This window comes from Ascaphus truei, chromosome 4 (genome assembly GCF_040206685.1).
Source record: "Ascaphus truei isolate aAscTru1 chromosome 4, aAscTru1.hap1, whole genome shotgun sequence".
Taxonomy (NCBI): domain Eukaryota; kingdom Metazoa; phylum Chordata; class Amphibia; order Anura; family Ascaphidae; genus Ascaphus; species Ascaphus truei.
The window spans coordinates 327,847,506-327,908,453 of record NC_134486.1 but is presented as its reverse complement, the minus strand read 5'-3'; the positions used below and the strand labels follow the sequence as shown (position 1 = coordinate 327,908,453).

General features: G+C 46.2%; 1 protein-coding gene across 2 annotated transcripts; it reads right to left on the bottom strand.

Moving 5' to 3' along the window:
• Nucleotides 1-4,387: 4,387 nt before the first annotated feature.
• On the bottom strand, nucleotides 4,388-55,258 carry ASRGL1 (asparaginase and isoaspartyl peptidase 1). Of its 2 annotated transcripts, XM_075598061.1 has the most exons (8): nucleotides 55,136-55,258; nucleotides 48,066-48,269; nucleotides 28,996-29,138; nucleotides 26,896-27,050; nucleotides 25,079-25,197; nucleotides 20,138-20,311; nucleotides 18,354-18,460; nucleotides 4,602-4,739 (listed from the first exon to the last, which is right to left on the bottom strand). In XM_075598061.1, exons 2-7 carry the CDS (start codon nucleotides 48,250-48,252, stop codon nucleotides 18,396-18,398), a joined length of 843 nt encoding a protein of 280 aa, XP_075454176.1. In that variant the 5' UTR covers nucleotides 48,253-48,269; nucleotides 55,136-55,258; the 3' UTR covers nucleotides 4,602-4,739; nucleotides 18,354-18,395. The 2 variants fall into 2 exon arrangements, with proteins under 2 accessions (XP_075454175.1, XP_075454176.1); XM_075598060.1 differs by lacking the exon at nucleotides 20,138-20,311 and having other exon boundaries at nucleotides 4,388-4,739; nucleotides 18,354-18,464.
• Nucleotides 55,259-60,948: the final 5,690 nt, after the last annotated feature.

Below are 60,948 nucleotides of genomic sequence, written 5' to 3'. Positions count from 1 at the left end.
GACAGCGCTGCCCCACTAATGTATAAAGTTGATGCACTTGGAGTACCTGCCCAGGTGCTCCTGCATCTGGGTATGGCCAGAAGAAGAAACGGATCCAGTGATCCCAGCGATGGTAGCGTAGCCTCCTCCTCCACGTTGGGTGGTATCCAGCGTGGATGGCTACACCATGAAGATTGTCTCTTATACTGTAGGTAGCTGCTGGTCTGGTCCCAAAACAACGTAGGCCAGGATGCAGCAGCGTCCTGGCTGTGTCCGTATGCTGGTTCTAAAGGGGCAGTATCCCTAACTGATGGGCCTGTCCCTGCAGCAACCAGAAGCTGTAATGAGTCGGGGCCTAACTGGGGCCTGAGGGGGGTCTCTGGCCTAGTTCTGGGGTCACTGTCACCCTACACACCTACACCTTACCCTTCTGGTGTCCCAGCTCCGACTGGTGTGGCTTCTAGCGCGCACAATGTATCAATCCTAGGAGCAGGGAAATCCGGTTGCGCGATTGGCCCCTCTAGTGCACCTGATTACTTGCCCCTGTACATCATGGAGCTTATAGTCTCCACTGAGCCCTGTTACCCCAATGGCGCCTCGCGCGCCTATCACTGCGCTGGCGCGATCTCATTGCGAATGCGTGCGCACAAGTAACATGGCGATCCACTCGCCATCCTGAATACCGACACTGCTTGAATCCCCTCCACGCACTCACCGGAGGCGCGCACCCGCGCTGGACACTCACACGCCTCTGCAACAGTCGCGGAGGAATTGGGAACCAACGGAAGCTCAGAGGGGGATCTGGGCTATAAATGATTTTTGTGAGTTATCACATAACTTCTGTTCCGAAATAGGGACACTATTTGCGTAACCCAATACATACACACTAACCCAACCGCAACTGAAGCCCAATCGTATCGCTACATTAACTTTGTATATGATAAATCTCAATAGGGACTGCTAAGCATTCGTGCTATGCAAATTGTGTAGACCCTATGCCCAAACAGACGTTACTAAAGAATTTACGTAAATTACATACAGTAACCGTCAAAATTCTCATTTTAAAAAAATGCTTTGGATGCGGTGGGGCAGTTCTTAAGTTCTAGATTGCACTACTACTATTTTGTTGCTCCTGTATGTTAGTAGCACTTACAGTAATCATGTATTGATAATTTTTTTCTTCTCTAATCTTTGTTATATTTCATTTTGTGTAGCACTATGTATATATTAACACCACATAGAAAATACTTATTATATTGAGCATTCGTTTAAAGTCTCATGTAGAGAATCATGTTTAATTTATTTTATCACTGTGCATTTTCTTCCACCAGTGTTAAAGGAGCAATCCAAGCAATATCCTACAAGTGTTTTTGTTTTATTTTTTAGATAGGATTAGATAATATTGACTGCATTTGTATTGGGTTCTAATAGACTGAGCATCCTTTCCTTTCTATAGCAGGTTTTAGTCCACCTCTCAAGCAGTGAAAAATCTTTGTAACACTTTCCTAATCCCTATGCTCACACATCTTTAACTCCTCCCTGTACTCTGGTACCTTTCCCTCCTCCTTCAAAACATACAACAGGTATACCATTACTCAAAACCAGCAAGCTTGACCCTATCTGTCTCTCTCTAACTATCATCCTGTCTCCCTCCTCTCATTTGTCTCTAAGCTCCTTGAATGCCTTGTATTCTTTTGCTTGCTCCATTTTCTCACCACCTATTCTCTCCTAGACCCTCTACAACAAGCATGTCAAATTCAAAGGCTAACACGGGCCAAATAAACAAGGTTTAAGTTTATGTGGGCCGCAAAAAAAACAAAAACTTCAGGTACCTCATTCCCGCAATGCTATATTTTGACAGGGGGTGACAGGGGCAGGGGGCTCACTCTCACACAGACACAGACTCTCACACAGACTCAGACGCTCAGACTCTCGCACAGATTTTTTTTAAGGAAAAAAAAGTTTAATAAACATTTTTTTATTTTATTTGTGCAATCATTGACACACACACACACACACACACACACACACACACACACACACACACACACACACACACACACGCGTGCCAGTAGTGGCGCAAAATCATCTTTTCCCCGTCTTTGCCGCTGTCTATCGGCTTCCCGCTCCATGCCATGCGCGCACTGCGCCATTATAGAAAGGCTGACTAACGTCAGCCAACTAAAATTCTGCGTTTGCGCACGGCGTAGCGTGCACACAGCGTAGCACACGCTCGGCACTATAGAACGTGCCTAGGGTTGCCAGGTTGCTTGTCCAAAAATACTGGACACAATACTAGACCCCCACGCCCCCCGAATACATATAAAAAATACCCCGCGCCCCCAAATACATTATAAATTTTCCCCCACCTCCCCAATACAAAATATAGCCCCACCTCCCCCCATTATCACCACAGCTCATCCTGGCCCCCCCATCATCATCTCCTCAGCTCATCCTGGTCCCCATCATCTCAGCTCATCCTTGCCCCCATCACTGCCCCATCTTATCTCCCCCCCCCCATCATTTTCATCTCCCCAGGCTGGCAGACTGGCCCCCATGCTCCTTCGTATCCCCCCCATAATTTTTATCTCCCCAGGCTGGCCCCCATCTTATCCCGCCCCCATCATTTTTACCTCACTGCTGCCCCCATGCCCCGTCTTATTCCCTCCACCCTCATCATTTTTATCTCCCCAGGCTGGCCCCCATGCCCCATCTTATTCCCCCCCCCATCATTTTTATCTCCACAGGCTGGCCCCCATGCCCCGTCTTATTCCCCCCCCATCATTTTTATTTCCCCAGGCTGGCCCCCATGCCCCATCTTATTCCCCCCCCCCCATCATTTTTATTTCCCCAGGCTGGCCCCCATGCCCTTACCTCTGACTCTGCCCCCGCTGTTCACTCCTGCAGGATGACTGTCATCCGTGCTCGTTAGTACCTGCTGGCTCAGACCAGCATGCATCCGCCGTGCTCTCCCCCTCCACACGCGCTCACCCCCGGCCCACAAGGGCTCACCCCCCTGCCCACACGGGCTCACCCTTCTGCACACACGGGCTCGTCCCCCGCCCACACGTGATCGCCTGTACATCACACTATAGAATGGGCCACATCCACCGCTTGGCTTGCCGACGGCCGCCTGCAAATTTTCAACCGGACAGGCATCAGGATTATTGGCCTGTCCAGTTCAAATCGCGGCACCCCTCTAGCCAAGCCACGGCGCACCATTTGGGAACCACTGGGCTAGGCCGTGGGCTGCAAAGATATTCGTTGTGGGCCGCGAGTTTAACATGCTTGCTCTACAATCTGGCTTCCGCACTGCTCCCTCTACTGAAACAGCCCTCACTAAAATAACCAACAACCTCCATGCTGCCAAAGACCATGCTACTCTTCACATTCTCCATACTCTTGGTATCCGTAACAGAGCTCTATACTGGATTTCCTGTCACCTCTCCCATCATACTTTTAGTGTCTCTTTTGCTTACACCTCCTCCTCTATCAATCTCTATGTAGGGGTAGTACCCCAGGGCTCTGTCCTGGGAACTCTTCTCTATTCACACACTCTCTAGGTGACTTTACCACATCCCTTCGGTTCAAATATCACCTCTATGCTGATGACACACACTTACTTTTAAACCCCTGACCTTACACCAGCTGTACAGATCAAACTTTCTGAATCTCTCCGCTATATATCATCCTGGTTGGCCCTCCGTCGACTCAAACTTAACATGTCAAAAATAGAGCTCCTCATATCTCCTCCCAAACCTGGTCCTATTACCTCCTTCTAGATTGCTGTCGAAAGCACTATCATACACCCCATATCACAAGCACACTGTCTAGGAGTCACATTTGACTCCTCCTTCACATTAAAAATGTAGCTAGAACCTGTCGTTTTTTTCCTCCAAAATATTGCAAAGATATGCTCTTTCCTCTGTTGCTCTACTGCTAAAACTGACGCAGGCCCTCATTCTCTCCCATCTCAACTACTGTAACCTCCTGCTGTCCGGCTTTCCTGCCTCTCACCTGTCCTCCTTCAATCTATCCAAATCACTGCTGCCAGAAACACTTTACTCATTCTTAAATCTGTCACAGTATCTCCCCTGCTGAAATCCCTCTCCTGACTTCCTATCAATCCAGTATTGCACTCCTCCTCACTTTTAAGGCTTTACACTCTTCTGCCCCTCATTACATCTGAGCCCTAATTCATGCTATACACCACCCTGACTTGCGTTCTGCTTAAGTATGTCTTCCCTCTACCCCTTGTGTCAAAAGAAGTCAGAGAGTCTCTCAAAAGGGTCCTGAGTACCAAATAATGTGGTCCAATATGGATATAAAATACAAAAAAAGGCAACTCGAGCAGCAATACCCAATAGAAGTTATTGCATGTGAATAATCAAAATCAATTAATCATTCCTTACTATTTCTTCAGCATTTTATTCCAAGTACAGCATTGTGAGGTACAAAAAAAGGATATATTCATGTCTTTCATCAACAGAAAAGGACTGCGACAAACCCTAAAAATGCAACATATGTCTGTCCCTTCTGTTAGTTTTTTAGTGCTTCCTCAACAGATATGGTCTGAGTTTCTCCATGGTAAATACCAAATTGTAGCTTGTCCTCTTTCACAGCAGCCCAAGTCATCTGTTTAGTAGAGAATCTAGCTGTCCAGTCACCTGAATTGTTAATAACTATAACGCCTGCAAGACCCTCCACTTTGGTCTTCATGTAGTTTAGTCCAGCATCTGCAGCTTCTTCTGGAGTCTTGCCTGAAACAAAAAAAAGGTAGGTTAGTTCCACGTTCATATTCCTAAGGAACTCAGGGAACAGTCATATGCCTCAGAAATTCATAGAACTTACAGTCCTTCGAAAGCATCTCTTATAAGTGGCTGACGAACCCCTTTCATTTTAGACAGGCATTTTACAAATGCACATTGCATTTCTCTTAAATGCCAAGGGGGGTTTAATAGAGTGCACTACTTGATCTTATAAATACGCTTTGCAGTCGTACTTGTTATTCAAAAGCCAAAAATTGCAAACCACGTAAGGATATGGTAAACAATGCGGGAACGATATAAAAAGGTTGTGGAAAAATATGACAACGGAAGCTACAAAGATAAAGTAACAAAATGGAGACACAAAAGAAAGTAAAAGAAACACAAAAGATCAAAGCTAGAACAGCAACTAGTTTTACATATGTATATCAAAATTTAAAAAGGCGTCTACAATAGTATATCATTACAGATTAGCCAGACTATCTTTACCCAGAGCTGCGAGTAAAAAAAACATTTTCCTGTGGCTCCGGGCAACAAGAGATCCGAGAGCAGCCGCAGAAGCTCAATATTAGCTGTCCGCTGCTTTCCCCCTTGGGCATAAGGTCCGATTTAAAGATAAAGTTAATTGTTTTTGATACATATTACACACGTAAAACTATGATGGCCTGATGGGATAATAAAGAGCCCCCTTTCAATGTAACCTTTTCTATTACTAGGACCACAGCTCCTGCTAGTGGGAAGTTTTGCACATTAATAAAACCCTGTAAAACAATGTTGTGGACATTTGTAGAACGGTACTATAAGCAAGTGAAAAATTGCTGTTAGCAACTAGTTTAATGTTGAGTGAATTTGAAATATATGCACACGTCAAGTAACCCACTTATTATTGTCTTAGAAGTTCGCAATCAAAATATTAAAAACTTTGTAAAAAGGTTTTATGGGCAGTTTCACACAGCAGCCAATATTTTTAAGCAACTGTTACTATTATGAGCGTCCTTAGAAAGGTGCAAACCTGTGTGTTCACTGTGAAAAATTAATAGTTTTCCATTTTCGACGAGCCTGTGTAATTCTAATCTTATCAGATAACAATTGAACTGTGCTCTACTAAACTGATAAGTAGGAAATGTATGACAATATACCTGGCATGCTCAGTCCATATGAACTAAGGTATGCGAGTCAATGTCCAGTAACCCCCTTGCGGGGGGGTGGGGGGGGAACCTTGGAAATTGGAAAGGAAAACAGACAAGCACAGCCTATATAAGTAATGTGTATTGACACCAGATAAAAACAAGTGCTGCTCACTTACATGTGAGAAAACATCGATGGATGCAGCTTAGCACGGGAACCTCGAAGTTGAACTGGTTCACCGTTGCTCTAGGGGAGTCTGCACGTCAGTTCCCCCAGCGCTGGCCTCTTGCACCAGACCCCGAAAGTCTCGCGAGTCTTTGCCTCAGTCACTTTGGCGCCACTCTCAATCAGCTTCACCGCTTTCCAGCTCCACACCTCACTTCCGTGTTCGGTATCCGCCATCAGAGGAGGTGGCTGATTCACTGAAGGCACCGCAATCCGTAATGTGTTGCCACAACCATTAACCCTGCGTGTTTCGTTCTCCGTGGCTTAGTTGTCCTCCGACAAAGCCCCTGCGAGCGAAATGCATAGGGTTAATGGTTGTGGCAACACATTACGGAGCGCTGTGCCTTCAGTGAATCAGCCACCTCCTCTGATGGCGGATGCCGAACATGGAAGTAAGGTGTGAAGCTGATTGATAGTGGCGCCAAAGTGACGGAGACAAAGACTCGTGAGACTGTCTAAGTTCCGGGATCTAGTGCAGGAGGCCAGTGCTGGAGGAACTGACGTGCAGACTCCCCTAGAGCAATGGTGAACCAGTTCAACATCGAGGTTCCTGTGCTCAGCTGCGTCCTTCGATGTTCTCGCATGCAAGTGAGCAGCACTTGTTTTTATTTGGTGTCAATACACATTACTTATACAGGCTGTGCTTGTCTGTTTTCTAATCTTATCAGATGCTTGTTGTCCGGTGAGTTACTTTCATCTGTTTGGCCAACGACGGCATCATAACTAATTAACAAAAGGGACAAAGGAAAGGAAGTGGTGAAAGTTAGTAAGACTGATTATGGGACTCTGGTAAATTGTTCCTCCCATCAGCAAAGGGATGAAGTAAAGATTGTTTAAAAAAAAAAAAAACATCTTCCAAGCATTTGGTTACTGTGGAACCATTAAACATTTATTTTTAATCCATAAAACAGGTCAATACCATAACTTCCCTTTGGTCATAGGTGGAACAGTTCCCTTTGTGGTGGAAAAGGGAAAATGTTGGAAGTGAGAATTTAAAATCACATTAACAAAATACAGAAACAAATGTTAATTTAGCTTTTTTTTTCTGGATTTAATTTCCACAAAGATTTTTTTATTTTTTATTTTTCTGTCTACATCTGTCAGCTAAAATTGTTATCAAAATTATAATTGGCTACTTGCTTGTTTTTTTTTTTTTTTTTTTTTTTTTTTTTAAGCCTCACTAAGCTGGAGCTAGATTTTATTCACAATGGATAAATATAAACTAAAAACAATACAGTATGTGTATAAGTGCATTGATACGTGTGTCTATATGTATATACACACAAGTGTGCGTGTCCTGTATGTGGTTTTGAACGCCAAGCATTAAATCCGTATTTCAGCCCTTAAAATTATGCTGCTGCACTGTACAAATTTACTAGTACCGGCATACCCCGCATTAACGTACGCAATGGGACCGGAGCATGTACAGAGGCGGCACATTTTATTTGAGTGCGGCTAGCTCCGCAAGCCTGGGGATGCCCCGGCATGCTAGCCGCACTCCCTCGGCGTGCCGCGCGTCATCGACGTGCGGTCACGCGTCATCGACGTGCGGTCACGCGTCATCGGGTGCCTGCGCCCCCTGCACGCGCGTCCAGGGCTCCCCGAGGGAGTCCCGCGATGTGGGGGACGGCGGCAGGGGGTTCCGGGGGACCTGGCGGACCCGGCAGCGGGAGGGAGAAAGCCCCGATCAGAGGGCGCTCCTCCGTGTCTTCGGCGTGCGCCTGGCACCCTCTGGCGCGCGCCAGGTTACTGCTGCGGCCGAGAACGGGCAAATGCTCGAATAAACTCGGCCGCAGCAGTATGTAAAGCAAAAATGTACTTAAAGTGAAGCACTACCTTTTTTCCACTTAGTGATGCATGTACTGCACTGCACTGCACTCGTCCTATACGTGCATAACTGATGTAAATAACACATTTGTAACAGGCTCTATAGTCTTCCCGTTTGCGCACAGCTTCTGAACAGGTGGGGAGCCAGTATTGCTGTTCAGGACGTCCCGACAGGCGCATGTGTGAGCTCCCATTTGCCTAGTGGGCGATATGTCCTTACTTGTTACTACATTATACAGTATATAGGTTACATAAATGGTAATCTATATAGTTTGGCAGATAGAGGAACAGCACTCACCATGACAAAGACCCTGTTGCAGAAGAAATGTTGGATTCCATGGCTAATTAAAAACGTTTGCATTGAAGGCCATTGTGCCTGTACTGTTCCTCTATCTGCAATACTTTATATTTTGGACTCTACAGAACTTGTCTTTTCAGCATGGAGCACCAGCATATTTTTTATTCTTTTGACTTTTTTCTGATGTGTGCCTGCATAACTCTACTTTCTGCAAACTTATATAGTTTGGCACATGAAAAAATATAATATGTACAGTTGCACAGAATAATATCACTCGGTAATAAAAAAAAAAAGTGAGCATAGTGCAATATCTCATTCAATATGAGACGTGAATGCATATCAATAAGCCGAACAAAACTTCAGATAAATCTAGTCTAAAGAGTTAGTGCGGGGGTATAATACCAATACTGTACCATGAGCCCAGGATGCTCAGATTGTTTCCTCTATAAACCATGGCACCTGCCTGACCCAGTCTGCAGTAGGTGGGAGGGAATAAATATAATGCCAGTTCCGATTAATGCTTAGTCTTGGTGGCTCTCAGAAGTCATGTGGGCGAGTACTTGTGACATCACCCAACATGCGTTTCGCTGGTAGCTTCATCAGTGTGTAAGTCAAGCAGCACATCTGTTGCTGAATTTAGATCTTTATCCAAGAATCTCTCCCTTAAGGAGCGTTCTGCTCTTAAACAACTGAGGGAACTGGATGATGTTCGGTTTAAACCCTCTGATAAGAGGAGGTAATGTGGTACTCTGGCTCAAAAATATGTACCTTGAAGAGTCAAAACGTCAACTCACTAACCCATTGAATTCTAGGAGATTGAATGCCGACCCTACTCAGTCCTTCAAACGGGAACTGGATGGATATATTAATGGTCATTTCAACTAGGTACTTAATTTTTTTTTTTTTTTAAAGCAGTAATTTTTGTTGGTGGGCTGTCTGAAGATACCACCCTACATTTATTGCCTAAAGTACATAAGGAGCTCCAGTCCCCTCCGGAACATCCCATTGTCTCTGGGATTGGGGCCTGTGTGAACAGGCACGTAATATTATTGACCTATATATCTCAGACCCCATGTTCAGAATTTGCCCTCTTATGTTCAGGACACGATGTTTTGGAATGACAGGATATTGTTGTTCAAATAGGTACTTTACTTGTAACATGTGATGTGGAGTCACTGTACTCTAACAATTTATATGCACCTGTGAGATATTTTTTATTTATTTATTTTTTTACAGATGCAGGATTTGGCCTCTTATAATAGATGTGATTTAGTGATTGAGTTTTTATTTTTTATCCTTTCACACAATTATTTTGTTTGACAACAATTTTTTCTTGCAGATTATTGGCATAGCGATGGGGTCAATTTATGCCCCATCATATAAAAATCACTTTCTGGGATGTGGGAACGGGAATTTGTGTTCTCTGAAGATTTGACAGAATGGACTAAACATATACCATTATGGATAAGATTTTATGGGAAGGCGGCTTACTGAATGAGAATAAATCATATCAAATTAACCTCTGAAATTTTCACACATTCCATCATTTTCCTTGATCTTCTGATTCAGGTTACATAAGAGAGGAAGATTGAGACCGATATTTAAAATAAATAAATAATTAGAATAATAATAGATCTGGACGACTGCTACTTATAGCCTCTTACATTTGGAGAGTTACCATCCTACTCCCCTTAAGAGAAGTATCCCTGTGGGACAATTATATTGCTTAAAAAGACAATTGGTCAACTGAGAGTGCCTTTTCTTTGAGAGAAAGGAACAAGAACAAATGTTCATGGAGAGAGGGCATAGCACCTTTTCCCCCACCCGAAGTGAGATCATATAGCTACGGATGTATTCTGGTGCGGTGCATACCTGAAAGAGGTTGAACAGAAGGCCCAGAGACTCCGCAATGGCATGGGGAGACATCAAGACAGGCTCTCAGTGAAGATTCGTATAGCGCAGCGCCTCCAGCCGGTGAGAATCCTGGTGCAGCCAAGATGTTCCACACTGGCAACTCATATAGTAGTTCATTGATACAGGCCACCATATATGTATACATCAGGATCTTTATTGCATCATCTTGCAGTTATATCATAGTTGTTCCCTGGAGCACACCCACTGGGCTTGAGGCCCTGCAGGCCCCTCCTCTGGTCCCTTTACCCCCTGATCGGATAAGGGATAAAAACATCCACTCCACTGGGGGAGAGTAGGAACCTCCTGACTTCTGGGAGAGTGTCAGCTTATGTACCGCAGGGGAGGGGCTTGTAACCCTGCCCCATAACAGGGCAGGTTCGATACAGACAGGCATCACGGGCATGTGACCCAGTCAGTATCCTCCCCAGGGATGACACTCTCTGTTTATAGTTAGGCCTGCCCCTGGATACAGCAATCGTGTATCCAGGCTGCAACAACAAGCTAGGCCTCCATGAGAAAGCTTATCCCCCACAGTGCCTGTGTCTAACAGGACTTATACTGTTAGGGCCTAAGGAAAGATAATATCCAGAGGACTAGGCTACAAGGGTATAGTAAACAATGTTTTAAAAAGCCTATGCACCAGTCCCCAAGCGTAATCGGGATACTTTACTGGTCTTTAAGAATAAGGATAGATGCAAACCTCCCATACCAACTAAAATGAGCTTTATCTCCACATACAGCAAGTAGTCGGTGGAATGAGATTTGTCTGATACTACGTAAACATTGGGGGTTCTGCTCAGCGACAATGATTTGTCTAAATTAGTGGGACCACAATGTCAAAAAGATCTAACTGACGCAATCAACTTGTTCAGTAACTTTTTCAGAACCCCTCAGAGAAAAACTAAAACTAGGGGTTCATTCTCCTGTGGATCCTTTAAATGTTGGCCAAAGACAGTTTCTGTGACAGTACTTAAAATAATGAGTTCACCATTAAAGACTATATTGCCCCCTTTCCCTATGCCTAAGGGAACTACGCGGGCAACTACGTGTGATGCTGTACCTGTCTGCTCATAAGAGGCCTAAGCCACCACCTCTGGGAGCCTGGGGTGAGCTCTTTCTCCTTGCATGCAGCGCCTCCACCTATGAGGGATCCCAGCATTGGCGGGATAACCTGTCACAGTAGTAACACACCACACAATGTATATAACTAACCTTTACTGTACACACACACAGATAACAAAATAAACGATCTTTTAATGTGTCCAGATCAGACTGATTTTATTATAAATTGTATAAGATTCATTTTAACCCACAATTATTTTAACTTTGAAGGGAAATTTTACCAACAATGCTGTGGGACAGCAATGGGTACCAAATTCGCTCCCAGTTTTGCTAACCTGTTCATGGGATACTGGGAGGAACAGAATATATGGAATAATAACTCATTTTTAGAAAATATACTATTTTACAGAAGATTTATAGATGACCTAATTTTTATCTAGAAAGGGGTGAGAAACTCAATGGATTTTATTGTATTTCTTAACTCAAACTAAATGAATTTGAAACATGACGCTCACTCTATAGACTATCTAGGTCTAATTCCTTTTAATGAGGAAGCCAAGATTTGTACAAGAACACTCTTTAAGACTGTAGATGCAAACAGCTACCTACATTCTAAAAGTAACCATCTGAAAAAATGGAATCCAACATTCCATACGGACAGTTTTTACGAATAAGAAGAAATTGTACGAAAGACATAGATTTTGAACAACAAGCACTTTTATTAAAGAAATAGTTCGAAGAGAAGGGATATAGAAAAGAAGAAGTAGAACAATTAGAACAAGAAACCTAAATAGGAATACACAATAAAAAATAAAAAAAGTACCAAATGAAGACAAAATAGAAAAAAAGTCCCTATTCATCACAAAATATAATAAGTCGGCCAAAACCATTGAGAATATTATAAACAAACATTGGGGTATACTATTAAATGACCAAATTTTGAAGGAGGAACTGGAGGAGAGACCCACCGTCATTTTCAAAAGAGCAAAATCTCTTAAAAACATAATTGCACCAAGCGTACTGCGGAAGGAAACAAGCCAGAAACAACACCTAGGAAGAAAATATGGTTACTGGTCTGTCCATCTGGTTGTTACAAGTGTGGAGGCAATAGATGCCTCACTTGTTGTAATATCAGTAACAAAGAAAATAAATTTAGATCTAGGGCCATGCAAGAAATGTTCAAAATGAAACAGTTCATAAATTGTAATACCACTCATGTGATTTATCTTCTCACCTGCCCCTGCGGGCTACAGTATGTAGGGCGAACCAAAAGGAAGCTTTTGGAAAGGTTCCTAGAACACAAGCGTAACATTTCTAAAGGGTTCACGGGACACGGAGTATCCAGGCATTTTGCCCTTAAACATGATCAGGATCCACAAGTTTGAATGTACTGGGAATTGAGAGCATCAGCATGGGGAGTGCCAGAGGAGATAGATTTCAGAAACTCAGGCAGAGAGAATCCTATTGGATATTCAAGCTACAAACCATGCTACTAGAAGGTCTGAGGAACTGGACCTGTTAGCATTTCAGTAATGAACCAACATTAGCTAGAACTCAGAGTATTAGATCATGCAGTTAGCTGATCCCTACATTAGCAACGGTACATTCAATGGAATTACCACGTGAGAGTACTGTATCTCATTAGTATAGGATATAACCATTCCAGTGTGTTCGCCAAGACATTGGATGGTTAAGACTTAAAAATGTATTAACAATTAGTTTAGGTTAATACAATTAGACATTGGACGGGCCCCTTGAATCTCTGGATCCTCTGATGACACCTACACTGGCGACACACTTTATTCGAGCTCGGCTAGTCCCACGAATTCGGGTATACCCGGGTGTATTGAGGTTTGTGACTGTTTTCTGCCCGAGTGCATTGAGGTATTTTCCAAGCAGGGATTGAAGCATTTTATTCCCCCTGGCTGCAATACTGCACAGTATATATATATATACTGCATTACAATTCATGAATTTATGCCATCTGGTAGACACGCGAAGCATTGCAGCCTATTAAATCCTAATCATTATCATTTAACAGATCAGCCACCCGTCAGCCAGGCATGAACCCAGGCTGGGAAGGCAAACGCAACGGGGCTTGTCAGAGGTGAGGAGCGGCGCATTCCAGGTATCTGCCAGGTACATACTGGGTATTTGCTCGAATAAAGTGTGTCGGTGCAGTAGGTAGCATACACCCCTACATCCACAGTGGAAACAGGCACTAGTGGGCAGTCATGCACATACTGCTCACAGGGAGACCACAGATACATTTTATTAAAAGGTTAGGAGATGGCACATAGTTATGGCCATTTTTTAGCATGTTACAAATTAGTGCACCCTACAGTATTAGGAGTATATCAGTCATACTTCAAATAGATACTGATATTTTATTGGATATATTTGATCAATTGGTCACAATTTTAACATGTTTAATAAAATTGAATTGAGTTTTTATTGATTTTTATATATGTATTTATCATGATATATGTGGCTAGTATTATACCTGTTGAAATGACATGAACCATAGATTATCATGAAAAACTGCTCAATCAAGGTTTAACACACCCAAGTGGTGTGAAATCAATCTAGAAATCGACAAGTGATTGTATGGACATGTGGCCAGCAATCAGTAATTAATGCACTAACCAATAAGAGAACAGACTCATAACTTTACCACATACATAAGAAGAGGATTGAGCATTGCTTCATTATATCCCTGAGGAAGGCGCAGCAGTGCCGAAACGCGTAGGATTCTTTATTTCTATCAAACTGACATTTTCTAGTCTGCAGTAGTGGACAACGAGTCAGTAAACATTTGTTTTGCAAAAAACGGCAGCCTGAGAGGAATCTGCTTCTTACTGTGTTGGCCATACAAGTGCTCAGCTACGGGCAGCCCCCGCTGTAAGGGGAATACCCAACCATGGACACCAGAATCACTGAGAGACCATGTCACATCCGGTGACGTAGGAGGGATAGCCGGAGAGATCTAGGACGCCAGCCGCAGCACGGAGAAACTCCAGACGGAGGCGCAACACCCCCTGAGTGCAAGCAACCCAGAGGACAAGCGCCAAATCAGGAGGAGGCAGTGCAGCTGTATCACATCGGCTCCAGAGGCAGCACCAGCTATAGGTACCCTGAGGGAAGCAGCAGCACGTTCTCCAGCGAGTGGCCAACACCACCCGAACTCCTCCCTCCTAACCGGGTTAGGAAGCGTGAACCTCACACAGGAAAAGTTTTTGTTTAATTTTCTATTTGAATATTAATTTAACACCAAGGTTGTTGCAATACATTTTCTTAATACACAACCACAATTGTTACATAAGCGCCCCTGCTTTTTTGTGTTTTGTCTTGTACCCACAGTATAAGCAGTGACCCAACACATGGTGGTTCCCCCAAAGTACTGAGGGTGCTGTGGCACATATAACCCCTGGGGTCCTATCCCAGCAATCCCACCCAAATGTGAGGTAGCGTTACCCCCTGCGGATGTAGGTGCACGTTGGGTACCTGACTGGGAACTCCATTACCCAAGTGCTCCTTGGCGTGGTGAGTTGGAGCAGATGCCACGTAGCAGGGCCTCCAACACAAATCCCCTCCTCAAGGATCTTGATCCTCCTCAGTGTGAGCTCCAACCGGAGGGTCTCACACAATGTCTCAGGGTCCTGTTGCCTGGTCACAGGGCGCCGCGTGGCCATCCGGTCACCAGAGCAGTACTAATAACACTAATGGAAGAGTCCCTATCTGGGGCCTTCCCTGCAACACTCCACTGATTTGGCTCAGGGCCTAACTGGGGCCTAGGGGCAAGATCTAGGCCTAGCCCAGGAAGCTACTGCTCCCTGGACACTACCTGTCTTCTCAGTGCCTCTGTCAGAACTGAGCACGCTGGCGCTCCTTGTCCCAGAGGATATCCTGTTTCTCCAACAGCTCTAATCCCATTGGCTGGGACAGTCCCATGTATGCAGTCCCTCCCCCGGAGGATTCTGGGACATGTAGTCCCGCTGCTGTGTGTGTGGATCCAAAACTAAAAATGGTCACCGCACTCCTGACTGTGGATGCACAGCCCTCCGCGCTGCGCATGTGAAACTAGCAATATGGCCGTCTCCACACTCCCAATCACACGGAGATTCGGACAGACCAGCACAGGCGACCTTCACTGAAGCTAAGGAGGGGGACTCGGCTACAACTATATTAACTGCCACACTACTGGGGTTATATATGCCTTCTCGTGCCCACGTAAATTATTATATATGTGGGCATGACATCAAGGAAACTGCGAAAGTGAATACCTGAGCATGCCGTTAGTATTAATAATGTAATTAAAGATGTAGCAAGAATAAACAGTTAGCAAGTGTTCCTACATATTTTCTAACTTGCCATAAAGGTTCACCCCAGGGGCTTCGGGTATTGAAAAGGTTTCTTTAGGAAGCCGGGATGGCAATTTAGAACAACTACTTTTGAAACAGGAGTGGAAATGGATTTTTTATTTGAATACAGTTACCCCAGGGCGTGAATAAAGAACTATGTTTTTCTGCATTTGTATGAGGTGTGTATTTGATATGCAGTCTAGTCCGTGTTTTTGTATTGAATCTTTCTCCTTTCCGTCTTAAATTTTGAGATGACGTCACCATGATCTGGGTATTTAGAGGTGACAGATGGTGCTGTTTGAATTACGCCCCTGACGAAGCCACTAGTTAAACGCACATTGGGTAACGTCACAAGTAATCACCCACTTCCCCTCCGAGAGCCTCAGCACCAAGACGCAGCGTTGATCGGAACTGGCATTATATTTACTCTCTCCTCCCTACTACAGACTGGGTCAGGGAGGTGCCTGCTTTATTTGTGGCTAGGGTATTTACACCCCTCTCTTTTGGAGGGGCGTTGCCACCTTGAAAAAGCGTCATCAAGACGCAAAAACGTCCGTCGGTGTGCTACGCCATTACGCCGCGCAATACCATGTGACCGCGGAAGTCACCTTTCACTTACATGTGTATTCAGTCTGCGCTGATCACGCAGTGTTCCGTGTGTTCCCCCCGCATCCCAGCGAGTGGGGAAAGACTTCTAAAAAGGACTGACCGGCTATGTATGAATGTAACTGAGCTGATATGCTTCCGACACGGAGACACAGTACAAACATATCATGTGGATTCGGCATATAAACTATTACCAGAATACCATTAGGTTCTATGTGGTTATATGCAGACTTGCATGAAAAACATGAGGTATAAAGTAGCAATAGTAATGTATAGCTATACCAGTTACATTATTAATATAAGAATTACCTCCTAATAGCAGGTTGATACCTACAGAGGCATAGGTGCTCTCCACAAGTCCCTACTTGCCCTGGTTTGAACTTTAGCAAACAACTACACATCATAAGGCTGTGGGTAGGACTTATATACTTACCGGACCAAAAAGAGTAAAAGCAATGGTCTAATAACAGCTTACCATGTGATTGCAAATCAAACCAGGGATACCAACAGATGTGAGCCCATAGCAACCTACCAAATGTTTGCATTAATAAATGCTACCACTAGAACTACTAATACCACTAAAACCCTCTGTTTACATGATATATAGATGAAGTCATCATCCATTTGACACTTGAGGTTACTAGAGCATAACCAAACATAGTTTGCTCCACTAGGGGTCACTATTTAGTTACTCTACAGGCTTTTGTGATCTGCTACCAAAGTCACACAAACCTGAATCTAGGCCTTTTTATCACTTTTATCACACTCAGATGCTCTCTATTTAGTGGCGAACACTAACTGTACCACATAAGGATAGCAGTATCAGATAACACCAGCACCTAGGTGATTACTGCCTACCCACTTAGTAGTGTTGTTCGCTTTTTGTAAGATAAAGGTATTTCACCTTTACCTGGTTGCACCAGGATTGAAGGTGAACTTACACCTATTCCCACAGGAATATATACCACGGATTTGAATATCACATACATATGAATCCGAGAGAGATGTTTTGAGCAAGTGGTTTATCTGAGACCTTTTTATGTTTGTATAGTCCACCATTATTTTAAAAATATATACCAATAAAGGTTACATTTTAATCATTTAACCATTACACCGCTTGGAGTGCTACACTAGGGGCCTTCTTTTCCAACCTATGTCTCTTCATAGGAATTTCTTTCCTGGTTTAGTTTCTCCTTGGATCATGGAAGAACCGATCTATATACCGAGTGATATTGTTATTCTGAGTTATATATTTTTTTTAATGTGCCGAAATATATAGGTTACCATTTATGTACACGGATACAAAGTGTTAGATCTCCTGATGGGGTCCTTTGTATACACCACTCAGGATTTATGGTTCTCTGGCATTTTTCACATGTTCTACATTCACTAGTAACAGTCACATTTTACTTGTGTACTGTGTTCTTTAATTGTTTTTAAATTTTGTGTGGGTCTGTTCTCTTTTTTGCACGAATAAATTCTGTTTGATATTTTTTGCATACATCGCTTTCTTGGAGATTTCTGGACCCTTTTGTCAGGGTCTATTTTCATTGGTTCATATGCTCTTTTTCTCCTGAGTTGTACCGCCTACATTAATTGGCCATGGAGTTTGCATCTAATAATTTGTTTATTAGGTTGTAGTGTATTTCCCTTTCTTCCTTTTCCATAAATATCAACATCCCAGCTTGAAGAATAATTCCTATTTCTTATTCCTAATACAAATTAGCATCATTACATGTTTCTAGTTGATCCCTAAAAAAAGAGTTTTGGAACTCAAGTTTCCGGAGTTGCTCCATAAAAAGAACAGTCGATTTCCCTTGTGTTGCTACTGTACTTTAATCATTGATGAACTTAAAGCTGCAAAACATGTTTCTTTGGAGCTCAAATGTGTTTATTTCAGTTCTGGGGACCCCATGCTTCCAGAGATACTTACTTCTGTAGGGGGTGCTGGTATCTCTGCAGAGTTTAACAGTCAAGGTCACGCAGGCGAATAGAAAACCGCACCAGATGACAGCTTCCTGTTGGTCCACGTGACCTGGACCTTTAAACTCTGCAAAGATATAAGCGTCCCCTACAGAGCCAAATATCTCTGTAAGCAAGGGGTCCCCAGACCTGAAATGAACACAGTTAAGCTCTGGAGACCCCCTGCTTTAAACCTGTATTGCTGCTTTAATATGTTGTAGTTACCTTGTTCCATATGATAGAGAATCAGCCTGGCTAGAATCACCTTCATGATGCTTTCCCCGTGTCCTGTGGTAGATGTTGCACCAACAATGTTATCAGCATAACCGCCACTGCCTGAAGAAAGACAATAAGGAGACAAAGTGTCTGTTTTCTCACTTTCTGTTAATTAAAAGGCAGTTGGTCAATGATTATCTCCATAAATCCTCGGCACGGTGGGTGTCGTGGAAGAACTCTGTTCACACGTATTATTATTTAGACAAAAGTAATCTGTTAAGAAACTTTATTGCAGCGGCCGCTTGCAAGAGTGCATCCAATACAAATCAAACTATGCTGTCTGGCCAACACAAAATGCACGTTCCAAAACAGCCTATTTTATACCCCAAAAAAGGGGGCGGACATGCATAATTTCACATGTAATTATTGGTGATACTTTGGCTATATAATTTAGCCGACTAAACAAAGAAAAGATTTTGCTGCCTGACTAGGTCATCTTCCCCCTTCAAGTCTAACAGCTGTATCTCTCTTGACTAACTCTACAAAGAGACAATCAACAGATAAGAACTTGAGGGGCCATCAGGAAAATAAACACAGGGTCAGCTATTATAAAAGGTGACAAAGTTCAGAGAAGGAAAAAACTTATTTATTTATAAAATATTTTACCAGGAAGTAATACATTGAGAGTTACCTCTCGTTTTCAAGTATGTCCTGGGCACAGTCTACTACTACTACTACTGTCTAGTCTACTACTTCACTGTCACCCATAATATACTGCAACACAAAACATGGCTTTTTCTCATAGCTATACATGTATGTTAGTATAATATTAAAATATTGTACTTCCACATGGGACAAGTTATCCATTGCAGCCATGAAATTAGAAATATCTTTGTAATTCATTCAATTTAAAGGAAAGTGATAATCTAGGACTATTTATACAAACATCAGGTTGATAAATATGGCCAGTTTCTGTACATTCATTTCCACACCAAAAAGAGGCAGAAAACTCACGATGTGGTGACCATTAAACCAGCTAGCCTTTGGTTTGACCATTTGTAAATGTATAGTGTACTTATACAGTATTGTCTACATGTACTGGCCACTAGTAACATGTGTCATGGTGAAAAGACTTGTAACTTCCAAAAATAGGATATCGATTACCATCAACCACAACACAGGTCTGATTCCAGTGTGCAAGCTGTGACTCTAACCAATGTCCATACGTTTTCTTTTAACCAGGTTATGAGGTGTTTTATATCAGCACCTGCCAATAGGAGTCCTGCGAGTTTCACTCTGACACTTAAAGGTTAACTATGACAAGCTGCGATATTATCATTTATCTCTTGTCTTTTATATTATATCATATTTTTTAAAATATGGACAAAGGGTATAGTTGTGCGGTGCTTAGAGCATCAAAGCTCTGAACATTTTAAAAATGTATAAGTATGCTGTGATGTGGATAATAGACTAATTAATAGTCATTATTGAAATATGTAAAGTTATGTTCACAGTTTTTATTTTATTTGTTTTTTATTAATATGTCTTATTATATATATATTTTTCTATTATTATTTTCGTATTCATTATTATGAATTCGGTATATTGTCACCATAAATGTATGTTATTATGTATAGGTATAGTTGATTGGTGTTACGCCGGTGCTGCCCGCAGACCAGACCCGTCCCCTGAGCTGAAGGGGGAAGTGGTAATACACGCACCCGCAGCAAAGGGAGCGTGTCGGAGTGTGGTAAGAAGTGTTGCCAGGCCAGGTGTAGTAAGGTAGACAATACTTGCCGGTACCGGTTGTAGAGATAGAGTGAATGATGCCTTGCCGAAGTCAGGGAGTGGAGAGTGGAGATAGGTCGTAGTCCAAGCCGTGTTCAAGGGGTTACCAGAGTGTGCGTTGTCCAAGGAGTGCCGAGATCGAGAGCCAGAGGGGGTAGTCATACGAGCTGCGTCAGAAACTGTGAAAAAACTGAGAGAATCCAGAAGTACTTCCATACAGAGACTATGTCGAGCAAAGACTGAGAGCAGAGAGGAGCTAGATAAAGCAGGAAGGTCCAATTAGGAACGGAGGCGGGACAGGAAGAGCTACAGGGAGACACTGCAGATTGGTGCAGGCATAACAGGCCAGGTGAGTCTTGTTAGTAACCTGAGTATGCCCGTGCAGTGTGCGGGGGCGGAGCCTGAGGTCCGGGGGACGGGAATAAGAGTGTGCAGACTGAGTGTGCTCCGTAACTCGTGTACGTGTGTGAACCGAGCCAGTGGATGGTGCAGGTGTGCGTGCAGGAGGGCGTGGGCGCGCCCGGCGCTGAGCAGAGGAATCGCCGAGGGGAGTGATCCCGCGACGGCGGCAGGGGAGAGGAGCCTTGGAGGCCGGTAAGGCAGGATTGTTTTGTGTGTTCAGGGGCTCCCTGCGGGGAGGGAGTGCTCTGTGTGGGGAGCGAGGAGAACGCCGATTCCTGACAGTACCCCCCTCTTCAGGAACGGCCTCAGGACGGTCCAAGAACGGTTTCTCTGGAAACTTTTTCCTGAAGGACTTAAGAAGGGATGGGGCATGAATGTCCTTTGAAGGTACCCAGGATCTCTCTTCAGGGCCAAAGCCCTTCCACTGCACCAAGAACTGGAGCTGACCCCTGGATAGGCGAGAATCCAAAAGAGAGTGAACTTCGTATTCCTCGTTATTTTGTACAGTAATGGGATACGGTTTACGAGTCTGATCCGGAAAGAAGTGACTGGAGATAAATGGTTTTAAGAGGGACACATGAAAGACATTGGGAATCTTCATACTGGGTGGTAGTTGGAGCCGGAATGCCACGGGATTGATTTGTTCACAAATAGGGAAGGGTCCCAGGAACTTAGGTGCCAGTTTAGGAGATGGTACCTTGAGGTGGATATTCCTAGAGGATAGCCATACCAAATCCCCTGGTTTGTAACTGGGCGCCGAACGACGACGACGATCGGCCTGTAGTTTCGATCTGCAGGAGGAGTTGAGATGGGTAGACTGAATCCTGGACCATGCGGTTTGGAGGGAAGAAATGCGTTAATCTGCGGCTGGTACTCCAGAAGGAATGTTGGGGATGGGAAGACAGGAAGGTGGAACCCATAATTTATAAAGAAGGGCGACTCCCGGGTGGACTCGTTTTTTGCAGAATTGACGGCATACTCTGCCCAAGAGAGGAGTTGAGCCCAATCATCCTGGAAATCGGATATAAAACATCTCAGGTACTTCTCCAGGGATTGATTGATTCTCTCCGTTTGTCCATTGGACTGAGGATGATAGGCGGAAAAGAAAGAAGAAGAGATGCCCAATCTCTTCGTGAAAGCTCTCCAAAATTTGGATACGAACGGAGAACCTCTGTCAGAAACAATGGACGAAGGGATCCCATGAATCCGGAAAATCTGCTCCGTAAAGATATCAGCAAGGGCGGGGGAGGTGGGTAATCCTTTAAGTGGAATGAAATGGGACATCTTCGAGAACCTGTCCACGACCACCAAGATAGTGTTCATTCCTCTGGACCTGGGCAACTCCACGATGAAGTCCATAGAAATGTGGGACCAGGGGCGGTCGGGAACTGGAAGGGGTAACAGAAAACCCTGAGGCTTTTGACGGAGAGTCTTGCTTTGAGCGCACGTGGGGCATGCGCGGGTAAACTCCAGAATATCTTGAGACATCCTTGGCCACCAGAAATTCCGACGAATGAGATCAGTAGTCTTCTTAAAACCTGGATGACCTGCAGATTTAGAGGAGTGACCCCAAGACAGGACCTCTGGAACAAATTTGGATGGTACAAAGAGTTTGTTGTCGGGAACGACCAAGTCCTTGGGAATGCGTCTCTGGGAGTGCAAAATCTTGTCAAGATTCTTGAAAGAAGACGTGGCGAGAATCCTCTCATGTGGAAGGATAGTCTCCAAAGATTCCTCTGGCCTCTCTTCAGAAGAATGTATTCGGGAGAGTGCCTATAGAACAGAAATACTCGGGCGCTACCTATAAATAGTTAAATGATGGATATGGGTGTAAAAACAACCTTGGTAGTGGGCAAGGTCTCCCTCTGTTTCTTTTCCTCCTGTGACTCTAACGACCCCAAAGGAGGATCTACCCAGGATCCTTCAAAGTAAAGGAGACAAGAGAAAGGGATGGGGGAGCACTGGTGGAATAATAGAGTAGGGTACAGTCTGGTTCAGGTGTGTGAGACTCTGAAGCATTAAGGTGGATGTTTTAAATCCAAAATATTTTTAACACTCACACGGCCTTGTGCAAATGCTTGCGCATCAAGGTATCTTTGCGTCTTCACTTCTTTGCCTTGTGGATTCGATCTCCGCCTCTCATCTGAGCTCTTCCTTTCTTCCTTCTTTGGTATGATGTCACCTTCTTTATCTTGTGGATTCGATCTCCGCCTCTCGTCTGTGCTTTTCCTCTCCTTCTTCCTTGGTGTGGTGTCACCCTCGGAATAAAAGCATTTAAATATGAACAAAATATAAGTGCAAGGGAACAAAATAGCCAGAGGTTGAATACTTAAAAACACTCACAAGGGCATGTGTGGGTGCACTCTAAGGGGTGGTATCTTTGGACTCCAGGGGGCAGTCCCGCTGCTCCAAATTGCAAAACTTAACGTATGTCAAGTGGTAGGGAAAAGGAAAAGATATATCAAAGTGTTACTACTCACACGGCCAAGTGTGAGTGCACACTTGGAAAGGTATCTTTAATGGTTCCTTCTATCGTCCCTGGATAGGGAATTGTAGCAGCCTCTGATGGTGATTTCTCTCTCCCAGAGTGATAAATAAAGTTATAAGCCCAGGGAGTCAAGGCTAAAGTCTTTATTAAAAATGAAAATAAACAACAAACACACCGCTTACTCAACTAGTGAGCTGCGGTGTGAGGTGAGGTAAAAGGCCAGTCTCTAGGGGATGTTTAGCAGGGCTCGTGGTGCTGCAGTTAGACTCTCTCCGCATCCGGATGGAGATCTGCACTTCCCGTGTCCTACTGACGACGGTGGCCGCAACAGGTCAAAAGAACAGGGGGATTTTGAGCAACGCGTTTCGCCCTATGGACTTTCTCAGGCTCCGTAATTAGAATGATTCTGAGAGCTTATGGCCAAGCCCTGATGAAGTGTTATGTGACACGAAACGCGTTGGTGACGTCATTACGCAGCGACGCACGGCCGTGACGACGGTCAGTTTGTGTTGCTGTTCGAGCCCAGCCTGCCACGAGGAGCACAAGGAAGATTTTTAGTGCCAATCTATTTTTCTTTGACATCTTGCTTTCCTAGCACTTCTTCCTCCCTGTTACAACTAGGGCTTGTGCATTTGGGTGTATACACCCTTTACTCTTATGTGACTAGAGTTCTGGTGCAATTTATTACTGTAATTATAGACAAAGTTTATTATTAATTATTTATGGTATATGTATGTTTGTATGATGAATCACTTTTCTTGATAAAATATATGTATTCATTTTGGTTTCTCTTGGTTTCATTTTCATGCGCTCCTATTTTTGTTTTTTGATTGCTGAGTATGTCCTGCTGACCACGGGAGATTGGGAGCTGTGGGGTGACACCGTGTAGCTGAGAGGGTGGTCGTTTGGAGGGACAGCGCGCTCAAATACAATATTTTCTACTAGATGTTTTTGGAATTGACTTTTCACTTACGGATCAACTTTTTGGAGCTGCAGCAACGTTCCCCTTACCCCCCATTTGTTCTGATATTTGGACTGAGAATATATACAATTGGTGTAATATTTATTACACTACTGTCTGAGCATCAACTGTTATAGGTTTTATATATATGTTTATGTGTTTTAATATTTAGGTCAAGGTTAAATTTTATATTTATTTTTGTTCATTTCATGTTTTTTTTTTTTTTTCAGTTTGCACACCAGTAGGGTTTGCATTTTTGTTTTGTTTTTTGCAATTTGTGGTATTAGCATTTTTATTTTATTTTATTAACATTATCTGTTCTTAGTGGGTTCCACAATGCCTTCAGGATTAACCTTTGATAGCATTAATAATAGAAGAGATATTGCGGGTACCTTTTTTGGGGAGAACACTGAACCTGTTCCCCCCCTACCCAATCTAGACATTGATTTTCTGTGTCAAAATTTGGAAAAATTAATGTTACTTGACACTAGATTTTGGTGGGATAGATTCAGTCTTGAACAAGCACTTCAGGTCAATTATACAGATGTAGCCAACGTTATGGCACCAGCTGGAACACTCCCTGCCCACTTCTCACAGCTTCTCCTGACGAGTTGTGCATGTGCTGCTGCACCTGTACATCTCAGATGATTAATAAATCACCTTAGCAAGAGAGTGGAAGGGTTTCCCAAAACCTGAATCATAGCCTCCAGGATTCATGCTGAAAGGTCAGTAAAAGTTGCATTTGATATTTAGCAAATAGTGTTATCTTTTCATGACACAAGAAGAAAAAGTTACTAATTGATTTGGTTGTGTGTTAGCTCGCAAAAAGACAGAGGTTCTTTCTTCAGATGTGATATATGAGAACAGAAATGTGAAATAGGAATTTTTGTGGTTTTGGAAACTCATTTTCAACGATGAGTACAGTATTTGGAATTTTCATAATAGCTCAATAAAATGAATCACAATCAGCAAGGTTCGGTGCTCTGCAGAACTAATACAGCTACTCAAGCGCTACACTGCAGCGGCATTTTGAAAGTGTTTCCAATTACAGGCAAACGGATACCCAAATGGCTAATGACTTCCGTTTAATCTCACCTACACATGCGGAATCACCAACACGTCCAACCATTTTATTACTGATTCCTCCCGTAGACGTTGCACATGCCAGGTTTCCTTCACTGTCAATAGCAACAGCCCCAACTGTGCCGAGACCCCTAAGAAAATATAAACATCAGTTTAGTGTACACAGTGGATTCTACATGTATACTTCTACAAATGTACATGAAAACCTTTCACTGCTAAGAATATTTGTAGCACCGTTAAGAGAGTAAATAAGATGTTTATATCAAGTGTAAGAAATGATTAAAAAAAAAAAAAAAAAATCACTATTTTTTTTTATATTAGTCCCCTTTATGAAACTCTATGTAAAAGTTATTAGTATAATTATTAGAACTTGCAAATTCATTAAATTATACCCCGTACAGTTTAAGTTCATTACAATACTAAAAGCAGTTAAATTGATGACACCCTTGTTATAGAATACTGAGCAGTAAGAATGGCTTTATACCGAGTGACAGCATTATTTAGAGCAGCGGTGTTCAAACTGGGGGGTGCAAGATTTACGGTTTGCAAAATTAGGTGGCGGTAAAACATGGAGCAGCGTGCTGGCGCTCGTGCGCGGTGACGTCACGCGCTCTGCTCGGCCGGGCAATTTGTGGCCGGCTAGGTGTGTGCATGGGGGGGGGAGGGGGTATTGGGCATGATGGGGGCGTGGCCATGACATCACAGAGCTGGTTTGCCCTCATTGAGCGAACCGCTCACGTGACGCGCTAGCGAGCGGCAAATTCAAGTTTGCTTGCTTGTGCAAGCAGCTAAGCGCCGCGCAAGCACTGGCTCACACTGGCCACACACACACATTGCAGCAATGTGTTTCATCGCAGCTACAACTTGCACTCATGCTTGGAGAGTTGGTGATGTCACCGCTCTCAAGCATGTGCGCTCTCAGTGGCAACGTGGACGCAGCCTAATTTTGCAAGCGCGAGCTGTTGAAATATGTAAGTATTTAGATGTATTTACATTGTACATCGTTTAATAAAGGTTTTTTTTCCATGTGATTTTCATGGATGAAAAGGGGGGCTCGGCCTAAAAAGTTTGCTCACTCCTGATTTAGAGAACCACTGCCAGTATACCAGATAATTCATCCCACACTCCCACAGCTTCCGATGTCGTTCTTTACAAAGCTCGATTAGCTGGTACCCTATGGTAATACCCATTCTAGTACATCGCCATTGTCTTGTGGCAACAGTGACCCTGACTCAAAGTACCAATAGGTGTCATGCTGCCATTGAAAGGCTTTGTGGTGTGTGAGAAGTGAACAGTTTGATGATACAGAGTATAGTGGGAAAGACTACGAAATGCTGAGGTAAAGAAGGAAAGGGTGGGGAGGGATCAAGGCACAGATCCAAAAAAGGGTGCTAGAGTTCAGCACGCATTTACTCCCAATCATGGAGCTTGCCACAGAGAGAAAGGGCGAGAGAGAAACAATTAGATAAAAGACAGATTAATAAAGAGCAGAGGGAAGAGAGGCAAAGATAAAAGAAAACCCTTAACATACTTCCTTTTTAGCATGTATAGCACACGCATCAGTTTTGAAACACTGCACAATTAAAAAAAAAAACACACTTCAGGGGTTTATAAGATACTAAACATATAAAAATACTCCATCTAATCTCCAAAATAAAACACCAGTGATAACGAAAATAAATAGGAATCATTATGTGAAGTTGACACCTGCAATATCATTGAAAAGTAGAAAAAGATAGCAGCTCCTAACATGTGAGAAAATTAAGAAGAATATAGTTTGTATACCAAAATGACAGTAAATGTACACTTTTAAAAAAATATAAATTTACACTTGTGTTGCCACCGGATTGGAATTTGATTCTATGTTTTTCCTCCATCTCTCCTTGGATCGCTCTGTGATGAGCTTTTCACCAGGAACTTCTGGAACTCCTTGAGCCTTTGCAAAAAGAGCAGCTCCATTAGCCGTTAAAAGCACATGATCCGTCTGAAATAAAGCAAAAAGTGGAGCAGAAATAAATATATAGAGATCATGTCCACAATGTAAAATCTGAACATTAGAGTTAGATATAAAACTGGACATATAAAAAAAAATTGATTTGTATCATGACTAGAATTGTCACTTTTACCTTTATCACAATTAAAACAACTTGAGTCTTACCTGCGAATTTACAGATATAATACATGTATACAATTTATGATACCACAAAACATACAGTTTATACAATATGTACTTGGCTTAGAGCAGGCAAATATTAACCATGCTAGAACATTTCACATAAAATAATGTTGCCAGAACAACATTATGAAAACAAATATTACAACAGCTAGTGTTCCATATCCGTGGGATGTCACCCTCAGGAGAATCTCGGTCAGAGTATAACTGACAATTATAAATAGAGGTTACGGTGGATCACAATGACTGCGAGTTTTCCCCCTTTGTCAGATGTCAAACATTGGAAAACCAGCACCAAGTGAGTATAAACACCCCAGACAGAACCACTTATCAGCATTCAATGGGGTGGAAGAAGGAAGAAGTAGTAATTACGCCATTACGATGAGAATACAAAATCGCCAGCAATACACAAGAATAATCTGTACAAAGTGTAAGATTCTAAATAATTACAGAATTAAATAGAAATGGCATTGTTAATCCAGTTGTGAAAGTGAATGAGTAATTCAGTATTAGGCAATACCTTTTTTTATCTGGACTTACAATTGATATCATCAGAAAAGGTTTTGTGAGTGCTCTCTTCCTCAGGTCGGCAATACTGATTTACGAAGATTCCATGAGTTTAACCATCCTCCCACTGATGAGACCCAGAATGTCGAAACAACCAAACAGCTGTCTACGAGTAGGTTTACTGGTTTTGCAATTCTTTAACCCAGGCTGTGCTGAAAAGCTGTGTAATGCGCTGGGTCGTCGAAATGTGGGGTGGGATGGGGTGGGGGAGAGAGCCAGGACAAGTGTCCAAGGCCCGGCTGGCTGTGGGGGTCGCCTAACTAAATTATTAAAATAATAAAGTTCAGACACTGCCATGACACCCATGTGTTATAGGCGTTACTTTTTCTCACGCTACTACTTGTTAGTTCAGTGGCGTCTTTCCCCGACCTGCTACGAGCAGAGATGATAAACACCAAAAAATATGGCAGTCAAGCCGGCGATACCACTCAGCTCAAAGCACTTGCAAATCCCTCATTATGACCTCACACTTCCATACTGGATTTCAGTGTCCCGAATTAAACAAATGTAAATGTGGCAACCCTATGTTAATCCCTGGCAAAAGTAGAGTACACAGAAAGCTACATTCATATTGATTTTCTGGCAGGTTATTGCTTAACTGTAAAGAGTAAAAAGATATCCACATCACTTGATTTATGTTATAGTTTTCATACTACCCTCTGCCTCCCCCAAAAAGATAATGCTGCAATAAGAAGCAATACTGGTAGTGTTGGTATTTTGTTATTGTGTAGTGATCACTTTGTAGTCAGAGGTCTACTGAAAAAATATATAATCTATTAATACATTCATTAAGTTAAGTCCAAGGACTGGAGAATTGACAATTTAGGCAGTGTAACAGAAGCCAAACAGATGACACATGTGCAAGAGACAATATAGACAGACACACTGATAGCCTTCGGTGCAGAGGAAGGGAAGAAGAAAAAAATGCAGTAATTGTAGCAGAGACAAGTAGACTATGATAGTGCACTTCCACTAAATGATGTTATCCATGTAGAGGGAGCTTGCACTTGTTGTACATAGATATAGCCACAAGGTGGCACACCAAACCTTTGATAGTGGATTGTAACACTGTAATAATCCAACTATATAAAAGTTCCAGTGAACCAACCCACTGATGATTTATATTAGATAAGTTGGCAACACACCAAAGAGGAACTATACATTTTATTGAAGTGCTCATAAAACATACCTTTTCCATAACAAGGCGGGCAAGTTTTATTGGGTTAGCTATGCATCTGACTGCAGAGACGGCTCCCGTGGCCAAATTTTTCCCATCCATGATAATAGCATCCATCTCTACTTCCCCCTCTTCATTCAGGACAGATCCATAGCCTGAGGAATCAAATGAAAAGTTACACATAAAAGAAATGTCTGAGTACAGGTTTACAAAAGGGATTTATACCAACAAAAAATTATCTCTCTCCTTCATTAGGCATCATGCATTCACGAATAAATTACAAAGACAACATAATTGATGTTTAAATCAAATAAAACAAAATCAAACAGAAATGATGGCATAAAAAAAATGTCAGTTTGTTGCAAGTTCAAACAACTTGAAGAGTTAACGGAACAAAATGGGAAATTAATCTGCTTTTCTGCACTATATGAAGAAGTTGGAAGAAAATAAAATGTATGTATATTTGTACAGACAATAGAATACAAGGGCATTATAATAGAACATGTAGGAGAGGTGTGGCCAGCAGTCGATCAGAGAGGACGCAGAGCTACTGAGCTCTGGGCCAAACTGCTCTATCGGGGCCATTCACCCCATTGAAATTTATTTAAAAAATAAAAATGTAAAGTATGTCAACACCCACAAGCCAACCCTGATGCTTACAGTTTCGCCTGAGCTCCTATAAGTTCCCCACAAAGTGTTGAGGGATGAGAGAGTATCCAGAGCGACAAAATGGTGCCGAACCTCGACTGATCTGTCCCAGAGGAGCTCCGTGGCAGTGAGGGAACATCCTTCCCTGAAGACTCTGACGTCCACACCTTGACCGGGCTGCGGAGAGCCAGTAGAGACCCCCCACTGATCGGAGCTGCCGGGGTAAGTGAGGAGACCACAAGAAGCGGGATGGCCATTCTGGGTTGGCGGGACGCCGGTGAGCTGCCAGCGCAATTGGGACTGCTACCTCCCCTCCCCCATCCCCCCCATTGCGCAGGAGACTGAGGCCTCAACCAGGGTGGAAACAGGCGCTCCAGCGCTGCGTCCTGCTCGGCCGTGCTTTTCCTGGCCGGCTTGGTGCGCGCACGTCTTGGGGGCGCGGCCCCGATGTCACGGAGCTGGTTCACCCACATTGGGCAAGCGGCTGAGCGCTGAGCAGGCGCACCCGCCCGCTCACGCAGGTCACATGCATTGTTGCAACGTGTCCAGCGTGAGCACATGCGCCCGCTCAGCACCACCCTGGATGGGGCCTAAGGCAGCCGCTCGACTGGGGGAACCCCCTGCTTAACAAAGAACTGCTCTAGGACGCTTGGGGGTATAGGTTGGTGCGGGAGGGGGGAATCGAGTGAGATGGGGCGACAATTTTGAGTGGGCACTCCTCTGCAGTGCGTCTCCTCCCCTCTCCCCCCGCTGTCTACCGGCCAAAAAATCCAGCGGGCTGAGAGAATCTCTAGATGACCCCCCTCCCCTGTAACTGGCTGCAGGATGGTGGTGGAGCCATCTGACCCCACAGCAAGGGGACCAGCATAGTCCTGTGGGGTAGCACAGTGCTGCAGGAGGGCTGTCAAGCAGGCACAGAGACAGTAAAGGGAAAGGCCCAGTGCTAGCAACTTCCTCCTCTACACATATCTGGCCCTACACATTGAAGACAAGCAACAATCAACATTAAAAAAACGTTGCTTGAAGTGCTGAAACAGTACATAAATTTAGACTATGCATCCTTGGCTAAACTTCCTGTTTCTTCATTCCGAAACTATGTCTGAACATACATAGTCCAGGAATTCAGCCAACATTAATTGGGTAACAGGTCAGTCAACAACAGACTAACATAATGGCAGTGTTAGTATAGAATGGTTATAGCAGACAAAATGGAGTCCCCCCACTGATATATACATTATGAACATATTTTTTAAATGGACTGGGGGGGTGGGGGGGGGGGGGGGCTCTGGAGAAGGATTGAAAGTGATGTTCAGTTCCATTTTGTAAAGTCATTCATGTCCAGTATCCATTTTGAGAGTAAGAATGTGTGTCTGGTGTGAATGAGAGATTTCGCTCCTAAGTTGATTTACGAATGTGTCTAAAGTAACGCCCACATTCCTAGTGAGACCTGGTACCAGGAGCTATTCATAGTTGTTTTGAGGTTAGTTTTAACCAGGTTTAATGAGCTGTAATATGATTGGTTTAAGAATTAAGGAGTGGTTAGTATAATCTGCCTAGTAACAGTTTTAGACAAAGGAACCAAGAATGTATAAAGAGGCTGCCTGGACACTCCCTGGCAGAGAGTCTTGTAGACTTTTTAATTAGTATGATCATACTATATTATGTATTAAAATAAACTACTTATTATCAACGAACCCTTGTTTGTGAGTTTGCAAACAACGACAGACAGATACCCTGGAAAAAAAAGCTGGACAACTATCAAGGCACTGCAGAAAAAAAAAGAGAAATGGACAAACAACCTGAAAGAGCAGGCCTACAAGCTGGCGGAAAGGCAGGAAGACTCTGAAAATAGGGACAGGAGAAATAATATTGTTATTAGGGTGTTCCCGCAGTCGGTCACGGAGTCAAAAGACTGTCTCAAAGTGGCTGAACATCATGCTGCCTTAGAAGACAGGAGTGGAACTGGGTCTGGACTGTTGCTACAGGGCCCTGCGGAGCAAACCGCAGTCAGGAGAGCTATAGATACGTCACTATTTTAAGACAAAGGATGCCTTATGTCAAATTACCCAAAGTTCCAACACACTCACCTATGAAGGAATAAACTTGCAAGAATACCAAGATTTATCCCACTTAACACTAGCCAAAAGGCGCAAGCTTCAGCCTATTACAAGATGCCGACGGGAAAATTGAGTGATATATAGATGGGTATTCCCTTTTAGGCTTCTGGTAATTAAGGACGGACCTGCCAACACCATGAAGGAGCTAGAAGAATTCCTAAAGAAATTGGGGATAAAAACAAACATTGCTCATGGAGCTGAAGAGGAAGAACCTTCTCCAGAGCCATCCTGGAACGAGGTTAGAGACTCAGCAAGAGGCAGGAAGGCAATGGCGGCCAAGGGAAATTAATTGATCAATCAAGGACTTAAATGAGTAGGATACTGAAGGCGGACACAGCGCCAAGCAATTTAAAGACAACACACAAGGGGATTCTTTATATCATCACCACAGACACACCCATGGCTCCAATCCGGGTCTTGTGGGTCACGGAGGCTCCCGCTTGGAGAGCCGTGATGCAGAATGGGACCGGTTGCTGGATGGCGATGCAGAGTCCCGAAGATCTGGTGATCCACGAGGCCCAGAAGTAATCACTGCATGAAGCGGATTGGTGCGGTCTGTATGGGCGGTGGGGGGAGGGGCAATTGAAAATGAGGAGTGCACCACAACAGGGCGAGAGTCCAGGTGGCGAAGGCCATAGTCACAGGAGGGTAATATCCTCCTACCTCCAAATGGAGGCTCTGGTTTTGGCCACAGAGGGTCATTGACCCCCGGAGAGTTAGGAATAGACTGTAGCGTGTGGGCAGAAGGGGGCGGTGGGAGTGGGGGAGAACAAAAGATGCATGTAGGGTTATTTCTGTAGCACAGTACGGAATTAGTCGGAGGAGCCTTAGAATGCCTACAACATTACTCGCCCAACTACTTAGGTAATGCGCAAAACATGGCTAGTGAGCGCTTCAATCTTAGAACACTAGAAATCAACGCAAAGGGAACTGTTGGGAATGACAGCGGAACTGGGGGACAGCAGTGTGTTATGACCTTATTCTAATGTTTTACTGAATTGCATGGAATGTTCATTTAATAATTATCCACTGTGTCTCATGCTGCTCTTTTATCTTGGCTGTGGGTGATGTCTTAGGAATCTACTAAAGAACACTAAATTTGCGAAGTGCTGAATGAAAGAGGTGTTTAGAGTGCAGCAAGGTAGGACATACCCCAAGGTCAAGTTTAACTTAGCAGGGCTAGGTGGTTAAGTGTTGGTGCATAGTTGGGGTTAGTCATACATAAAAATTATATAAATAAACAAAGATGTTAAGGAAAACAAGTTCGGTTTTATAAAAGCAGGTTTTTGGCGAGCACACAGAGAAATGGAAACAGGAGGTTGAGAGAGGGATAGTATGGTGGGCCCTAGACGCCGCCAGGCTAGAGTAGTGAGGGGGTATAGACTCTGAAAATGCCTCTGAAAATGAGGCAAAGGATAAGTCAGAACTGATAAAGCTGCTCTGGTAGGTTAACAGAAACATACTTAAGATTATGTATTTTACATAACTGCTAATCTGTATAAATAACAACCAACTATTAACAGATAGTGAGAGACACACATGCTACCCAGGAGACATTGCTTCACTGTGTGCATTTAAATTAATAACTGGACTCATTATGTTGTTGGCTAGTCAAGTTCATATATTCTATGTTTTCAAATGTAACAGTGTTTCTCCCACCCAATCGCAGATAGGGGCCATTACAGGGTGTATGGTGCATATACCTGCAGGCAACAGGAGGGCCGAGTCGTCCGCCGATGGTAGTGGGGATACAGGAACAGGCTTCTGGGGTTCATACCCCACAAATCTCCTTAGCCTTGCAGCACCTCCATCTGCCGTGGACTCCAGGAACTGAAGGTGATCTTCCACGGTAGAATTATTACCTCTCCCCCCCCAGTAAGGTCCCGCACCATTCAGGAGGTATATTGCAAAACAGGAACAGGTTTATTACTACACTCTGCTGTGTAACTGTTACTGCAGTCTTCTGCCGGATGCTGTCTGTCAGGTCAGCTATCACTGGAAGATGGCCCCTGGACCGTCAAGGTAATCCGCAGTCATCCTAGCTCTTCCCCACCTCCCTAGCGGAAGCAGAGGTATGGTCCACACTCACTCTCCCCCCGGAGGGAAGAGCACATGGGAAGGCCCCAATCTCAGGCTCCCAGTGTTGTGACCTGCCTTCCTCAGATGGGAAGGAACAAAAACTAACTTTAGGGTGGTCCTGCCCTTAAGTACAACCAGAAGGCGGCACCCTGTTGTCCCATCTACAACAGGATGTACCACCCCCCTGCTGTCACTCAAGTGCATTACCAAAGAGCAGGGGGGAAACCCTATACCAACTACTGGCAACCTGATTGTACCAGGGTTTACTGCCAGCCCATTGGGCAGTATAGTAGTCAGGGGGGACCCTACTACACTCTCCCTCTGGTGGATTCCCAAAGAACCCACTTGGGTCCTAAATTTTTGGGTACCATCATCGGATGAAACCTGAACAAAACAACATAACATTTCACATGAATATCACATTAGGATGCATGATATACATTGTCTGTGAACAAAATACATTTTTCTAGACACATCAAATAACTAAGTCAAAGATAGCAGAGCGCAAAAAAGAAGAAAATAATATGTGCAGTTAGATGGTAGATAATACACAACATACACAGTGGTTGACAAAAAAAGCACAACGGCAAGCAAAGGAAAGAAGGGAGGAGGGAAGGGGGAAAAGGGGAAGAGGGGAGGGTTGAAAGGGGATGAGGTGTGTGGAATGAATGATATATCATTGTCAACCACTGTATATGGTGTGTATTATCTACCATCTAATAGCACATATTTTCTTCTTTCTTGCGCTCTGCCAACTTTGTGACTTATTGCTATCCGAGGATCAAGGGAAGATTCGTGACTGGCTGAGCAGCATTATTGATTCGGGCCAGTATTTTACCATTGTTTGGTGTGTCCTTTACTTTTGCATGCATCACTATTATTAGGGTCAGTCAGTTGGGTTTCTTCCAACTCACTGGATTTGTATAGGGAGCACCTCAGTTTTGTGTTCATACATCAAATAACTGCCTTGTGCAATATAGGTTCCTCACAACCTGGAGAATCTTGTTATATTAGTGCTCCAGTTTTAATAGCCAACTAATTCTCTGTACTACCGGGCACTGTCACTGAAAATACCCTATTAGGCATGATCTACTGGATTTAAAGCAACCACCAAACGACATCCCTGGTAACATAAGGGGCACCCACAACCCGGCAAGGTGGCAGGCATGGAATCTAAGTACGCAGAAATATCCCGCCAGGATAACCCAAGCGCTTTTGTCGGAACTAGGCATACCCCAATCTGACTGATACTCCACCATAATCTTACTAACCAAGGGGGGTGAAGCATGAGGCAGTGCAGACTCAAAACTGGGGAAATGCTCTACAACAATCAGTGTTTCATCGTTAATGGCTCTATAAGAAAAGTCCCTTAACTCATTCCCTTTGGGGCATGGCTCACTACTTTCACTTTCGTCGGAGCTAAACCCAATCTCCTCATCTCCAGTACTATACTCAAACTCTATATCCCCTTCACTGGTTCCTGGAAATAGAGTACAATAGGACAGAACCAGTACCCTACTGAATGCCCTCACTGTATGTGAATGTTTAATGATGTAATAAGTGAAACACTTCTATTAGGTGTTACAAATAATTTGTAAAGAGGGACCAAGTAAATAGATCTGTGACCTGTCCCTAAAAAACACTTAATATTATGCTCCTAACCACGTAATTGGCGCTATAGCGGATAGTAGCTTATATTCCATATGGAACCCCTGTCTAGTCAAATCAAGGCTACTGTCAATGAAACTTAATAGTATTAAATCATACACAGCTCACTTAATATATAATTTCCTGTATTTAGTTTAAAGCAGGATAAATAATTCTCCTAAGCCATCAAGCATGGAAGATTCATACCCCCAGCCTGATGCACTAAAGGCACTCAAAGGTGCCAGAGCTAAAATGACAGAAAATTTTGATAGCTGCAAAATTTAGAAAGAAGAGCCAATAGCTCAACAAGCGTATTAATCCGCAAAGCCCACCGTAGGAACATCACCATGCGTCGTATTCTGCATAAAATCGTATTGATTCACAGAGGAGATGGAGGGTATGCCCTTGTAACATGGGAGAAATCCCCGTTCAAGTAATGTGCCTTTAATCTAGCAGTGTGGTGGTTAACTGCTGGTAGTCAATTAATAAACACCACCTGCCTGATTGCTTACAAAAGCCTGTCTGTTGAGACAGGAAGTGACTCCTTAGCTCACTTGTGGGCTGAACTTTGGAGACAGAGCAGTGTTCTTGAGTCTCCCAGGAGAGACTGACCAAGAGAACACATATCTCTGGAGCTGACCATGTCTTGAGCTCTGCACAGCATAGCTGATTGCAAGACACCAAATAAGACTTCTAAACCTGGATGATGATTTTCTGTGCACGCATGGGTGCGGTTCCAGGAGAGCAGAGAAGCTTACTCTACAGCAGCTAACAGATAAGACTTTCATTCTTAAAAGACTGCTTATATCTGCTTATTTCATGCTATCTGTTTGGGGTTGGGAGAAAAGCTTAACTAACGGAGATGTGAATTAATTGCATAGGATTTCACAAGAAACACTCCCAAGTGAATAGAAGCTTTGTTCCCCCCCCCCTGTGTTTGGATGATTTCCTGATGAAAAGGAAAAGTCACAATAAAGCCTTATTATAATTTCACCTTATAAAAGTCTCCAATTGTGTACCTCTGTGAACGTCCGTCTACATATGGTGTTCGAAGTGGGACAAGAGGTGTCTTTGAAGTTAAAAAGGACCGGAGATTTTTCTGTGAAATTTTTTTTGTTATGCTTTTTGTCTACAAACAGTCTGAGCAACTTAGAGAAAAAAACCAAAAAAAAAAACCTCATGCAGCAGAGATCAGAGTTAAGGGGACACACCACTGAAACTTACACTGCATTGAAACTTACAAAAACACAGACGGGCTCTTTGCCCCAATCCCCAGAGGAGAGAGACTGCTGAAACAGCTAAACCTTTTTTGCCTATCACAAAGTGTAATATGGTCATTCAAATATGGGTTTTGCCTTCCAGCCATAGTCAGGGTTCAAGAAGTGAGTCAGCCCTTAAAAAGGGATAGGTGTTGTTGTTTTCAAAAGTTTCGCTGAAGCAGTGAATACAGATGGTGACCACGAGTGGTACTGATTTTGCAAATAAAGGTTGCTACACCGCATAGGGCTACCAGCTGTGAATGGAGTATATGCAGAAAAGTGTGAAAATTGATACAAGACTGTGCTGAAGCAGGGGAATTTTTAGCAAACACATGCTGAGTGTAAAATTGCCCTATTGGGGAAAATGGGATTTCTGAACTGTGAAAAAGGTTTTTCAAAGCCAATTGCGAATGTTGAGTCACCCTGCCGGGAATGAAAGAAATGGTCCACTGCAAAGAATGTTTTTTTTCTGCAAGTAAAAAAGTCTGCATATATATATCTTGGGAGCAAAACAGACACCCAAAGTGTGAAGTGTGAATGCCATAATACCCAAAGATAAGACTGAAAATTACTGAACTCAGGCAGAACACCAAATTCTGTTGCTGAAGTGGGGAGATTGCACCTAGCAAGTAAATGGTGTAAAGCAAATAGACTTTTTTACCTAGCAACTGCACATCTTGTATACCTGATAAGAGAAAATGCATGCACAGTGCTGCTGATATTGAAAAAAATTACCCAAGAAAGAAAAATTCTACAGAGATGTCTGTGAGAGCTACGACCTCTACAAGCAAAATATGCCCATCTGTAGGACGACCACAATTGGGGGTTCTAGCAAATACAGTGGCAACAGCTGCAATAGCGCCTCCTGAGGTCAGGAAGAAAATTACACCTGATAGCCTAAAAATGGAGGACAAGATGCAGCGTTCCTGTAATGAACCCTACCACATGGAAGAGTGGCCCTTCCAGTCCAATAAAGAGGAAGACCTCTCTTACGGGGTACCCGCACCGAGTCACACCCACAAAACACCCCAAGAATGGTGGGGGTGCCAGAACTCGGCACGGACAGAAAAGACCGCTCCCTTTGATGACGAATATGATCAACAGGAGGCAGAGCGGGAGCAGCAGATCACCCAATATTTCTGTCAGCTAAAGCAACTGCAAGAAAAGCCTGGCGTATATAATGGAGCTGCTAAAGTATCAAATAAAGAAGGAGACCCCAGTATTCCGGATGGGACGGAGTCATCCAAAACAAAGAAGCGGAAAAAGAAAAAGAAAAGCGGTTCTTCACTTACCGTGGAAGGAACAGACACGTCCGCAGATCCTGTGGAGAAAAAGGGGGACCGAGTTGCCCTGCAGCCTAGAGAAAATGTAGAATTCATCCCGCGGTTAACCGAATATCCAGAGGGCCCAAGGCAGAAGTCGTGTACCCCAAAGAAGTGTCTGTCCGGTGCCAACAGTGAGGAACCCTCAACCAACCATCCCAGGGAAGTGGAGCCGGAACCAGTGAGTGACGATCCCTTGACCAGCCCTGAAGATGCCCTGAAAAATGCCAGGCATGACAGTGATATGCTCCGTGAACAATTGAAACAAAAGGAAGATTGTTACACAGAGCTACAGAAAAATAACGTGAGGCTACAAAAAGATGTGCTCACAATTTACTCTTTAGCCAGTACAGAATTGGACGATCTCAAGACTGAGCTAGATACTGCAAAGGCTACTATTTCCGCCATGGATGAAAAGCAGAGCCAATCTGATAAAATGGTGGCTACGCTAAAGCGGAAGTATGAGGAGGCACTGAAGCAGATGACAGTCTTCCAGCAAGAGGTTCACACTCTTCGTATAGAGCTGAATGCCTCACAGCAGGAGATCAACAGTGTCCGGATAGAAGTGGACGTATTTCAGAAAGAGGTTCAGACACTCCGCTGAGCAGTTGATGCCTCACATCATGAGACCAACAGCTGCCGCACAGACCTGGAAGTTTCCAGAAAGGAACTACACAGTCTCACTGAGGAGCTGGACATTGCTAAAGAAACTATTGTCAATCTTGATACAGATCTCAAAGTCTCTCAGAAGGAGCTTCAGACCCCCAACCTAGAGAAGGAAGTCTCACGCCAGGAGATTGTCATTCTCAAAACAGATGTGCATAAATGGAAGGAGGACTGCAAAGAAGCCCTGAAGAATACAGAGACTGAAAAAGGAGAAAATTCAAGATTAAAAAGAGAAAACTTAAAACTGAAAGAAGAAAGTTTTCAGTTCACAGAAGAAGTCAAGGAAAAGTTTGAAGCAGAGCACCGACTGCAGAACCAACTGCAAGGTCTGCGTACGCACCTCAAGAATGCCGAGGAGAAGCAGCGAACTCTGCAGGATGACAATCTGCAGGCTGTTAAAGAAATTCAATTGCTGCGGGAACGTCTGATGACCCAGAATGTACCCGCAAAGCAGCATGAGAAACTGAAGGCTACCCTGAGCATCACCAAAGCAACGCTAAAAGCCAAGCTTAGAACCCAGGTGACGCGGCACAAAAGGGAGCACAAGGTCCAGAAACTGAAACAAGTAACTGTGGCCCAAGCAAAGAAGTTCATAGTGCTTCACAATGCAATAAAAATGTGGAGGCAAGCTCAGAGAAAGCAAAGCATGCAGATAAATTCCCTGAGAAGAGACTTGCAAGATGCACTCAAAAAACAGGGATCTCTCGCGGATGAGATTACAGTCCTACAAGGACAAGTATTGACCCTGACTAAGCGTTAGTATCCCACAGCCTCAAAAACCCATGAAGACAAGGGTACAGTGAGAGCTGGGAATACCGCTCATCTGAAAGACAAGGTTGCAAAATTTGAACCACCTAAACAAGCACTAGCAAAACCTTCAGCCACCCAGCAGCCAACAAAAGAAGGTACACGTGCTGAATTAAAACCAGATGAATCCTTAGCTGATGAAGCTGAAAAGATGGGACATTCTCTGGAAGTGGGTGTGGAATTGCAACTTAATCTCAAAGAGGCTGAACTAGCAACCCCATTGAGTGGGAAAAGGGCAGAGAGACAGCTTCAAGAGCGGAAAACTCAAAGGGCTGTTTTTAAACACGCTACAACTGCTGCCATACAGTATGCCTACAATAAGACAAGCAACCGACGCAAGGGAAATCTCATGACCGCGCACGTAGAAAAAAGACTATACTTGGAGAAAGTCCTCCTCGAGCGACTGAGGGGTGCTGATCTCAAGCACCTTCAGGAGGAGACACAAATAAACTGGAGAAAGGGCTCCAATCCCAACAGGACTGAGGGTTCTCTTCCTCCATCAACTCTCATTCAAGTCACTGAGATATCTAGAATGAGAGTGGAAGGATGGGCTTTGGCCGTGGCAAGTCCGAGCTTCCCACAAACAGGGGAGGTATGTAACAGGGGAGTAATCCCCGTTCAAGTAATGTGCCTTTAATCTAGCAGTGTGGTGGTTAACTGCTGGTAGTCAATTAATAAACACCACCTGCCTGATTGCTTACAAAAGCCTGTCTGTTGAGACAGGAAGTGACACCTTAGCTCACTTGTGGGCTGAACTTTGGAGACAGAGCAGTGTTCTTGAGTCTCCCAGGAGAGACTGACCAAGAGAACACATATCTCTGGAGCTGACCATGTCTTGAGCTCTGCACAGCATAGCTGATTGCAAGACACCAAATAAGACTTCTAAACCTGGATGATGATTTTCTGTGCACGCATGGGTGCGGTTCCAGGAGAGCAGAGGAGCTTACTCTACAGCAGCTAACAGATAAGACTTTCATTCTTAAAAGACTGCTTATATCTGCTTATTTCATGCTATGTGTTTGGGGTTGGGAGAAATGCTTAACTAACGGAGATGTGAATTAATTGCATAGGATTTCACTAGAAATACTCCCAAGTGAATAGAAGCTCTGTTCCCCCTGTGTTTGGATGATTTCCTGATGAAAAGGAAAAGTCACAATAAAGCCTTATTATAATTTCACCTTATAAAAGTCTCCAATTGTCTACCTCTGTGAACGTCCGTCTACAGCCCTCTTTAGTGTAACAAGGATCATCTTATGCAGTATCGCCCTCCCATATTCCAGTAACTCCTGATAAGAATATATACCCGAATCCGGTCGGGGTATTGCAATTAATCCTGTAGACACCTAGGGAGATAGATCTATCTATACCTCTCCTTTCATACCCACTCCGCTATGACTGACTTCCTTATACACTGTATTCTGAGGCACACTCTAAAAATGTTTTTACGTCTCGAGGCGCGGTTCTCAGACCGCATCCAGCTATAGACTCAGATAGTGAAAATAACAGTGTAGATTTAATTCAAAAGATAATAAAACATGCTCAGAAAGCATCACATACAATCGTTCTGATTCCCTCTGTATGTATAAGCAGCAGTGGCAAAACATATATACATTGTATTCAATCCTCAGTGTATTACAGTAACAAATTGTTCCTGTACCAAACTAGTTGTTTGTTGCTTGTGGCTGTATTGCTCATATGAGCCCCAGGGGAACCCCAGTTGGTAGTTACTGTCCATGAATCAGCCAGACAGATAAATATCAGTAGCGGAGGTAAAACGGAGGCTGTGTGTTCAGTTTACACAGCCAGCATGCCGTTAGGAAACGAGTCATGGCCATACTCATGCAGGCTATACAGCTCAACCCCATTATAGCGTGTCCTCGGGGGCACCCGATCTGACCGCGCTATAACTGGGGTCACGCTAATTTATTTTAAAAAATGGTCACCGTGCGCCCGATCGGTAAGAGGGGGGAGGTAGGAAGAGGTGGAGTGAGGCGCAGGCAGCCCTACACGTCCCCCAGCAGTCACCGTAACTCTCCTCGCACTTCCCCCAGCAGTCTCACTTCCCCCCGCAAGCCCCGCTCCGATGTCAGCCCCGCTCTGACACCCCCCCCGCCAGCCCCGCTCAGATCCCCACCAGCAGCCGACACCAAGGGTAGGGGTAGCTGTGTGTAGTGTGTGCGCAAAAAAAAAAAGTTTTTTTTTTTAAATATTCGGGGTCCACACCCAAACCGCGTTATAGTGGATTGTGCTATAACGGGGTTGAGCTGTACTTATCTATTTTACTGCTCATTGTTTGTTCGATCCTTCGTGCAGGCTATACAGTCATCTCCCGCAGATTCTGCCTCATGGTGATGTCACTCCGACACAATTAACTAAAGGTATAGACTGTGCTTTTCATTATTTTATTAGAAGCACAGGGGGCTACGCATAAGAACATATTAGAGTTTCAAATGGGGGCGGGTTTGGTATGTTTCTTCCTTTGTCGGGCCCATCGATGATGAGCTGCTAGGACCAGGGGGGCTGGCGCCTCAGCTTGGGCTGTCATTCGCTGGTGTGCCGATCGTGGTCCAATAGCTCTCAAGGTATGGGCCCGGGGGAGCGGGGGAAGACAGAGCAGGTTGCCAGCACTTCACTCCTGTGAGCAATGTCAGCCCTGCATTGGTGCTCGTGTGGACGGGGATTGAATTTTGCGCGGAGGTTCGCGTGCGGGCACCCATGATGACGTCTCACGCGGGCGCAAGTGTTTGGCGCGAAAATTAAGTATTCTTTCTCCTTTTCTGCTAGGTATATATAGAGGGTCCCCGTCACCCTGCACCTTATACGTCCTTTATCAAGGAGTGTCTGAAACACGTAGGAGGGTTTTTCACCTCCTTGGGGGATGTTTTGTATTTGTGCTGAATAAATAGAATTTTATTTTTATACCACCTGACTCCCTGGCAGTGGCGCTGCTCTCTTCTTTTTTCTACCATTTACATGGCAACACAGGGCTATTTAATACCTGGGAATACATTTTACAAACAACTATAAATCTTTATATAAAGCAAACTTTCCCAAATTGCTGCAGACTCTAAAGGAAGACATTTGAATCTGGTCCACGTATAACATATCGTGGGTTGGTAGAAGCCATTGCACTAAAATTATTTAGCTCCCTCGGATTCTGTATCCATTTCAAATTCTTCCAGTGCTAGTCGTACGTAGAGATATCAGTTATGTCCAATCTTTAACATCTAAATTCATATGGAACTACAATTTTTTTTTAAAAAGAGGGTAAAGAAAGGAATCATGGGTCGACTGACATGTATCTTGCTTGTTGTCCTATTACAAAGCGGCCCAATTATGTCAAATTACTCAATGGCATGTAGACCCCAATTTGAAAAGATGGGTAGAAGTGGAAAAATAATTCTGCTCTCCGTTAGAATGACACAATCTAATTTGGTTACCATCATTGAAAGTCAAAATTGACTGTAAACCGCTTTCCTCAATGACCAATTCCTTATCAATCTGGGAGGCCGCAAAATTTAGATGTGCTCCAACCACTAAAAAAATCAAAAATCATTGATGGCTCCCCTATCGGATAATCCGGAGTTTGCTCCAGGGATGGGTAGTAAAGATTTTACAATTTGGAAGCAGCAAGGTATTACGAGATTGAAAGATCTGGAGGGTAGAAATAACATTAAAACATTTGAACAAATTAGGTCAGAAAAAGACATACCATATTCTGAATTCTTTAGATACATCCAGATGTATTTTATAAACAAATTTAGCCCCCGGCTCCCATTAACAAATTTTGAAAAGCTCTGTATTTTAGAGAGAGACACTAGCGAACTTACATCTCAAATGAATAGGGAAATGACCTGTTCTAGCCCTGAGTACTCCCGAAAAATGAAGTATACAGTATATGTCTCAGTGGGAAGCAGACCTGGGGAAGTACTGGAGGAAGAAGAGTGGGATGAGATTTTTGTTTCGGTAGCCAAAAGCACAATTTGCACGACGCTAAGGGAGAACGCATAAGGTAATTATGAGGTGGTATCTCATCCCACTAAAATTATCAACATTTGTCGCAGGTTACTCTCCATTGTGCCCAAAACAATATGGAGAAACAGCAGACTTGTTACATATGCTGTGGTCCTGCCCTCAGATTGCCCCACTTTGGGGGGTGGGGGGGGAAATCAAAGATTGTCTGCAGAGGATCTTGGGCATCCCGTTCCATTTGACCCCTGGCTGTTTCTATTAAACAGAAAACTACCAGGCATTTCCAGGTCTGAAAGTAAATTAATCGCACATTTTGCAACAGCAACTAGGTGCGAGAACCCAGTATTATGAAACCATTTGGAGATTCCAAACATTCCCAAGAGTCGGAACAGAATGTGGTTTGTCTGCCATATGGAAAAGTTGACGAGTTTGGTCAAAGACTCTGGCACTAAATTTCCAAAAGTATGGATTCCATGACTAGCCCAAAACGGGTAAGTATAGCTACAATTTTGCTTTAATAAGACAAAATGCATTCTGCCTTGACAGAGGTGAAGAAAAGTATGATACATATTATTAAATCAACATGTGATGTTGGTCAAAGAGACAGAGGTTAGAGAAGTGCCCACACAGGGAACAAGATCATAGGCATATCTGAAGAGGATCTAGCTTATTCTAGAACAGTCCTGTACAACTTGTAAAGCGAGAAGGGCCGAACTGCTCCAAGGAAAACAGATTCGGGCCACACGGGTAAAATCATCATCATATCTCCCCCAGCACCTCTCATCCTCATATCTGCCCCAGCAACCCATCATCCTCATATCTCCCCCAGCACTCATCTTCATATATCTCCCACAGCATCCCTCATCATCAACCTTTGCGAGACTCACCCTCTATCTCACACTCCCATCTCTCCCCCTCACCCATACACAATACTCCCCCTCCACATAACACAATACCCCTTGCAGCCACACATCCCACCCCCCTGCACCTCACCCCCCCTTCACCTCACATCACCCCCCTGCACCTCACCCCACTACACCTCCCCCTGCACCTCACTTCACTCTCCCCCTGCACATCACCCCACTACACCCCCCCCACAACTCACTTCACTCACTCCCCTGCACCTCACCTCAACTCCCACACCTCACATCACTCTCCCCCTGCACCTCACATCACTCTCCCCCTGCACCTCCCACACCTCACATCACTCTCCCCCTGCACCTCCCACACCTCACATCACTCTCCCCCTGCACCTCCCACACCTCACATCACTCTCCCCCTGCACCTCACATCACCCCACTACACCTCCCCCCTGCACCTCACCTGCACCTCACCTCTGCCCCCCGCACCTCACACACTCCCCTGCACCTCACACACTCCCCTGCACCTCACACACTCCCCTGCACCTCACACACTCCCCTGCACCTCACACACTCCCCTGCACCTCACACACTCCCCCCCACCCCCTGCACTTTACCTCTCCCCTGGCACCTCACCTCACCCCCCCCTGGCACCTCACCTCACCCCCCCTGGCACCTCACCCCCACTGCGCACCTCACCTTCCCCCCACTTGCACCTCACCTTCCCCCCACTTGCACCTCACCTTCCCCCCACTTGCACCTCACCTTCCCCCCACTTGCACCTCACCTCCCCCCCACTTGCACCTCACCTCCCCCCCACTTGCACCTCACCTCCCCCCCACTTGCACCTCACCTCCCCCCCACTTGCACCTCACCTCCCCCCCACTTGCACCTCACCTCCCCCCCCCACTTGCACCTCACCTCCCCCCCACTCACCTCCCCCCCACTTGCACCTCACCTTCCCCCCACTTGCACCTCACCTTCCCCCCACTTGCACCTCACCTCCCCCCCACTTGCACCTCACCTTCCCCCCCCCACTTGTACCTCACCTCCCCCCAACGGCACCTCACGGAGCAGGCAGGACTAGCACACTTGTGCAGTCCTGAGAGCAGGCTCGAGGAGGAGGAGAGGGGGAGAGTGGGCTCGTGGCTCCCAGGCGGGAGGAGGGGGGCTCGCGGCTCCCGGGCGGGAGAGGAGGGGGGCTCGCGGCTCCCGGGCGGGAGAGGAGGGGGGCTCGCGGCTCCCGGGCGGGAGAGGAGGGGGGCTCGCGGCTCCCGGGCGGGAGAGGAGGGGGCTCACGGCCAGGAGAGAAGGGGGGGCTCACGGCCGGGAGAGAAGGGGGGGCTCACGGCCGGGAGAGGAGGAGGGTATAGCGGCTCACGGGTGGGAGAGGAGGGTCTGGAGGGAGGAGGACAACGGGGAAAGCCGCCGCGGGCCGTACAATGAGTGCAGGCGGGCCGCGTGTTGTGCAGCCTGTTCTAGAAGATACAATACATGTTCCCTCCCCTAGTTTGGTATATTTTTTTTTGCTTTCCTTTAAATTAAGATATTAAAAAAAAAATCAAATGTAAATATTGTGATATGTAATGTTTATATGGTGTGCCAGAAATTAAATAAAACTTTGTGTTATAAAAAAATAAATAATAATAGAACATGTAGAAATATAAAAGCACAACAGGAATGCCTGCCATGGAAAGCCTATGATTTAAAAGTTGTATGGTGTAAACAAACACACACAAAAAATAAGCACTGCAAAATGCACTGAAAAAAAACACTTCATTCATTTGTCAACACTAATTTCTTAACAAACCAAAAACTATTCTATAACCAATTTTAATATGGCCAAGTATTCAAATGTCCTTGAAATGGGAAAAAACAAGTGACAGGCAGGCGCACTAAGGGACAATGAAAATTTTAATGTTAAAAACACAATGATGATAGTGGACAAACAAAGCCCATTAAAAAACAATGCTAAAAATCAAGGTAAACAAGTGTTAGAATAACTGGCTATATACCAGCACGGGCGGAGGAGTGGGACAGGTCAAAACTAAATCACGTGAGCACTACAGAAGGGATCCGGAACCGATCTAAGTACAAATTTCCTTGAAATGGGTACTGCTACAATATATATTAGCATTAATGATACAGTATTCAAAAGTCACTTGATATTGCTGGTTTAATCAACTCGCATTATGTAGTGGAACTGATCTTTTGAATGTTGCATACATCCCTGCAGGAAGTTCCTTCTTATTGATAACCTCCCCCCTCAAGGTTTAAGCTCGCCCCACCCCACTTTCCAAGTTGGCAGGTCAGTTTCATTTTGCTAGTTTACGACAGATCTAATGTGATCATTCTTCCTGTAATTATACAGGTAAATAAGAATTTTAACCCAGGTGAGTGTTAGGACCTGCTTCGGTCATGCCTTGTAAGTGGCAGCAGGCTTAAGATGCTTTGGCCAAAGGGTTAAACTAAATGACCCTTTTTACAAGAGATATATAGGTATAAACAGTGTGTATTTTTGTCACAAAGGAAGTACCTTTGGGCATTTTTGTTTTTTGTTGTATACATTTAGCCACGCCCACTAGCGCTCCTTTTGACACTTATATGCATATATATATATATATATATAATGTGGTAAGGGTTGGGGTTTCTCAGAGCTTGTTGGGAATCTGTGTATAACCTCAAATATATCTTACTTTATTCTGTTCATATATTTCAGTAGGAAATCCTACACACGTTTTCTAAAACATTAATACGTATTGATGTATAATATTGAAGAATAGGGATGAGCAGTTTCACAGGTTGGAAATCCAAACGTCTCGAATTTTGTAACATCTGTTCTAATTTGAGCGGAAAACAAAAAACAAAAACCGAGTATTGCTCATTCTCTGGTACTTAAAAAAAAAAAAAAAAATATATATATATATATATATATATATATATATATATATATATATATATATATATATATATATATATATATATATATATATATATATATATATATATATATATAATAATAATAAGTTCTACAAACTTTTGCGTTAATAAACGAAATGTCGGTAAACCTTTGCAAAAAAAGTACATTTTGAAAATATTGCAAAAACAAAATTCCTGCTTATTTTCAGTTTTGCTCCATAATCTTCTGTCTTAAATTGTTATTTTTTTTTTTTACATCTGTGTTAAACTCAAGGAATCTCTGTAGTACTGCTGACCTGAGGAAGAGAGAACTCTTGAAAGCTTGTCATATGATCTATTGTTAATCAAAAGAAAAACAAAATATATGAATCTCTTAATACTGAAGTACTCAGTTCTCCTCCAAACTTTCAAACCTTAACAAAACAAAAACCATTAGAAGAAAAAAAGGAAGGGACAGTACACTAGTATTTCACTGATCCACTGTTTCTTGCTTCTTCCTCTCTGAGTGGCAGCAGCACCGAAGACACTTTGTTTTACTACGCCTCTATACAGTACAGTTGATACTGTATGTCTTGTAGAATACCTCTCCTTGGGGAACCTATGGGGTAGAATTGACTACTTACCATAGACACCGAACGAGGTGCATAAACATTACCTATTCATTAAGTCATAGACCTTTATTTCTCATATCTATGGGACCTAATACAGATGTATTCTAGGAGAGAACATCATTAAATACTCCATTTGATTGTGGGCATTATTTTCAGAAGTATTTCAACCTGTTACCTGCATTGAAGTTTGAGTCATCTTCCATCACTACCACAGCTTCTTCCACTGCGGTCAGTGCACTGCCTCCCTGCTTCAGAAGGTCATAGCCTTTTAAGGCTGCACGCTTGACTCCGGATCTATATCTTTCTTCATATTCTTTAACGATCACACCAGCACCTCCATGGACAACAATTACTGGCTTCATCTTCCTGTGACCTATAACTATAGAAGGTTTTGGATTTTTTTTAAAAACAGGCCATATACCCTACTACACAGTGGGAAAGGCAACGTAAACTGTAATCAGCGCCAGTTGTGACATACTGCTTGTCCGAACAATTACTAAGGTTGTTGGGCATCTTTGTCCAAATTAATTAACAGGGTAGAGAGAGAAAGGGCAAGTAGCATGGCCCTAGACCAGTGATTCCCAACCTTTTTTGTTTGGAGGAACCCTTGAAGTATTTCGAAAAATCTTGGGGAAACCCTATCTGGCTGACACATTATAGGATTGACAGCGGTAAATCACAAAGTTTCACACCTCACGCTCCCCCTCTATTTCCCACCCTCTACCCATGTATTTCTCTACCCTCCCCTCCCGCCTTGCATGTATTTCTCCCCTACATCTCACTCTTATTGCCTCTTTTACTCACTCACTCACTCCCTCCTCTCAATTCTCACTAGCCCCTACCTTCCATCAATTATCACACTCTCATTCAATCCCCCCACAAAATACATACCAAAAAACCCCACCCCCTTAAATACATATAACCCCACCCCGCAATACTTAATAAAAATACCCCGCCCAAACCAATACATTTTAAAAAGACCCCCACCACAGATCCCCCCCCAGAACACACAAGAAGAAGAAGAAGAAGCAGCAGCAGCAGCAGCAGCAGCAGCCGCCACCACCACGGATCAACCCTCTCCCCTCCCCGAGGAGCACACAAGAAGAAGAAGCAGCAGCAGCAGCAGCCGCCGCCGCCGCCACCACCACCACGGATCAACCCTCTCCCCTCCCCGAGGAGCACACAAGCAGCAGCAGCCAGACTGCTAGTACGCGCTCCTAGGGTGAAGGGAGGAGGAGAGTCAGGAAAGCCGTCGCGAGCCGCAGTGACTGCGGGCGGCAAGGCGGAACCCCTGGGACTGCTCGACGGAACCCTGGTTGGAATCACTGCCCTAGACAAATAGCCAGCAGTTGTCCTATTTCCTCAAGCTTGATTGCCCAGATGAAGTGTATTGTATTGTATTGTATGTCTTTATTTATATAGCGCCATTAATGTACATAGCGCTTCACAGTAGTAATACATGTGGTAATCGAATAAATAACAGATAATATAAATAACAGATCATGGGAATAAGTGCTTTAGACAAACATAACATTAAGGAAGAGGAGTCCCTGCCCCGAGGATCTTATAATCTAATTCAGCGTTTCCCAAACGGTGGGTCGCGACCCAGCACCGGGCCACGGCACCAAAATTGCCGGGTCGCAGCGAGGCTGGCCGCGCGGTGTCTCCCGTCCCCCCTGCTCAATTTTAAAAAAATGCCGGCGATTTCCCCCTGCGGTCCCGCGCAGGGCAAGCAGGGCCTGCTCCCTTCCTCCCCCCCCGCTCCCAACGTGGGACGGAGGAGGAAGTACCAGCTCCTCTGCGTCCCGCACGTTACGTGGGACGGAGGGGGAAGTTCAAGCTCCTACTGCGGCCCGCTTCCCCCCGCGGCCAGCTTCCCCCCGCAGCCAGCTTCCCGAGCTCACCTCCCGTGGCACCCCCTCCCGAGCCCACCTCCCGTCCCCCCAAGCCCACCTCCCGTCCCCCCAAGCCCACCTCCCATCCCGGGCAGCAGGGGATATTGGGGGCAGCAGGGGAAAGCGTCCGGCGGCAAGGTAAGTCACCCCACCCAGTCACTGCCTCCCACCCAAGTGCCCCTGGTCCCCCTCCCACCCACCCAAGTGCCCCTGGTCCCCCTCCCACCCACCCAAGTGCCCCTGGTCCCCCTCCCACCCACCCAAGTGCCCCTGGTCCCCCTCCCACCCACCCAAGTGGCCCTGGTCCCCCTCCCACCCACCCAAGTGCCCCTGGTCCCCCTCCCACCCACCCAAGTGCCCCTGGTCCCCCTCCCACCCACCCAAGTGGCCCTGGTCCCCCTCCCACCCACCCAAGTGGCCCTGGTCCCCCTCCCACCCACCCAAGTGCCCCTGGTCCCCCACCCACGTGCCCCTGGTCCCCCTCCCACCCACCCAAGTGCCCCTGGTCCCCCTCCCACCCACCCAAGTGCCCCTGGTCCCCCTCCCACCCACCCAAGTGCCCCTGGTCCCCCTCCCACCCACCCAAGTGCCCCTGGTCCCCCTCCCACCCACCCAAGTGCCCCTGGTCCCCCTCCCACCCACCCAAGTGGCCCTGGTCCCCCTCCCACCCACCCAAGTGCCCCTGGTCCCCCTCCCTCCCACACAAGTGCCCCTGGTCCCCCACCCACCCACGTGCCCCTGGTCCCCCTTAGTGCCCCTGGTCCCCCTCCCACCCTCCCACCCAAGTGCCCCTGGTCCCCCTCCCACCCTCCCACCCAAGTGTCCCTGGTCCCCCTCCCACCCTCCCACCCAAGTGTCCCTGGTCCCCCTCCCACCCTCCCACCCAAGTGTCCCTGGTCCCCCTCCCACCCTCCCACCCAAGTGTCCCTGGTCCCCCTCCCACCCTCCCACCCAAGTGCCCCTGGTCCCCCTCCCACCCAAGTGCCCCTGGTCCCCCTCCCACCCTCCCACCCAAGTGCCCCTGGCCCCCTCCCTCCCACCCAAGTGCCCCTGGACCCCTCCCTCCCTCCCACCCAAGTGCCCCTGGCCCCCTCTCCAGTCACTCACATCCGTCGTTGCCTGTAATTCACTGTTTGTGTCTGTGTGGGTATAGGGGAGAGCGAGTGTGTGTGGGTATAGGGGAGAGCGAGTGTGTGTGTGTGTGTATCTGTGTGGCTGCGTGTGTATCTGTGTGGCTGCGTGTGTGTCAGTGGCTGCGTGTGTGTGTGTCAGTGGCTGCGTGTGTGTGTGTCAGTGGCTGCGTGTGTGTCAGTGGCTGCGTGTGTGTGTGTCAGTGGCTGCGTGTGTGTGTGTCAGTGGCTGCGTGTGTGTGTGTCAGTGGCTGCGTGTGTGTGTGTCAGTGGCTGCGTGTGTGTGTGTCAGTGGCTGCGTGTGTGTGTCAGTGGCTGCGTGTGTGTGTATCAGAGGCTGTGTGTATGTATCAGTGTGTGTGTCAGTGGCTGCGTGTCTGTCAGTGGCTGTGTGTGTGTGTATCAGTGGCTGTGTGTGTCTGTGTGTGTATCAGTGGCTGTGTGTGTGTCTGTGCAGGCCCTATAGGCCAGTATAGGCGATAACATTTTTAGTGGGTCACGAAGGAGAAGTTCAAAAAATAACCGGGTCACGGAAAAAAAAGTTTGGGAAACCCTGATCTAATTGGTAGGTAGGGAGAACGTACAGAGACAGTAGGAGGGAATTCTGGTAAGTGCGTCTGCAGGGGGCCAAGCTTTATGTATCATGTGTTCAGAATATCCACAGTGCTATTCGTATGCTTCTTTAAGCAAGTGTGTCTTAAGGTGGGTCTTAAAGGTGGATAGAGAGGGTGCTAGTCGGGTACTGAGGGGAAGGGCATTCCAGAGGTGTGGGGCAGTCAGTGAAAAAGGTTTAAGGCGGGAGAGGGCTTTAGATAAAAAGGGGGTAGAAAGAAGACATCCTTGAGCAGAACGCAAGAGTCGGGATGATGCATAGTGAGAAATTAGGGCTGAGATGTAAGGAGGGGCAGAAGAGTGTAGAGCTTTAAAAGTGAGGAGAAGAATGGAGTGTGAGATGCGGGATTTGATTGGAAGCCAGGAGAGGGATTTCAGGAGGGGAGATGCTGAGACAGATCTAGGAAAGAGTAGAGTGATTCTGGCAGCAGCATTTAGGATAGATTGTAGGGGAGACAGGTGAGAGGCAGGAAGGCCGGACAGCAGGAGGTTACAGTAATCAAGACGGGAGAGAATGAGGGCCCGAGTCAGAGTTTTAGCAGTCGAGCAACAGAGGAAAGAGCGTATCTTTGTTATATTGCAGAGGAAAAAGCGACAAGTTTTAGAAATGTTTTGAATGTGAGGGGCGAATGTGAGAGAGGAGTCGAGTGTGACCCCTAGGCAGCGTGCTTGGGCTACTGGGTGGATGATCGTAGTTCCAACAGTAATGTGGAAGGAGGTAGTAGGGCCAGGTTTGGGAGGAAGTATGAGGAGCTCTGTTTTAGCCATGTTGAGTTTAAGGCGACGGAGGGCCATCCAGGATGATATAGCAGAGAGACATTCAGAAACTTTGGTCTGTATAGCAGGTGTAAGGTCAGGTGTTGAAAAGTATATTTGTGTGTCGTCAGCATAGAGGTGATATTTAAACCCAAAAGATGTTATTAGGTCACCTAGAGAGAGTGTGTACAGAGAAAAGAGAAGAGGTCCCAGGACAGAGCCCTGGGGTACCCCCACAGAGAGATCAATAGAGGAGGAGGAGGTGTTAGCAGAAGAGACACTGAAAGTACGATGGGAGAGGTAGGATGAGATCCAGGATAGAGCTTTGTTCCGAATGCCAAGAGTATGGAGAATGTGAAGGAGAAGAGGGTGGTCCACGGTGTCAAATGCTGCAGAGAGGTCGAGTAATATGAGCAGAGTGTAATGACCTCTGTCTTTGGCAGCATGGAGGTCGTCAGTTATTTTAGTGAGGGCTGTTTCAGTAGAGTGAGCAGTGCGGAAGCCAGATTGTAGAGGGTCTAGGAGAGAATACTGTAGGTGTTGAGAAAATGGAGCAAGCGAGAGAATACAAGATGTTCAAGGAGTTTAGAGGCAAAAGGCAGGAGGGAGACAGGCCGATAGTTAGAAAGACAGGTAGGGTCAAGCTTGCTGTTTTTGAGTAATGGTATGACTGTTGCATGTTTGAAGGAGGATGGAAAGGTTCCAGAGCAGAGGGAGGAGTTAAAAATGTGTGTGAGCGTAGGGATTATAGTAGGAGCAAGATGTTTTAGGAGATGGGAGGGAATGGGGTCAAGAGGGCAAGTGGTAGAGGGAGAAGTGGCGATCAACAGCGACACATCCTCCTCTGAGACAGTGGAAAAAGAGTCAAGGAAGGCAGGAGGAGAGTTAGGAAGAGGTGTAGGATGGGAAGAAGAAACAGAGGGGATGTTCTGACGTATGGATTCCACCTTTTCCTTAAAATAGTCAGCAAAGTCCTGAGCGGAGATGGAGGAAGGAGAGGCAGCTGAGGGTGGTTTGAATAGAGTATCAAAGACAGAGAACAGTCGGCGTGGGTTAGACTTGTGCATGTTGATTAGTGCAGAAAAGTAGGCTTGTTTAGCTTGCGAGAGGGCAGAGTTGAAACAGGATAGCATAAATTTGAAGTGAAGGAAGTCTGCGAGAGTGTGAGACTTCCTCCAGAGGCGTTCAGAGGAACGAGTGGAGGAACGCAGCATGCTTGTGTGGGAATTTAGCCAGGGTCTAGGGTTAGTAGGGCGAGTGCGGCAGAGAGAAAGTGGGGCATGTAGATCAAGAGAGGAGGACAAGACAGAGTTGTAGTTCCTGACCAGGTTGTCAGGGTCTGTAGCAAAGCTGAGAGAGGAGAGGGAGGAGCGTAAAGTGGACTCAAAGTCAGGTAAGTGAATAGAGCGCAGGTTTCTGCAGAACCGGGGTGTAGATGGAGGTGGAGAAGGGGAGAAGCGAGATAGAGAGAATGAGATGAGATGATGGTCAGAGAGAGGAAAAGGGGAAATGGAGAAATCGGAGAGGGAGAAGTTCTTAGTGAAAACCAAGTCTAAGTAGTAGCCATCCTTGTGGGTGCTGGCTGCAGTCCACGGTTTAAGGCCAAAAGAAGAGGTTAGAGAAAGAAAGCGGGAAGCCCAAGGGAGAGAGGGGTCATCAATGTGGCAATTGAAGTCCCCAAGGAGACGAACAAGGGAGTTTGAGGAGAGGAAGAGAGCCAGGATTCAAAGTGAGAGAGAAAGGCAGAAGGGGGTGCTTAGTATATACGGTATGCAAGCAAGATTGTTTACAAAGCTTGATCACAAACACCACAAAAAAAAAAAAAAAAAAACTGTGCAGGACTACACATCTAGCTCAATGTAGATTGGCTTGTACTGCACAAAACGTGGAGTCAAATACTACAAACACCACTGAAAATAATATCAAATAGTCTTTTGCTTTGGAGCTCAGTTAAAGGCCTACATTTTAACTCTGCTCTTCACAATCTCCTGACTTAAAGCACCAAAACATTCAATATCCTACGTGTTTCTTTTTATTTAGTTCTGTAGTATTAAGCAATACTTACTGCATTTTTTTAAAATCCAATCAAGGCCATTTTTTTTATGAGGTTTAATTCTATATTAACTATATCCTGTGGTTTAACACACCTCAGCAGTGCAATTTCTTTGGCAACAAATGATCACAAACAGGAAAGTGTTGCAGTGTTCCTACTATAGCAAAAGACTGTTTTAGAACTGAAAACTGTAGACCTAGTAATAAAAGGTTACATTGTAGCTGCTGAGTTACACTGAGTGAAGGACTGATTTAAACTGAAAAGGCAGCAGCTATTACCTGTTCCCATGGAAGCAGAATCTTTGCAGATCGATCACAGGAGTACAGATCAATCGGCAGATTAGGTGATTAGTTTTCATTAAAAAAGGTAATCAAACGCGACATACATTAAAAAAAAATACATTTGATAAGTGATGTGAGAATGCTGCTGAACAGATGGTAAATGATAGCTTCATTATTATCAGTGTAGGATGTTAGGCGACTAGCTGATAATAATATGCTGTCCTTGCAGTTATCGCGTCAATTAACCTTTTGAAATAACTTGACAAGGTTAAATCTCACCAGGTTATTTAGTAAATATGGGAAAGAAACTGTTGCCTCCTTATTTCAGCACATAAAAAAAAGTGTGAAGAAAATAAATGAACTTCCTGAACGATTACAGTGCAGGGGCAGCTCTAATAAAGGAGCAGATACCAATGTTTCTTCAGTTGAATAAAGAACATTGGTACTAATATTCAGTTAAGTTCCCCGATTACCCTGCTACATACAGAAAAAGTCTGAGGTGAAAACCTGTTACTTACACAGTGCGGTTTGTATCGCCCAAGGCCCTCTGTAAACAGCTCCGAAGGAAACAGCTCCAGCAATGTAAAATCAAAAGCAGAGCTGGAGTCACCTGACCCACGGTGGTCATAATACCTCCTACAGTGAGCTCCAGGGCCAGCCTACAGCTGGGAGGAGCCTGCAGGTTGCTAGTGCTGAGAGCAGTAATGCATCTACTTCTAATCTGATACAAAGAAAAAGGGGCATCGTACTGTAACCTGTCAACTACATTTCCCTGGCTTAATCATGATATAGAACTATGCATTCTTGGCTGTGTAGTGCTGACTGCGTGTATTAGGCATAATAGTTGTAAACACCAGGAGGGGTGCATGGTTTAGTAAGTTTCAAATACATTTACCCACATTTAGTGTAAATCACTTGCTAAACTGTGTGCTACAAGCCCAAACCAAGAGGCCATAATACCTGAGGTGCCACAAACGCATCTCTTTGACATTAAACCCTTGAGTTGCAAGAGGGATCAGCAATCCTCTGTTGTGATGTGTAATGTGTTGCAGGCTCCTCTAGCAGCAAAAGGGTTAAAAGGGCAATCCTTAATAAATGTATTGTTAGTGTCATCTGTCAGTCAAACAAACGTTGTAACCTTTCTACAGTGTTTGTTGACTTATGAAGTACACGTAGCATCTCATAGAGATCTTTTATTTAAGTAATAATCCCTGAAGAACAGGACGTTACTGGCCAATAATGCCCTGGCTGGAAGAGTTGAAGGCTCCAGGCGAAGCCGAGGGACTTTAACCCAGCCAGGGCATTATTGACCAGCAATGCCCTGTTCTGAGGGGATTATTACTATTATAGGCTAAATGTAGGCTTATTTTTAATTTTGCATAAAAAAAAGATACATTTTTGTAGTCATTGATTTTTTTTATCAGTGTACTGTAGTGCTGACGAGTATTCTAAAACAAACCTGGGGCAATCACCAACAAAACCCAGGTACATGCTGCAACATTTCAGTGACATTTCTGCAGACAGACTAATGGCCCATCGGATTAACAGCGGGGGTCCCTGGCAGTCCCATTCAAACTGAATGGGACTGCCAGGGACACCTGCTGTGTTAATCCGATGGGCCATTAGTCTCTGCAGAAATGTCACTGAAATGTTTGCAGCATGTACCCAGCATGTACCTGGATCTTGTTGGTGATAGCCTCAGATTTTCCGAGACAAGTTTAAGGCAAGTTTTAGAATACTCGTCGGCGCAGCTGTATATACCTGTGTAGGAAAAAGATGTAAAGTAGAAGATGAGAGGGCTGAGGAGAGAGGTTTAGGGGGGGAAGAGAGGTGGGGAGGAAGAAAGGTGTAGGGGGGAGAGAGGTGAAAGAGGGGGGGGGAAGAGAGAGGTGAAGGTGGGGGAAAGAGAGAAGTGAAGGAGGGGGGATGGGAGAAGTGGTGGTGGGGGGGAAGAGATGAGGGGTAAGAGAGAGGTGAGGGGGAGAGAGATATGAGGGGGGGAAGAGAGATGTGAGGGGGGGAAGAGGGAGGTGAGGGGGGGAAGAGGGAGGTGAGGCGGGGGAAGAGGGAGGTGAGGGGGGGGAAGAGGGAGGTGAGGTGGGGGAAGAGGGAGGTGAGGTGGGGGGAAGAGGGAGGTGAGGTGGGGGGAAGAGGGAGGTGAGGTGGGGGGAAGAGGGAGGTGAGGGGGGGGAAGAGGGAGGTGAGGGGGGGAAGAGGGAGGTGAGGGGGGGCTGAGGGAGATGGGGGGGAAGAGGGAGGTGAGGGGGGGGGAGAGGGAGGTGAGGGGGGGGGAAGAGGGAGGTGAGGGGGGGGAAGAGGGAGGTGAGGGGGGGGAAGAGGGAGGTGAGGGGGGGGGAAGAGGGAGGTGAGGGGGGGGGAAGAGGGAGGTGAGGGGGGGGGAAGAGGGAGGTGAGGGGGGGGAAAGAGGGAGGTGAGGGGGGGGAAAGAGGGAGGTGAGGGGGGGGAAGAGGGAGGTGAGGTGGGGGAAAGAGGGAGGTGAGGTGGGGGGAAGAGGGAGGTAAGGGGGGGGAAGAGGGAGGTGAGGGGGGGGAAGAGGAAGTGAGGGGGGGGGAAGAGGGAGGTGAGGGGGGGAGAGGGAGGTGAGGGGGGGAGAGGGAGGGGGGGAGAGGGAGGGGGGGGGAGAGGGAGGGGAGGGGGGGGAAGAGGGAGGGGAGGGGAGGGGGGGAAGAGGGAGGGGAGGGGGGGAAGAGGGAGGGGAGGGGGGGAAGAGGGAGGGGAGGGGGGGAGAGGGAGGGGAGGGGGGGAGAGGGGGGGGAGAGGGAGGGGAGGGGGGGAGAGGGAGGGGAGGGGGAGGAGAGGGAGTGGGGGGGGGAGAGGGAGTGGGGGGGGAGAGGGAGGGGAGTGGGGGGGGGAGAGGGAGGGGAGTGGGGGGGGGAGAGGGAGGGGAGGGGGGGAAGAGGGAGGTGAGGGGGGGGAAGAGGGAGGTGAGGGGGGGAAGAGGGAGGTGAGGGGGGGAAGAGGGAGGTGAGGGGGGGAATGAGGGAGGTGAGGGGGGGAAAGAGGGAGGTGAGGGGGGGAAAGAGGGAGGTGAGGGGGGGGAAGAGGGAGGTGAGGGGGGGGGAAGAGGGAGGTGAGGGGGGGAAGAGGGAGGTGAGGGGGGGAAGAGGGAGGTGAGGGGGGGAAGAGGAAGGTGAGGGGGGAAGAGGAAGGTGAGAGGGGGAATAGGGAGGTGAGAGGGGGAAGAGGGAGGTGAGGGGGGGGAAAGAGGGAGGTGAGGGGGGGAAAGAGGGAGGTGAGGGGGGGGAAAGAGGGAGGTGAGGGGGGGAAAGAGGGAGGTGAGGGGGGGAAGAGGGAGGTGAGGGGGGGAAGAGGGAGGTGAGGGGGGGAAAGAGGGAGGTGAGGGGGGGAAGAGGGAGGTGAGGGGGGGAAGAGGGAGGTGAGGGGGGGAAAGAGGGAGGTGAGGGGGGAAGAGGGAGGTGAGGGAGGGAAGAGGGAGGTGAGGGGGGAAGAGGGAGGTGAGGGGGGGGGGAAGAGGGAGGTGAGGGGGGGGGAAGAGGGAGGTGAGGGGGGGAAGAGGGAGGTGAGGGGGGGAAGAGGGAGGTGAAGGGGGGGGAAGAGGGAGGTGAAGGGGGGGAAAGAGGGAGGTGAGAGGGGGAAGAGGAAGGTGAGAGGGGGAAGAGGGAGGTGAGAGGGGGAAGAGGGAGGTGAGGGGGGGAAGAGGGAGGTGAGGGGGGGAAGAGGGAGGTGAGGGTTTGGAAGAGGGAGGTGAGGGGGGGAAAGAGGGAGGTGAGGGGGGGAAGAGGGAGGTGAGGGGGGGAAGAGGGAGGTGAGGGGGGGAAGAGGGAGGTGAGGGGGGGAAGAGGGCGGTGAGGGGGGGAAGAGGGAGGTGAGGGGGGGGAAGAGGGAGGTGAGGGGGGGAAGAGGGAGGTGAGGGGGGAAGAGGAAGGCGAGGGGGGAAGAGGAAGGTGAGGGGGGAAGAGGAAGGTGAGAGGGGGAATAGGGAGGTGAGAGGGGGAAGAGGGAGGTGAGGGGGGGGGGAAAGAGGGAGGTGAGGGGGGGAAGAGGGAGGTGAGGGGGGGAAGAGGGAGGTGAGGGGGGGAAAGAGGGAGGTGAGGGGGGGAAGAGGGAGGTGAGGGGGGGAAGAGGGAGGTGAGGGGGGGAAGAGGGAGGTGAGGGGGGGAAGAGGGAGGTGAGGGGGGGAAGAGAGAGGTGAGGGGGGAAGAGGGAGGTGAGGGGGGGAAGAGGGCGGTGAGGGGGGGAAGAGGGAGGTGAGGGGGGGGAAGAGGGAGGTGAGGGGGGGAAGAGGGAGGTGAGGGGGGAAGAGGAAGGCGAGGGGGGAAGAGGAAGGTGAGAGGGGGAAGAGGGAGGTGAGAGGGGGAAGAGGGAGGTGAGGGGGGGGAAGAGGGAGGTGAGGGGGGGAAGAGGGAGGTGAGGGGGGGAAGAGGGAGGTGAGGGGGGGAAGAGGGAGGTGAGGGGGGGAAAGAGGGAGGTGAGGGGGGGAAGAGGGAGGTGAGGGGGGGAAGAGGGAGGTGAGGGGGGAAGAGGGAGGTGAGGGGGGGAAGAGGGAGGTGAGGGGGGGGAAGAGGGAGGTGAGGGGGGGGAAGAGGGAGGTGAGGGGGGGAGAAGAGGGAGGTGAGGGGGGGGAAAGAGGGAGGTGAGGGGGGGAAGAGGGAGGTGAGGGGGGGAAGAGGGAGGTGAGGGGGGGAAGAGGGAGGCGAGGGGGGGGAAGAGGGAGGTGAGGGGGGGAAGAGGAAGGTGAGGGGGAAGAGGGAGGTGAGGGGGGGAAAGAGGGAGGTGAGGGGGGGGGAGAGGGAGGTGAGGGGAGAGGGAGCTGAGGTGAGGGGGAGAGAGAGAGGTGTGAGGGGGAGAGAGAGAGGTGTGAGGGGGAGAGGTGAGGCGTGGTGAGGTTAGGGGAGAAAAGGGGTGATGGGGAGAATTGGGGGGATTGGAGGGGGAGAGGTGGGTGGAGGGGAGATGTGGGAGAGAAGGGGGAGAGAAGTGGGTGGACTGTGATTAACTACTGTCATGGGAGAGGGGGTTTGGCCCGGGATTAAAAGGGTTACACCCCATTTGGCCACCCCCTACTCTCACCCAGGAAGCAAGGGGTTAACTGGACTGTGGTCCAGTAATGTGTTTTTACCTTGCTTCAGCATCCCAATGTATATTCCCCTGTAAAAAGGTATTGTTTCTGTTCCAGTGGGTGCACCAACACATACACTGGGATTGATGCGGGAGGGAAAGGGTTAAGGTTAACTTAGTGTTTATAGCTCTTGGTTCCATGTTCCCGCCTTTTCAGGCACCATTTTGCAGAGTCCCATAGGTCGCCATTGGAGCTCCATACATTCCAATGGCAGAAGTAGCGGTTTTGGACCTGTGTCCAGCGACGACCAGCAGGTGGCGTCCGAGAGGAGGAGCGGCAGTTTTCCATTGTAAGTCAATGGGGCCATTGACTTCAATGGGAATTCCTCGACGTCGACCTCCAGGAACAGGTTGGCAGCCATCCAAACCGCAACACTGCAGAAGCGGATACAATGTCTTTGAAAAAGAGCTTTATCACTTGGTTCAAGTTCAATGACAATTGGCATGGGAATCTTAGGTTCTAGGGCACCTGGGAATAAAATTCTTGTTGCCCCTAGCCCTTAGGAACCCCCACAGACGACCCCCACCGGGTCCGGGAATGAGCGCCCCCCTAAAGGGTCGAGCGGAGGAAGAGGGTCGTGCCATTGACTGTAATGGCGGAGCGGAGGTCCCATTGAATCCAATGGCTGCGTGCGCCCATGCATTGTCTATGGCAGTGCCGGCCATTGATTCCAATGGCGAAAAGCCGCGTGGCGTTAAAACGGCTAAGTCTGAAATGGTGAAAAATGTAAGTCCATATCTCCGGTTTTGGAAGGACCAGAGGGCTGGGATGTGGGTGGCATGTAGCCAAGGTTCTGGCATGAATGCATGGCCATTCCCAGCCCTCTCAAAACAACCAGACGTAGTGTGGGCAAGTGTAAAGATTTTTGGTTTTCCCATAGACTTCAATGGCGGCGTTTCCCCGTTGAAAGTCTATGGCGGGGAAACCCATTGACTTCAATGGCGGAGCTGCGCCATTAAAAGCCTATGGCGACGGGACCCATTGATTTCAATGGGGAAAGAGTGAAAGGCAGAGATTTATTTTTAAAGGGAAGAATCCTGTATTTTAAAAGTGTTTTTACCTGCATTTGTGTATCTCTGGTTCTGGGGGTCGCAGAGGGCTGAGACTTGGCCACAATGAAGATACAGTTCCGGCAAGAAAAGCTGGCAAGTATCAGCCCACTGGGCCCAATGGAACCGGTTATATTAATATGTGAAGATATTAAACTGTGAATGGTACTTTGGGTCTGGC

Excerpts from the sequence above, each read along its gene's own strand:
- ASRGL1 (XM_075598060.1), bottom strand. The coding sequence starts at position 48,252 with ATGAAGCCAGTAATTGTTGTCCATGGAGGTGCTGGTGTGATCGTTAAA. Across the intron at positions 29,139-48,065 it reads TGACTCAAACTTCAATGCAG|GCTATGGATCTGTCCTGAAT; the intron begins GTAACAGGTTGA and ends TTGATTCCTCAG. Across the intron at positions 27,051-28,995 it reads CCCGCCTTGTTATGGAAAAG|ACGGATCATGTGCTTTTAAC; the intron begins GTATGTTTTATG and ends GCTTTATTTCAG.